General features: G+C 42.9%; 5 long non-coding RNA genes and 1 pseudogene across 6 annotated transcripts in view; 1 reads left to right on the top strand and 5 right to left on the bottom strand.

Moving 5' to 3' along the window:
• LOC306974468 overlaps positions 1-8,976 on the bottom strand; it is a 21,938-nt gene extending 12,962 nt beyond the window's left edge. Inside the window, exon 1 of the long non-coding RNA XR_013793633.1 lies at positions 8,939-8,976. This is a non-coding gene — a long non-coding RNA (uncharacterized lncRNA). The remainder of the gene's footprint in view (positions 1-8,938) is intronic.
• LOC306974473 lies at positions 3,094-4,920 on the bottom strand. The gene is made up of 3 exons (XR_013793638.1): positions 4,827-4,920; positions 4,732-4,763; positions 3,094-3,237 (listed from the first exon to the last, which is right to left on the bottom strand). It is a non-coding gene; the product is annotated as an uncharacterized lncRNA (long non-coding RNA).
• Positions 8,977-29,553: 20,577 nt separating the features above from the next.
• On the bottom strand, positions 29,554-32,502 carry LOC306974472. The gene is made up of 3 exons (XR_013793637.1): positions 32,444-32,502; positions 30,839-31,168; positions 29,554-29,819 (listed from the first exon to the last, which is right to left on the bottom strand). It is a non-coding gene; the product is annotated as an uncharacterized lncRNA (long non-coding RNA).
• Positions 32,503-35,432: 2,930 nt separating this feature from the next.
• LOC306974925 lies at positions 35,433-36,729 on the bottom strand. The gene is made up of 3 exons (XR_013793678.1): positions 36,636-36,729; positions 36,498-36,529; positions 35,433-35,576 (listed from the first exon to the last, which is right to left on the bottom strand). It is a non-coding gene; the product is annotated as an uncharacterized lncRNA (long non-coding RNA).
• Positions 36,730-47,287: 10,558 nt separating this feature from the next.
• Positions 47,288-48,569, bottom strand: LOC306974923. Its single transcript, XR_013793677.1, has 3 exons — positions 48,159-48,569; positions 48,012-48,076; positions 47,288-47,720 (listed from the first exon to the last, which is right to left on the bottom strand). It is a non-coding gene; the product is annotated as an uncharacterized lncRNA (long non-coding RNA).
• Positions 48,570-55,668: 7,099 nt separating this feature from the next.
• LOC306975095 (peroxiredoxin-like 2A) lies at positions 55,669-56,241 on the top strand (annotated as a pseudogene). Its single transcript has one exon. The product of its transcript is annotated as a peroxiredoxin-like 2A (transcript).
• The last annotated feature ends 4,707 nt before the right edge of the window (positions 56,242-60,948 follow it).

The raw sequence follows: 60,948 nt of genomic DNA on the forward strand, positions 1-60,948 counted from the left end.
CAAAAGCAGCTCCAGAACCAGGACGTGAACCGGACGAGCCATGGCCTCCTCGGTCTGTGTCTGCTCTGACAGAAGAACTTCCTTTAGAGACTCGGTTCATTTCCTCTTTGACTCTGGGTGAAGGCGCTGTTCCTGTTACATCATCCAGTACAGTAAGTTCAGAAACACGCCCACATGGGGAAAAATAACATATATATATATATACAAACATGTTTATTACAAGACAAGTGTAAGGCCATTTTTGTTAACGGCTGCATATTAATGGTCCACAGTGACTTCAAACCAAAAAGTCACTTTTCTGCCATTTTTTCTTTCATATTTTTGTCATTTTAAAAAAAAAATGTCATAATTTTTCACAATTCTTTTAATACATTTTTATCACTTTTTAAAAACATATATTTTTCATAATTTTTCATCACTTTATTATCTTTTTTTTTTCCCTTTTCTGACACATTTTTTGTCATTTTTCATTAATTTTTGTCATATTTTACATATTTTTGGCTATATTATTCAATACTTGTCACTTTTTTTCCCCATCATTTTTCATCACTTTATTTTCATATTTTTCATAATTTTTTCACTTTTTTGTCACATTTTTGTCATTTGATCAACACATTTTTGTTGCCTTTTTGTTGGGTTTTTGCAACGTTTTCATCCTCGTTTTCATCTTCCTTTTGGTTGATTTGGTTGAACTGTAGAAAATGTGCGTGGTTAGGGCGGGGTTAAGGCGTGATTAAGGCGGGGCTAAGAGGTTAAGGAACGGGTGTTGAACAGGTTTTGAGTAATGGTGCGATGGTCAAGGCTCAGTCCCCTAAGGCCGGGTGATTAGTGCGGGTGATGGCAGTGAGCTGATTGGTCGGCAGTGCGGAGGAGGCGGGGCCAGGTTATAGAGGGACTTGTAAGTGAGGAGGACGAGCTTGTAGGTGTCGTCAGTGTAGCAGTGGAAGTGGAGTCCCTGGTGGAGGATGATCTGACCGAGGGGAAACATTTAGATGTTAAAGAGGAGGGGGCCAAGCACCGACCCTTGGGGGACACCGTGTGGGATTTGCAGTTGTTGACAGAGATGAAGCGGTGATGAGAGGTATAGGAAGCAGATCGGAGACGCAATCGATTGTAGACGGAGAAGGAGGGCAGCATCGATCTAATAAATCATAATAATGACTTGACGAGTGGTTATGGTGTGTCGCGTGTGAGGGTGACCTATGCCCTATCGCCATGGTTACCGCATACCAGAGATGAGCAAAAACCCCACTCCAAAACCCCCAGACCATTTTATGGCATTGGAATTTCTTGACTTCCTGTCTTGTGAATGGCTGATCAGATCAAACACAGTTCAGGACAAATGAAGACTGTGACGATCTTATCTTTCGACCTCACAACCAGAGATGAGAACTTTTTAATGACCTTCGAATTGGACTAAAGACTGAATCTCAAACATCCGATTTGAGTAATAAGCCAATTCTTTAATTCATGGACAGTGAGAATGAACTCAACCAATCTGTTCTAATGATGGATTTTCCCAAGGTCAACAAAAATGCAATGTACAAACATACTGTCGAAATGTCGGTAATGCATCTGGAAAGTTTGTGAAGTTGTTAATGTGTTTTTACAATAGAAATGTATTTCCTGAATTCTTCCTCCCATCCCACCGTGACTTAGGCGCCAATCATATCAAGTTACGGACTGAATCGATTGGTCGAGTCCCGCGGAGACAAAGGGGCCGCCCCCGGTATAAAGGAAGGGTAAGGAAGTAGTTCCCTTAGCCTGTGTAAGACTTATGTGAGAGTTGGAGTTGGACAGTTGAAGTTTCTCTTGTTCAGACAGAAGAAGGAGAGACGGCAGGATAAGCACATGGCGACATCCCCCGCTGAACTCTGACCTCTCTTTGTCTCAGATGGACCACAAGAATCTTTAAGTTTGAGCCCGTCATTTGACGTGATTTGTAACTATCAGTTACTTCTTTTAAGAACATTGTGATCGCTGAGCTTTCAGCGCAACCATTTAGAGTCTAGCTTGTCAAGCTAACCCCCCCCCCCCCGCCTGCATGAGCTTGAGATCGCCACCCGAGAGACCACGACCAAAGGCCGTCGGACACCAGGACTTTGAAACGCCGGACCACAGTTGGCGTGGAAACCTTTCTCTCACGGTCGTAAGCGCATCTCACAGACCTGGCTCAAAAAGACTCACATAACTTCTACGCAAACCACCTTACTGACTTTCAGATACAATTTTAGAACATTTTATCTGATTATTCATCCTGTTAGCCTTCTAGGTTTTCCTGTTTGCACTTTAATATTTAAGGCCGTCTGTTAATTGATTATGATTATTAAACCTCCATAAACCACAGTTTGCTTTGGTAATGTCTGTGTTTATTATTTCAGACTAAGGGTCAATGTATACGTTCAAGATCTTACTTCCTTCAGATAAATCTGTAGTTTAGCCTCCATTTCTTACTTTTATTTTGTTTGCTTTTCCGAACTGGTGCCCCGTTAAATTTTTAAGGCTAATCTACAACCTATTAATGAATTAATAAACAAATTAATTGATTAATAAACCCTCATACCCTACATGTGTGTAAAATCAAAACATAATAAACCTAAAATTCAACAGCTTGAATGAACATGCACTAAACTAAAGGACACACAGATGACCACAATGACTTCATACCAAAAAGGGGAACTATATTGTGGAAAAAGTTGCAGCAACAAGTGCGGTCAAACTCTATTTTTAAGACATGTTCATCACTCGTTCGTGGAACAGAGACTGTGAAGTGTTTTTGTCCTTCTTTGGTAGCGAGAGACGACGGCCCCAGTTCCCCTTAACACTAAGAAGTCAATAAATGAATATAGGCTACATAATACATACATAATACAAGTAAGAAATATATCCTCTTGCTTCGGTTACCATGGAGATCCGCCATGTTTGCAGCTGTTAGCATAGATTATCCATAGACTAACATTAGCTAAAAACACTAGTTCAAGCACATAAACTCTCAAAGTTCACAAGTTTTTCCAATGAAGCACAAAACATAATCTTCTACAAAAAGCAGATTCAAAAGAGACGTTTAATCAAAGTTTTTTCATCTCCACTTCCTGAATAATATTTGAGTCGCAATAATCAGGACGAGCGATTTTAAACATTTGGTATGTGTTAGTTTTCAGACGGCTGTGAGTGGAATCTGACGGAGACAGAAGGCTCTGCCACGTTCTCATAGACCACAGCGCCCCCTGTGTTCACCTGCGGAAACACACGGCCCTTTAGAAAGAATGGACTGATGTAATAATGAGCCAAAACAATATGACAGAGAAGCTTTTTACACAGACGACCATCAGATCAATGACAGGAGTAAACCAGGACTAAACTGGGACTAAACCAGGACTAAACTGGGACTAAACCAGGACTAAACTGGGACTAAACCAGGACTAAACTGGGACTAAACCAGGACTAAACTGGGACTAAACCAGGACTAAACTGGGGCTAAACCAGGACTAAACTGGGGCTAAACCAGGACTAAACTGGGACTAAACTGGGACTAAACCAGGACTAAACTGGGACTAAACCAGGACTAAACTGGGGCTAAACCAGGACTAAACTGGGGCTAAACCAGGACTAAACTGGGACTAAACCAGGACTAAACTGGGGCTAAACCAGGACTAAACTGGGACTAAACCAGGACTAAACTGGGGCTAAACCAGGACTAAACTGGGACTAAACCAGGACTAAACTGGGGCTAAACCAGGACTAAACTGGGACTAAACCAGGACTAAACTGGGGCTAAACCAAGACTAAACTGGGACTAAACCAGGACTAAACTGGGACTAAACCAGGCCTAAACTGGGGCTAAACCAAGACTAAACTGGGACTAAACCAGGACTAAACTGGGGCTAAACCAAGACTAAACTGGGGCTAAACCAGGACTAAACTGGGACTAAACCAGGCCTAAACTGGGACTAAACCAGGCCTAAACTGGGACTAAAGCAGGACTAAACTGGGGCTAAACCAAGACTAAACTGGGACTAAACCAGGACTAAACTGGGGCTAAACCAAGACTAAACTGGGGCTAAACCAGGACTAAACTGGGACTAAACCAGGCCTAAACTGGGACTAAACCAGGCCTAAACTGGGGCTAAACCAGGACTAAACTGGGACTAAACCAGGACTAAACCAGGACTAAACTGGGGCTAAACCAGGACTAAACTGGGGCTAAACCAGGACTAAACCAGGACTAAACCAGGACTAAACTGGGGCTAAACCAGGACTAAACTGGGGCTAAACCAGGACTAAACTGGGGCTAAACCAGGACTAAACAGGTTCTAAATCGGGCCTAAAGTGGGGCTTAACCAGGCCTAAACTATGGCTAAACCAGGACTAAACTGGGGCTAAACCAGGCCTAAACTGGGGCTAAACCAGGACTAAACCAGGCCTAAACTATGGCTAAACCAGGACTAAACTGGGACTAAACCAGGACTAAACAGGTTCTAAATCGGGCCTAAAGTGGGGCTTAACCAGGCCTAAACTATGGCTAAACCAGGACTAAACTGGGGCTAAACCAGGCCTAAACTGGGGCTAAACCAGGACTAAACCAGGCCTAAACTATGGCTAAACCAGGACTAAACTGGGGCTAAACCAGGCCTAAACTGGGGCTAAAACAGGCCTAAAGTGGGGCTTAACCAGGCCTAAACTGGGACTAAACTAGGACTAAACTGGGACTAACAGACGTGTCAGACTCACGTTGGTGCGGCTCCTCTCAGACGCTCCTCTCCCTGAAACAGACAAACGTTTAGCTCCGACAGAAATGGGCCGATGACGATGATGAGGGGACTGACCTTTGACCCTGGCGTAGAGGTGAAGAGCAGCCACAGAGAGGAGCAGCATCACCAGCCCCACGATCAGTAAAACGTCTCTGATCAGGTGACCTACAACACACCTTTGAGTTAATACAGTTTCTGTTTAGACCAACATTAAAGTGACTGAACCTGATGTCACTGCATTAAAGTGATAATAAAGTCTGATTTCTGTTCAGAAGCTGCTTTGATTCAGTTCAAATCTTAGCGTGTGCTCTGGCAGGTGCTCAAGCTTTCTTATATGTTCCAGCCAGAAACAAATAAATGTTCTAAATGTTTCCTGAACAAATCTGTATCCAGTACCTGAAAAAGCTCCTCCTCCTTTGTTGTTGTTGTTGTTGTTGTTGACGGACTCTGTGTCATTTGTCACGGGCTCCTCTGAAAGTGAACAAGAAATTAACATTGTAATCAAATTTCCATTGTCTTTTTGTCAAATTTTCATCACTTTTGTTGCATTTTCATCCTTGTTCTCGTCTCATTCTTGTCTATTTTTACGCTTTTTTAACCCCTTACCTCCCACCTGAACCGAGCACATTTTCTCCAGTTTGGATTTACCCCAGTGCAAAAGCTTCTGGAAAAAAGCTGTGAAAAAGCAACAAAACTGAGACAAAAAAAACTATGGAAATGTGACAAAAAAGTGAGAAAACATTGACAAAAAATGGACGAAAAATGTGACAAAAATGTAGCAAAAAAATGACAAAAATTGATTAAAAAAATTGACGAAAAAATGACAAAAATGTGACAAAAAATTGACGAAAAATGTGACAAAAATGTGACAAAGAAATAACAAAAATTTGATAAAATATTTACGAAAAAATGACAAAAATGTGACAAAAATGAGTTGAATACCCAACAACAAAATGATGGAAAAAGAATCTGATAACGTGAGGAAAAAGATCCTCTCGGTTCAGGTGGGAGTTAAGAGGTTAAAGAAGCTTTTAGATTTGGGTAAAGCCAAACTGGAGAGAGGTTAAAATACATTAGGGTTTTGCTGTTTCTCACCTGTTGGTTTCTCTCTGAGTCTGAATGAATATCTCCTGTTTCTGTGGCTGATCTCACAGGAGAACAGATCCCTCCTCCTGGTGCTGAAGAACTCGGGACGGAAAGAGACGGAGGTGTCGCACGGGTAGGATCTGACTGGTCCAGATGTTTGATCCGTTGTCACCTGAGTTCCTTTGTACAGTAGTTTCACTTGAACAGAGTTACAGGCGTGTGGGGAAGACACATAACAGTTCAGCCTCACTTCTTCACTGTCCACATGTTCAGTCACTGTAGAGAAACAACCACACAAGGAATAACACATCGATGAACTACTTAAAGAGGCGTCCAAAATGGTAAACCTACTTTTCCAAGTGAGACAATCGCTCCCATGAGAAGAGCTCTGGTCATTGTATCGATCTGTGTTTGAACTATTGTAACATTATTTGGAATAATACTCCCTACACTACTAAAATTCTGATACTACAAAATAAAGCTGTCAGAGCTACTTCATGGTCCATGATGAATTCTCCTACAAATGCTCTTCCATCATGGCCTCCTAAAGCTTCCTGAAGATAATCTTTATCATAATGCATGTTCTATGTTTAATGCTGTAAACTCATTCCGTTACACTCACCCTCTCACCAACATAACACGACTTTAACCCTCGTGTCGCCTTCTTCCGGGCATTTGGATGCAAGGTGACACAAGGGGGCGCCCTTCCAACCTTCTCAGTGTAAATGTGAGTTGACTTTCTTCAGAGTGAGACTTTAGGTCAAACACCATGAGTGACAGTGACATGAGGCTAAATACAGTGAGCTCTTTGTTTGCAGTAAAAAGGCTGAGGCCTCATTGCTCTTCAGTCACAGACTGAGAAGTGAAGAAGGAAGTCATGGAGCTTCTGCTTTAGACAGAACTTCAGACTTCTGATGCATGTAAGAGTCACATCATATTCTGAAACTCAAATATGTAGTAAAAACATAATATATGGAAAATTATTATTACAATTACAAAAAGAAACATATTTGAAAATCCTTTATCTAATCAAAAAAAACAAAACAAACCCTAACCAGTTGTATCTGCTGTAAAGTCATGTTTGTCCCGGTTCCTCTGAGTCGTGGTGGGTCATGGTGGACCATGTGGACAGGACTGTGGTAGATCTACTTTTACTTTGGAGAAAATAGTTACTATAGAAACTGTTGAAGAAATGAACCTCACGAGCTTCTTCTGTAACATCTGTCCACATCAGTCCTGCTGCACCACGACTCAGAGGAACTGGGACAAACATGACCTACAGCAGATACAAATGACCTGGGTTTGTTTTGGGTTTTTTTAGAATGAGAGTAAATAAAATAACATTTTTTTTTTATTAGATAAATGATTTTCAAATATTTTTCTTTTCGTAATAATAATTTTCCATACATTATGTTTCTACTACATATCTGAGTTTCAGAATATGATGTGACTCTTACCTGCAGCAGAAGTCTGAAGTTCTGTCTAAAGCAGAAGCTCCATGACTTCCTTCTTCACTTCTCAGTCTGTGCCTGAAGAGCAATGAGGCCTCAGCCTTTTTACTGCAAACAAAGAGCTCACTGTATTTAGCCACATGTTACTGTCACTCATGGTGTCTGACCTAAAGTCTCACTCTGAAGAAAGTCAACTCACTTTTACAATGAGAAGGTTGTCCATTTTTCACACTAGCGTAACATGATGGTTAATAAGTTGAATTTCCTGATTGTGTTGTGAAATAAACTAACTGACCAGGTTTACTGGGTCTATAATGTTCTGAGTAACTGCATATTCAGTCCATTCTGTTCCACCTGATGATGTCATAAAAAGTGCAGTAGAGACATACTCACATGAAACCACTGATAACATGATGGAGGCTTCAGACACCTCTGTTAGCAACTCGTCCACCTGTTTACACTTGTAACGCCCTTGTCGCTGAATCTGCACCTTTTTCAAAACCAAAGAGCAGCTTTCTGTCAGAGTGGCCTCGTGTTTGTGTCCGGGATGAGGGAGCAGGTCTCCCAGAGTGATGAACTCCTCCACCGGGTTTGAGTTCCTTGGGTCACTGTAGGTCCATGCCATCGTGTTGCAGCGATCCTGTCCCACGTGGACTTTATCACACGTCAAAACGGCCTCGTGTTCCTCTTCCACAAACATGTCTGGCTCCGTCAGCGCTGTCAAAGACAAAACTGCTGCTTCATCTTGAACAATGAACAATAACAATAGAGAAGACACCGTTTTCAACATCATCCAGAAGGTAACCTCTTAACTCCCGCCTGAACCGAGAGGATCTTTTTCCTCACGTCAGCACATTTTTTTTCCATCATTTTTTTGTTGGGTATTCAACTCATTTTTTTTTCTTTTTTGTCATTTTATTGTAATTTTTTGTCACATTTTTGTCATTTTTTGGTCATTTTTTTGGTCAAATCTTTGTTACTTTTTTGTCAATTTTTTGTAATTTTTTTGTCAAATTTTTCTCATTTTTTCGTCAAATTTTCTATCACATTTTTCTCATTTTTTCGTCAAATTTTTGTTACTTTTTTGTCAATTTTTTGTAATTTTTTTGTCAATTTTTTCTCATTTTTTCGTCATTTTTTGTCAATTTCTTATGACATTTTTGTGACATCTTTGCCACTTCTTCATTCATTTTTCATCACTTTTTTGTCAATGTTTTCTCACTTTTTTGTCACATTTCCATCATTGTTTTCGTCTCAGTTTTGTTGCCTTTTCACAGCTTTTTTCCAGAAGCTTTTGGATTGGGGTAAAGCCAAATTGGAGAAAATGTGCTCGGTTCAGGCGGGAGTTAAGGGGTTAATATGTTCAGTCAATCAATCAATGGTTTTGTGAATATCATTATCACAACAGGAGCCTCACTGGACACAAAGTCGTGACCTGGGGCTTCGGCACTAACATGACAAAACACCTTCATTGTTTCTTTTTCTTAATAGAAGTGTAGAAAAACTTTAACTTTTTTAAATTATTGAGATTAAATGAAGACTAAACCAAAAAACTGGAGTCTTGTTATCCTCAAAGTAGTTCCCAGTGGCTGTAGTCTCGTAGTTTTAGTAATATCTCAATAAAATAAAGTTATACAGTGAATAAATTACCTGTTAAAGCCAAAAGCAGCTCCAGAACCAGGACGTGAGCCGGACGAGCCATGGCCGCCTCGGTCTGTGTCTGCTCTGACACATTTGACTAAAAACTCGGCTTATTTCCTCATCGAGACGCAGTTCCTTTTATTCATAATCCACAAGTTTACAGTAAACTCAAATATGGCAACAAGGATGTTCCGTGGGGGCGGGTCTTAATGTGCAAATGACATGAATGGGACATGAATGTTGAGGATTTAGGACACATTTAGATAGAAAAGCCTTTTCTCTGAGAGCGTTTGCTCAGGTTACCAGATGGACATTATATAATCTCCCTCAGAACAGAATTATTAACCTCCAGTTTAGGTCTGTGGGTGAGATACGTCCGACTGACTCAAACAAGGCACTTTAGGTCTGAGCCTGTATCCTGCATGCCCTATTGTGTATGTTTTAGTTTGATATGGGAAACCAGAGCAACAAAACAAACACAAGGTAGAGGAGCAGTGGCTGAGCTCCCTCCGAGTAACTGAGCTCCTCACCCTCAGACACCCTGTGGAGGAAACTCATTTCGGCCGCCTGTGTCCACCATCTCCTTTTTCCGCTGGAGAACCATGGCCTCGGATTTGGAGGTGCTGATCCTCATCCCGGCCGCTTCACACTCGGCTGCAAACCTCCCCCAGAGCAGCTGGAGGTCAGACAGAACAACATCTTCAAACAGCAGAGATGAAGGACGCCCTCCAGCCCCGAGAGGTTCTGTCCATGAAGGTAATGAACAGAACCGGTGACAAAGTGCAGCCCTGGGGGACACCAACACGCACTGGGAACAGGTCTGACTTACTGCCAGCTCGTACAGGGAACGCAGAGGGCCCCGGACCGCACACTCCCAGAGCGCCCCCCACAGGGCACCACGGGGGACACGGGCCTTGTCCACACGTAGCAGGACATTTATAAATCTGCCCTCTGTCTAGACAAAGATGACAAGATGGTAAAAACCAATCTTTGTGATATTCTTAATGTGTGGGAAAATATCTTCGTTCTGTGAGATTTCCTGCTACGCTTTCTCCAGATCCACAAAACACACGTGGACTGAACCCTCGAGCACCTGATGGAGTGAATAGAAGTCGGCTCCTGATAAAGAGCCGTGAATCCCATCACTCTGAGCTGGATCACGGAGAATCTCCAACCATTAAACCATTGAAACTCAAGGGTTTTGATTGATGACGAGAGTATTTAATGCCGGGTCTGAGGTGTTAAACTGCCTTTGCTCAGTGTGACGTTTCTCGGACACTCGCTCACTGTCAACACCAAAAAAGGAAAAAACCTCGAGCGGCTGTGAATGATCTGTAGAAAGAGAAACTCTTATAAATAGACTCACAGTTTCCTCTTTTTCTACAAACTTTTCAAACCATGAGCATCGTTCAAAATAAATAAAAAGCTACATCTGTTTTTCATTAAGCCGAATGTTAAGTGAGGCGTGGGTGAAACTCTGAGGTTTGAAGTGAATCCTCTTTGTGATATTTGAAAGTGTTTTTATTGGACGTTGTGATTTTGAGGAGGTGAAGTGAAGGAAGGAGTGAAAAATACAAACGTGTTAGTGACATTTGAGTTCCAGCTGAGTGTGGGGCGATGCTGCGCTCCGCGGTTCCACTGGCTTTGCTCCTGGTTCTGCAGCTGTCAGGTGAGTCTCAGTCGTCCAGGTCACTGTGGGGACAGAGGGTTAACGCTGAGGTCATGGGTCATTGGTTTTACTTCACCGGCTCTGACCGGTTAGGTTATAGGGTAATATTATTGTAGTACATAATGGCCAAGCCAGTATGTTATAAAGTGAGCTGTGCATATTTTAAGCAGCTAAATATGTTATCGAAATATGTTATGGGGAAAAGTTTATGAAATAATGCGTCGTTTTGGACTTAACGACTTAAAGGTCTTATTTGAATGCATTTAACCAGGTCTTGGTGTGTTGGACAATGTGGAAAATTTGGCTCATCAGTTCAAGAGTTCAACTCCCTGCTTTAACAATGTTCCATTCAATATTTGGCCGTGGGCCATGTATGTAATATGTATGAAACACATTGTACACATACATAGTGAGCATGGGGTCAGGTAGAAATGGACCATGACCAATAATTGAATGGAAGAGGGCAAGCAATAAGACGGGGGGCCTCCTCTCACAGGACTTGAACGGTATAGACAACAATTGAACTTGTGTTTTATTCCAAACTCATGACTGTGACTCAGAACAAGGAGGAGGGGATAATGTAAACGTATATAAGGGGATGTTTTTCGTTGATCCAGAGGGCTTTTGTGCACCCTCGAGAGAAGGTTGTACTTGCTGCGTGTTCTACTGCATTTTAATTTCTTTATTAAAAATCCGCAAAACGCAGTACCTGTCCTCGAGTTTCAATTGTTAGTTCATGTCCACTTCTGGCTTAGTATCTTAGGAATATTGACCTTGTATGCCATTCTCCCACACGAGGACGCATAGTTAAGACCAATATTCAGTAATAAGTTCTGTTTTCTTCAAACCTGAGAGGGCCACGCTGGGAACAGAGTGAGTATTTTTGCTGCATGGTATATCCCGTGGCTGTAGGGAATAACCTTAACTTGTACTGCGGAGAAACTGTGTTTTTATCTGTGTCGTAAGTTCAAATTTCACATTTATAGAGGCGGAACGCAACTACAGTTAAAAACATGCTAGATGAACGAGAATAGCAAAGTCTGTATAAGTTATACGGAGGCCCGTGTTTGGGTAGATTGTTGATTGATGAAAGCTTGAAGGAACTCAAGGTGACTGTAGTATAAAATAAAGAAGACTTTGAACTCTCTCAATAGATACGGGAAGTATAAGCAGAGGGTGCGTGTCGGGCTTCTGTCGTCAGCGGGAGGAGAGACGCCCCTCCCTGACGTCAGGCCGCCTTTAAGAGCCTGAGGTTGTGATTTACTTAATGCAATAGTACTTGTGTTAGTGTGGGTAATCTCAATTGCAGAATATTATCTATAATCAGTATCAGAAAGACTTGTCGGGCTCAACTGTTGATGATGTTTAGTTCATTTTCTTTAAGTGAAGAACTTTGAGATGGTGTGAACAAAGCTCGTATAGTCGTCCACACTCAGGCAAAAAGAAAAGATGTCATTAAGGCTAAAGAAACAGTCGCTCTATTATTTTATGTGCACGACGTTACAAACTGCAGATCTGATAAACCAGTGTTAACTTGATTTTATTTGGGGGAGTTTGTCATTTCAATAAAAACCCTTTAAATGCACTTGTAACTCGAGTTACTGAAACTGTGATGACGAATATATTACTGTGTTTTGTTTAAGTCATATGTTAAATTCCTCAGTTACTTTTGTGATACGTCACCTCAACACTATTGACTTCTCCTTATCAAATGTCTAATTATACATATAAGTCTCTCTGATGTTGAAGTGTCTTTTTTCTGAGAAATTACAAAATATCTCGACATTTTGAATTGTTTGTTTTGTAATTGCTGCACTTCTTGTTTTGTATTTCAGGCTCAAACGGAGGGTTTTTCTATCAGACTGTGAGAGAAGGAGATGACGTCACTTTGTCCTGTGAAAATGTTCTTCCAGATCAAAACCAGTGTGAGCTCACAGACTGGTTCATTTATAAAGACTCAGATTATACAGTCTTGTTTAATAATGGAAAGAAAGATGATGCAGTGAGTTCATCCGTGAGTCTCCTCCAGACCTGCTCCCTGGTTTTACACAGAGTCACAAAGAAACAGGCTGGAATATACACGTGTCAACAAAGTAAAAGAGAGGATGAAGAGACTCGAATTTATCTGTATGTAGCCTCATGTGAGTGATTTGTAGATTGATGCCTGATCCTTCTTTTTATTTTTAAAAGTCACATTTAAAACAAAAATAACTGGTTCTCTGTTATTGTGCATAATTCTCACCAGTGTCTCAGGAAAAGAAAGACGACAGAGTGAATCTCACCTGCTCCGTGTCGCCTTGGTTCTGCGCCCATGAAGTGAAATGGTTGAACAACAATGAAGAAGTGACCGGAGATAATGAAGAGCTGCAGATGTCTCACTCTCACTCTTTCTTTGGCTGTTGGGCCTCGGTCTCCTTTAAGGATCCGTCTCCTCCGTCTCTGTTTTTCAAGACTCTGAAGTGTGAAATTAAACAGATATTGACAAATCAGACCTTCACTCTGTTCCCTCGAGCTCCAGGTGAGAAATATTCAACTTTTTCTGTTTCCTGAGAAAACAAGTAACTATTTGTTGGTTTATAGACGATAAAACGACGACGGCAGCGACTGTAGGTTCTTCTGTGGCGACTGTAGGTTCTTCTGTGGCGACTGTAGGTTCTTCTGTGGCGACTGTAGGTTCTTCTGTGGCGACTGTAGGTTCTTCTGTGGCGACTGTAGGTTCTTCTGTGGTGACTGTAGGTTCTTCTGTGGCGACTGTAGGTTCTTCTGTGGTGACTGTAGGTTCTTCTGTGGCGACTGTAGGTTCTTCTGTGGTGACTGTAGGTTCTTCTGTGGCGACGCCCCCCACAGACACAGGTGAGGAGAGCAGCCAAAATATACAGTTCATACAGTTTATATCTCACCTCACAGTAACATATACGACTACATGTAAGAGAGGGGGGGGGCTATGGAGGTGTGTGCAGTGGAATGAACTTAAACCAGAAAAATAACTACTGTAATGAACGGGGGTGAAATGACCGGGTGAGAGCACACTGTCTACCAAGGAGGACAGAAGAGTGGCCAGGTGCACTAAAATTTATTACAGAATGATTAAAAAACAGTAAAAATGCCCACAGGTAAAAACGTTATGCTAAAAGTCCATTAAAAAGAAGGTGGGCTAAAAAAAGATAAAACTGCGCTAAAAGGGGCACCGTCCCCAGTAAAGTGCTTCTGCTCCTCCTGCTCCGCTTAGCCCAGGGAGTGGATCCTCTGGTCACACGCACCGGGTCACCTGTAATTGCAAAGCATACGCCAGCACGGGGGTCCGAGACAATAAGGCCTTAGGCTACGCGGATGGAGTGTCGCTACAATACTGTAACCCTTATATTTTGTAGAGCGGATAATCAATAGGCTGTGGGTCAGGCGGGTTACAGGTAGCGATCTTTATGTTCTTTATATTTCGTAATCTTCCGTGCTCACCAAAGACCAGACGGCAGGACAGTTTCAGCTCACTTTTATTTCAACAGAGAATTCTCCAACCGGCGCGCATGCGCGCTCTCTCTAAAACACTCTCTCTCTGCTGGATCAGACACAGCAGGGTCAGATGAACACAACACAAATCTTATATTACAGTCTTCCTCTGCCACAGATGAAATGACCACATTTTAACAAAATACCCCAATGGTATAAAATAATAACCGTAACTTGCAGGTTCCTTTGTTTGTTTGTTTGTTTGTTTTTTGGGTTTTTTTTTTTTTTCAACACTCATAAATCACAGAATGCAAAAGAAATGCAGTATCAAATCTGTGCCATATAAAAAAAAACAACAAGCACAAGGTACCACACGTATGAAACTCATCAAGTGACAAAGTCTCGGTACTTATGTGGAGGGCAAATCCTGCGTCCAGAACGAGACACAACAGGATGATCAACTGGGGAAACCGGTGGGGACCCACCGGGAGATGGGGGTAACTAGCTTAGCCAGGGCAGTCAACTAGCTACGTCGGTGGACAACTTGCCGGGCAATACAAGATCGTAGCCTACGAATTTTTGTGCAGACCCAGAGTTGCCACTTGATTGTTTTAGTTGGACAGTTTTATCAGCATGTCGCGGGAACGGCGGGCGCCAGAAGTAGGAGTGGAGGGAAACAACCCCCGTGCTAATGGCGATGCTCCGGCGGGCGCGGCAGAAGCCCCGCGGGATGCGTCAAGGACTGTAGTTCACTATCGAATGGATTTGCCGCCATGTTTCCACGGCGATGGTAAGGACAAAGAAAGTTTTGCCCTATGGAAAAAACGATTGGAGCTCGCAGTTAAAGCTTGCTCAGATGGACAACAGCTGGACCTTGCTACAATACTCCCCACTCGCCTTAGTGGTGATGCGCTCGCATACTGGCTGTCATTTTCACCACATGTACAACAGGACTATGACCAATGTGTGGCTAAACTCAATGAAGTTTTTGGCAGGAAGGAATTTTTGTTGCATTTCCAAACTTTTGTTAATTCAAGGCAACGCCTGCCCAAAGAACCATTAGAAGTTTTTGCTGCGGAAATAACAAGGCTGGTATTGGAAGCTTTTCCCAACTATGGGGAGGCAGCCATTACCATGGAACGCTTCAGAAGATTTATTGCCGGACTTGACCCCACTCTTCAGTCAAAATGTCATGAGCATGGTGCATCTACTCTGGAAGAGGCTTTGGCCATCGCCTGCAAATGTGAACGTGCACAAGAGGCTCTGAGCCTCCTTCCGCCTCCTTCCCCAGGGAGCACCACACCATGTGCATCATCTTCTATGCCCAGAGAAGAGCCGCTGTCTGCCATGGTGTCCACCAACAAAGAGAAGAGGCAGGTGGACCGCTCTGATGAACTTTTTGATGCGATTAAGTTGCTCACCAAAGATGTTCAGGCTCTGAAGCTGCATGTTGCGGGACGAGGTCATGAGGTGAGTCGCTCTAGACGTGATGACCACTCTGACCACTCCCGAGGTGACCGCGGCAGAGAGAGGGGTGCGTTGCCGCAATACTTACACACTGCCCCTGCGTGTGTCCAACGTCACAACACTCCTTCACTAGTCTCGATCCCTCCCGGCTGGCTTCCGTCCTCCGCACGCTGAGACACCTACGCGGAAACAACTAGCGGCAGTCAAAAGTTCTAACCAATCATATTCTCCCGCTAGCTTTATCCGACAAGTGCTACTACGTTCCCAAAGGGTACTAACTGGAGGCAGAGTTCTCCTCTGCCCCTGCGTGTACGTCGCTTCGTAACACTTGCGGTCCCAGCGTGCTCGTAGTCCCCGATGCGTGTGCCGTCCTGCTCTCCAACTGGTGGTGGTGCGCCGCAGCCTTTCTGCTCCTGCTCCTTCCGTCTCTCTTTCTCCAGGTCTTCCCACGCCGTGATTGCGGAGGCGGCCGCAGCGGCCCATGCGGCCGCGTCGCTCTTTCGTTTCCCTGTCTGTGTGTCTGTCTGTCCGTTTCTCTTCTCGTTCCACCGTGCGCCTTTTGTTTGTTCCGTTCCCGCCAGACACAGGTGCCGTGATTGTTGCCTCTCGGGGATTGGGGTAAAACCATGTGATAAAAACCAGGTGGTAAAAGCATGTGACGAGGGCGGGTCCTTAAAACTATAAATAAAGTTAAAATGCACTGCAAAGATAAAACCAATATAAAAACACTAAAAACACAGCACACGATAAAACAAAATAAAATCCCAAGTCACTTGCTGGATCACATACATATAATATTTGTGTGTCGTATCAGGTCACCTGATCAGAAACGTGCTGCTGATCGTGGGGCTGGTGATGCTGCTCCTCTCTGTGGCTGCTCTTCACCTCTACGCCAGGGTCACAGGTCAGTCCCCTCATCATCATCATCATCATCATCATCATCGGCCCATTTCTGTCGGAGCTAAACGTTTGTCTGTTTCAGGGAGAGGAGCGTCTGAGAGGAGCCGCACCAACGTGAGTCTGACACGTCTGTTAGTCCCAGGTTAGTCCTGGTTTAGCCCCAGTTTAGTCCTGGTTTAGTCCTGGTTTAGCCCCAGTTTAGTCCTGGTTTAGCCCCAGTTTAGTCCTGGTTTAGCCCCAGATTAGTCCTGGTTTAGGCCCAGTTTAGTCCTGGTTTAGGCCCAGTTTAGTCCTGGTTTATCCCCAGTTTAGTCCTAGTTTAGTCCTGGTTTAGCCCCAGTTTAGTCCTGGTTTAGCCCCAGATTAGTCCTGGTTTAGGCCCAGTTTAGTCCTGGTTTAGGCCCAGTTTAGTCCTGGTTTATCCCCAGTTTAGTCCTGGTTTAGTCCTGGTTTAGTCCCAGTTTAGTCCCAGTTTAGTCCCAGTTTAGTCCTGGTTTAGTCCCAGTTTAGTCCTGGTTTAGGCCCAGTTTAGTCCTGGTTTATCCCCAGTTTAGTCCTGGTTTAGTCCTGGTTTAGCCCCAGTTTAGTCCCAGTTTAGTCCTGGTTTAGCCCCAGTTTAGTCCCAGTTTAGTCCCAGTTTAGTCCCAGTTTAGGCCCAGTTTAGTCCTGGTTTAGTCCTGGTTTAGTCCTGGTTTAGTCCTGGTTTAGTCCTGGTTTAGCCCCAGTTTAGTCCCAGTTTAGTCCCAGTTTAGTCCCAGTTTAGTCCCAGTTTAGGCCCAGTTTAGTCCTGGTTTAGTCCTGGTTTAGTCCTGGTTTAGTCCTGGTTTAGTCCCAGTTTAGGCCCAGTTTAGTCCTGGTTTAGTCCTGGTTTAGTCCTGGTTTAGTCCTGGTTTAGTCCTGGTTTAGCCCCAGTTTAGTCCCAGTTTAGTCCTGGTTTAGTCCTGGTTTAGTCCCAGTTTAGTCCTGGTTTAGTCCCAGTTTAGTCCTGGTTTAGCCCCAGTTTAGTCCCAGTTTAGTCCTGGTTTAGTCCTGGTTTAGTCCCAGTTTAGTCCTGGTTTAGTCCTGGTTTAGTCCTGGTTTAGTCCTGGTTTAGTCCTGGTTTAGCCCCAGTTTAGTCCCAGTTTAGTCCTGGTTTAGTCCCAGTTTAGTCCCAGTTTAGTCCTGGTTTAGTCCCAGTTTAGTCCTGGTTTAGTCCTGTCATTGATCTGATGGTCGTCTGTGTAAAAAGCTTCTCTGTCATATTGTTTTGGCTCATTATTACATCAGTCCATTCTTTCTAAAGGGCCGTGTGTTTCCGCAGGTGAACACAGGGGGCGCTGTGGTCTATGAGAACGTGGCAGAGCCTTCTGTCTCCGGCAGATTCCACTCACAGCCGTCTGAAAACTGAGTCTGTTTGTGGAACTGATTATCGTGTGTGTTTATTCGATCACGTTTGTTTTGCTCATTTTCAGTCGTGTCCGAGTCACGTCCTGTTGTTTTACTTTTATTTTATTTTGGGATTTGAGATCAGTCACGGTTCACTTCCTGTTTAAGACACAGGGATTTATTTTGAAGGAGTCACTTCCGGTGTTAAGCTTAAAGCGCATATGACACATTAGACACAATTTTTGCTAAAACATACAACACAATTATATTTAATATTTTACTCAGATTTCTTTATTTTGACATTTTTTTGTGATGCCGACCATGTTATGTCGATGAGAAATGAGTCAAACTACTAAGAAAATAACTTTTATGCCCAACATTCATTAAAATTACTGCTTCACTCAAATAAAATGGAAATTATTTTCCAAAGTATTTTAAGGTAACTGTAACTGTACTGTTATCGCTGCGTGTTGATACAGTGTGTATGTGAACGCAGGTCTAAGCCAAACTGGTTTTTCCAGGAGCCAGGAGGAACTGAGCGTCCTGCTCCTTTAACCCCTTAACTCCCACCTGAACCGAGCACACTAGGTGTGTTTAAGATGAAGTGGCCTCGCCTCAATTCCAGACGAGACCTGGCGGTGGCGTCCTCAGATCACGCAGCGCCTCGCCTTTGTTAGAAAGAGTTTGGGAATAAAACTATTTTAAAAGTTTGTGAACACAGCTGCTTCTCCCACACACCAGACAGACGCCCCATCATTACAGCCAAAATAACAGACTCTCCTCTCACAGTTTAGGATTAGAATAATACACTTGTGCTCATGGTGCTCCGACTGGGGACTCCATTGTTCTGCTGGGGGACTTCAACGCCCACGTGGGTAACGACAGTGAGACCTGGGAGGGAGTGATTGGGAAGAACGGCCTCCCCGATCTGAACCCGAGTGGTGTTCTGTTATTGGACTTCTGTGCTAGTCGCAGTTTGTCCATAACGAACACCATGTTCGAGCACAAGGGTGTCCACAAGTGCACGTGGCGCCAGGACACCCTAGGCAGGAGGTCGATGATCGACTTTGTAGTTGTGTCGTCTGATCTCCGGCCGCGTGTCTCGGACACTCGGGTGAAGAGAGGGGCTGAGCTGTCAACTGATCACCACCTGGTGGTGAGCTGGATCCGCTGGCAGGGGAGGAAGCCGGTCAGACCTGGCAGGCCCAAGCGTGTTGTGAGGGTCTGCTGGGAATGTCTGGTGGATCCCTCTGTCAGTGGGGTCTTCAACTCCCACCTCCGGAAGAGCTTCACCCAGATTCCAGGGGAGGCTGGGGACACGGAGTCCGAGTGGACCATGTTCTCCTCCTCCATTGTCGATGCGGCTGCTCGTAGTTGTGGCCGTAAGGTCTCTGGTGCCTGTCGCGGCGGCAATCCCCGAACTCGGTGGTGGCGCCCGGAAGTAAGGGATGCCGTCAAGCTGAAGAAGGAGTCCTACCTGGCCTTGTTGGCTTGTGGGACTCCTGAGGCAGCTGAGAGGTACCGGCAGGCTAAGCGTGCTGCGGCTCGGGCGGTCGCGGAGGCTAAAACTCTGGTCTGGGGGGAGTTCGGGGAGGCCATGGAGGAAGACTATCGGTCGGCCTCGAAGAGATTCTGGCAACCCATCCGGCGCCTCAGGAGGGGGAAGCAGTGCTTCACCAACACTGTTTACAGTGCGGGTGGGGAGCTGCTGACCTCGACTGGGGATGTCGTCGGACGGTGGAAGGAGTACTTCGAGGACCTCCTCAATCCCGTCGTCACGTCTTCCGATGAGGAAGCAGAGGCTGGGGACTCGGGGGTGGGCTCGCCCATCACCGGGGCTGAAGTCACCGAGGTGGTGAGAAAGCTCCTCGGTGGCTCCGGGGGTGGATGAGATTCGTCCTGAGTACCTTAAGTCTCTGGATGTTGTAGGACTGTCTTGGCTGACACGTCTCTGCAACATCGTGTGGCGGTCGGGGACAGTGCCCCTGGGTTGGCAGACCGGGGTGGTGGTCCCTCTCTTTAAGAAGGGGGATCGGAGGGTGTGTTCCAATTACAGAGGGATCACCCTCCTTAGCCTCCCCGGTAAGGTCTACTCCGGGGTGCTGGAGAGGAGGATCCGGCCGATAGTTGAACCTTGGATCCAGGAGGAACAATGCGGTTTTCATCCTGGTTGTGGCACACTGGACCAGCTCAATTAGTCTCGCCAACCAGACTCCGCTTCTTTACAGAAGAGGGTCTGGCAAAACTCCATTGCGCACTTTCAAAGGAAGTGACGCAGCGATATGGAGCCGACCGACCAATCAGAGCAGCTCCCTGAACGGGCGTCACGTTGTTGCGCCTTTGTTTTGTAGTTTTTCAACACAAGCAACCACTTCACGTAATGCTCCGGTTTGCTTGTGTTCTTAAGTTTTTCTGACATAAACAACAGAAGTCATTCACTGAACTCCGTGTGGCAGGAGCGCCATTGTTAATGTCCCAATGACTAAAACTTTCTTGTCGCTGTTTCTGTCGTTTCATCCGCTATGTTCTCATTGGCTGCTATGCGCTCCGGTTGTCCCACATTAGTCCCGCCTCAAACAGTAGCTTTTCTACGACAGGGTCGCCAGACTAGTCTTCTGTTTATTAATTAATAAACATCGGAGATTAGTCTGGATGCCAGGCTACAACTCTATACCCTCCGTCGGGTGCTTGAGGGTTCGTGGGAGTTCGCCCAACCAGTCCACATGTGTTTTGTGGACCTGGAGAAAGCGTTCGACCGTGTCCCTCGTGGTGCCCTGTGGGGGGTGCTCCGGGAGTATGGGATCCGGGGCCCTCTGTTAAGGGCTGTCCGTTCCCTGTATGAGCAGCAGGAGCTTGGTTCTCATTGCCGGCAGTAAGTCAGACCTGTTCCCGGTGCGTGTTGGTCTCCGCCAGGGCTGCCCTTTGTCACCGGTTCTGTTCATTACCTTTATGGACAGAATGTAGGCGCAGCCAGGGGCTGGAGGGCGTCCGGTTTGGGAGCCTCAGGATCTCATCTTTGCTGTTTGCGGATGATGTTGTTCTGATGGCTTCAACAAACCAGGACCTTCAGCTGCTCTGGGGCGGTTTGCAGCCGAGTGTGTAGCGGCCGGGATGAGGATCAGCACCTCCAAATCTGAGGCCATGGTTCTCCTTCCCCTCTACAGGTCGGTGGGGAGTCCTTATCTCAAGTGGAGGAGTTCAAGTATCTCGGGGTCTTGTTCACGAGTGAGGGACGGATGGAGCGTGAGATGGACAGACGGATCGGTGCGGCGTCAGCAGTGATGCGGTCGCTGTATCGGTCTGTCGTGGTGAAGAGGGAGCTGAGTCGGGGCAAAGCTCTCGATTTACCGATCGATCTACGTTCCCGCCCTCACCTATGGTCATGAGATTTGGGTCATGACCGAAAGGACAAGATCGCGAATACAAGCGGCCGAAATGAGTTTCCTTCGCAGGGTGGCTGGGCGCACCCTTCGAGATCGGGTGAGGAGCTCAGTTACCCGGGAGGAGCTCAGAGTAGAGTCGCTGCTCCTTCACGTCGAAAGGAGCAGCTGAGGTGGCTCGGGCATCTGTTCCGGATGCCTCCTGGTCGCCTCCCGCGGGAGGTGTTCCAGGCATGTCCTAGTGGGACAAGGCCTCGTGGAAGACCCAGGACACGCTGGTGGGACTATGTCTCCGAGCTGGCCTGGTGTGGCCTCGGGGTCAGAACATCTGGAGGAGGTGTGCGTGGATCGGGAAGTCTGGGCATCTCTGCTGAGACTGCTGCCCCCGCGACCCGGCCCCGGATAAAGCGGAAGAAAATGGATGGATGGAACTTGTGCTTAGGTCATATGTTGAACACACCGGCACTTTCTGTCAAATATGAACCCTGTGAAAAACTTCTACAGATCAAAGTAGATCTTTGTGATATAAAAATAAAAGGATGCAGGAGCTGCGGAGCGTCAGGGCAACACGTTTCCGATCTAAACACAACTCATATCCAATCATCTGTCAGTCCTCTGTCAGCGTACGTGTTTACAGCACTTTTCTTTTCCCACAATCCCGTTGGCTTTTGTAGTTCAGGCAACCGAGCGAGGCGGAGAAAAGCAACTTCGCTCGCCTCCCCAAGGCGCTCCAGCCGCCTCGGTCTCACGAGAACACGGGCACCGTCGCACAGGTGGCGTCAGAGCGAGGCGGGGCCATCTTGGACACGAATCTGACCGGCCTGCACCGCTCGCCTGCAGCCGCCTGCAGCGCCTCGCTCATCTTAAACACACCTATTTTCTCCAGCTTGGCTTTACCCCAATCCAAAAGCTTCTGGAAAAAAGGTGTGAAAATAGCCACAGAACTGAGACGAAAACAATGATGAAGATGTGACAAAAAAGTGAGAAAGGTTTGACAAAAAAAGACAGAAAATTGACAAAAAATTGATTTAAAAAAAGACAAAAAAGTTGAATACCCCCCCCAAAAAAGATGGAAAAATATCTGATGACGTGAGGAAAAAGATCCATTTAGATGAGTTTTGTAGATCTTAGCTTTCAAATGAGGCGTTACACTGGCCTACAGGATTTGGGTAAAGCTGAACTGGAGAAAATGCTCTCGGTTCAGGCGGGAGTTAAGAGGTTAATACAGCTTTACAAGTGTTAGTTGAACTCGTTGAAAACTCAAGTGAAACTGAAATAAACAGAAATAAAATAAGCATTAACTTCAATGCAAAACCACAACAAAATAAAGACACCACAAAATGGCTAATGCCAGAAACTAGCAAACTAGAAAGTTAGCATAGCTGATGCTAATTAGCATTTTTCTCGATCTTTTCATATGCTAATTAGATCGTTAGCACAGTCCTCTCAGCTCAGACATTAATTCTAAAGTTCACTAAACACATCAAACTTACAGACGTTGCTTTGGAAGGTGTGAATAAAGATGTAGAACACAGGATCAAGTTTGGGCCGGACAGACAGGTTTTGCTTCTGCTACCCATAATGCATTGCAACTTCAAAATACAGTTCAGCGAAACCAATGCTGACTGTGTGTGTAGAAATTATCTTTGAACTAAATTACTATTTTTAACATGAATTACAAAAGATGAATTAAAACATATTTATTCCTAAATTATTAAGAAGCATTTTTAAACCATTTTTAAAGAGGGGGTATTATGCTTTTTTCAGCCACATAGCACCAGTCTATATCACACTACAATGATGACCAAACCTTCTGTTGGTCTGTAAATGCAGTAAATTAGAATAACTGCCTTGTATAAAATTGCTCTTTCAAAATGGCTGTAGCAAATGACTTGAAATAGGCCTCTGTCTCTTTAAGACGCTCCCTGACCCTTTCCGACACGCCCCCTCCACACGCTGTCTGTGGCATCACAACAACACTCCGCTTGTCTCAACAGTATTGAAACTACGATCGGTGCATTTTAATTTTTATTGTTGGAAAGGAGCTACTGTTTATCACTTTGTGAACAATGGCCACACAGGATATTATTTGGAGACGAACCTTCCACACCGGACGCTTGGAAGGGGCTCTTGCCTGAAAAATAACTGCTGTTTGGAGGTTTCTCTTTGCATCTGCCATGCCCTATGGATCTCTAACTATACCCCCATGGACGACACCAGGATCTGCAGGAGCCCATACGATTCAAAGACGGACATTATCTGTGCAAGTGGACAATGGTTTTTCGAGGTTACCCGTTAGCTTGTTATAATCGACTACAGCTCATTGTTGATGAAAAGTCTGTAATAAACCACACATGTGTAAAGCCAGGCTCATTGTGTGATCATCGTAAAGGCTGCTTCGAGTAGTTGCTGCTTTATTGACGTTATTTGTGCATAATATGCTGCCTGTTTTCAATGAATGTTGTGAAGGTGAAGGTTGTTAGCTTGTCGTGGCTAATAGTGCCTTAGCTCCGGGAGAAAACCACTCGGCTACGACTCACTGTAGATGAAATGTGAGCAATAAACTACACAATCAACAAGCCAGGCTCCGTGTGTGATCATCATAAAGGCTGCTTCAAGCAGCCTGTTTTAGTGACGTTTTCAATGCATAATATGCTGCTTGTATTCAGTGAATTTTCCCGTTAGCTTGTCGCGGCTAGCTTGTTAGCTCCGGGAGAAAGCCACTCGGCTACGACTCACTGTAGATGAAATGTGAGCAATAAACTTCCAAATCAACAAGCCTGGCTCCGTGTGTGATCATTGTTAAACGGTTCTTTATGTGTGTGGTGGTTTTATTGACTTTATTTGTGCATATCTCTCGTTTTCACGTGATGACTCGAGGTTTAGCTTAGCATTAGCTTTCTCCGGAGGCTCTGTGCATCATCAAGGCCCAGCGCAGAACCAGACACTGAAATAAGTGTTCTTGTCACCGGTTTTAATCCTGGGTGTTTCGGTAACAGAAACACTGATGTGTGTCTTTGTAAAAGTCTGCTGTGGCTCCGGTTCACAACACATGAAGCTAATCCTCCATGATGACTCTGTTTACATCTTAGGGCTAGACACTGCGGGGAGGGGGTTCTGCTGAGGAGCAGTGGTTGGTTACTCGGCTGGTGACGAAAGGTCAGAGGCGTTTCCTGAAGGAATCAGGCGTTTTATCCCTAAAATGGCCGCCATCAGAGTTTTTACAGATTACTCGAAAATACGTGAATGTGCCAAGGCAACACTTCAGGCATGGTTTTAATGAGGGAATGACTTAATAACATGATGTAAAGCTTGAAAAAGTCAATTTTGCATAATACCCCCCCTTTAAAGAAACACTTTTACAAAGGGCAGAACCGTAACGGTGTAAGAGTCTGATTTTGTGGATTTATTGCCATTAAAGTTTCCTTAACCTCTTAACTCCCGCCTGAACCGAGAGGATCTTTTTCCATCATTTTTTTTGTTGGGTTTTCAACTCATTGTTACTTTTTGTCATTTTTTCTCACATTTTTTTTGTATTAAATTTTTTTGTCACATTTTGTCCAAATTTTGTCACATTTTTGTCATTTTTTGTCACATTTTTGTCATTTTTTTTATTTTATGTTGTTACATTTTTTTGTCAAGTTTTTGTCAATTTCTTGTGACATTTTTGCCACTTTTTCATCCATTTTTCGTCACTTTTCTGTCACATTTCCATCATTGTTTTCGTCTCAGTTTTGTTGCTTTTTCACAGCTTTTTTCCAGAAGCTTTTGGATTGGGGTAAAGCCAAACTGGAGAACATGTGCTCGGTTCAGGTGGGAGTTAAGGGGTTAATGCGGGGTTTGCTTCACCCCTTGTTCCCGTCAGACTTTCCTTTTCCGGTCAAATAAACAAACCACAAAACACTGAAAATGCATTTATTTCAGAACAAGATGGCCGCTATAAAAAACAATAAATAAAAATCAGCAAAATGAATGTTTAACAGAACATGAACAAGTGGCCAAACAACATGTGGACTCTTCATACTAATGAAATAAGCAGAATTCAAAGCATGGTGTGATGATACCAAGACACTTTGTAGACTGGATTCCAATGGAGACTTTGCACATCCCTGACCAGAGGTGGAGTCGCCTGAGCAATTACTCGAGTAAGAGTATCGTTACTTTGGTTTGTGGACAGAGGAGTCGAGCCTGGAGTCCGGTACGTTCACGGAGCTGTAGGTCACGTCCTCGTCCTCAGCTCTGCTCCCGCTCTGAAAAACAAACACCACGTTCCTCACGGGCCTTTGTTTCAGCGGCAGACGGGCTCTCTCACCTCATCGCTCTTTTTCTTCTTCTTTGTGTTGTTGAAATGAACCGCGGCGTAGGTGACGTCTCCGGGATCTCCCTGTGAGGAACAAAACACACTTATTTAACCCCTTAGCTCCCACCGGAACATTCTCCTGTTCTTCAACTTCTCCAAATCTAAAAGCTTCTTCAAAACAGCGATAAAAAAACAGAAGAAAATGAGGACAAAAACAAAAAAGCACCAAAAGTGAACAAAAAAAGCGACAAAATGACAAAATCTCAATAAAAAAAGTGACAAAAGAGCAGCAAAAAATTAACAAAAATCCAGCAAAAAAGTGACAAAAATCCAGCGAAAAAGTGACAAAAATCCAGCGAAAAAGTGACAAAAATTCAGCAAAAAAGTGACAAAAATCCAGCAAAAAAGTGACAAAAATCCAGCAAAAAAGTGACAAAAATCCAGCAAAAAAGCGACAAAAATCCATCAAAAAAGTGACAAAAATCCAGCGAAAAAGTGACAAAAATCCAGCGAAAAAGTGACAAAAATCCAGCAAAAAAGTGACAAAAATCCAGCGAAAAAGTGACAAAAATCCAGCAAAAAAGTGACAAAAATCCAGCAAAAAAGTGACAAAAATCCAGCAAAAAAGTGACAAAAATCCAGCAAAAAGTGACAAAAATCCAGCAAAAAAGTGACAAAAATCCAGCAAAAAAGTGACAAAAATCCAGCAAAAAAGTGACAAAAATCCAGCAAAAAAGTGACAAAAATCCAGCAAAAAAGTGACAAAAATCCAGCAAAAAAGTGACAAAAATCCAGCAAAAAAGTGACAAAAATCCAGCAAAAAAGCGACAAAAATCCAGCAAAAAGCGACAAAAATCCAGCAAAAAAGCGACAAAAATCCAGCAAAAAAGTGACAAAAATCCAGCGAAAAAGTGACAAAAATCCAGCAAAAAAGTGACAAAAATCCAGCGACAAAGTGACAAAAATCCAGCAAAAAAGTGACAAAACTCCAGCGAAAAAGTGACAAAAATCCAGCAAAAAAAGTGACAAAAATCCAGCGAAAAAGTGACAAAAATCCAGCAAAAAAGTGACAAAAATCCAGCGACAAAGTGACAAAAATCCAGCAAAAAAGCGACAAAAATCCAGCGAAAAAGTGACAAAAATCCAGCAAAAAAGTGACAAAAATCCAGCGACAAAGTGACAAAAATCCAGCAAAAAAGTGACAAAAATCCAGCGACAAAGTGACAAAAATCCAGCAAAAAAGTGACAAAAATCCAGCAAAAAAGTGACAAAAATCCAGCAAAAAAGTGACAAAAATCCAGCAAAAAAGTGACAAAAATCCAGCAAAAAAGTGACAAAAATCCAGCAAAAAGTTAAAAAAATCCAGAAAAAAAGTGACAAAAATCCAGCGAAAAAGTGACAAAAATCCAGCAAAAAAGTGACAAAAATCCAGCAAAAAAGTGACAAAAATCCAGCAAAAAAGTGACAAAAATCCAGCAAAAAGTGACAAAAATCCAGCAAAAAAGTGACAAAAATCCAGCAAAAAAGTGACAAAAATCCAGCAAAAAAGTGACAAAAATCCAGCAAAAAAGTGACAAAAATCCAGCAAAAAAGTGACAAAAATCCAGCAAAAAAGTGACAAAAATCCAGCAAAAAAGTGACAAAAATCCAGCAAAAAAGCGACAAAAATCCAGCAAAAAGCGACAAAAATCCAGCAAAAAAGCGACAAAAATCCAGCAAAAAAGTGACAAAAATCCAGCGAAAAAGTGACAAAAATCCAGCAAAAAAGTGACAAAAATCCAGCGACAAAGTGACAAAAATCCAGCAAAAAAGTGACAAAAATCCAGCAAAAAGCGACAAAAATCCAGCAAAAAAGCGACAAAAATCCAGCAAAAAAGTGACAAAAATCCAGCGAAAAAGTGACAAAAATCCAGCAAAAAAGTGACAAAAATCCAGCGACAAAGTGACAAAAATCCAGCAAAAAAGTGACAAAAATCCAGCGAAAAAGTGACAAAAATCCAGCGAAAAAGTGACAAAAATCCAGCAAAAAAGCGACAAAAATCCAGCGAAAAAGTGACAAAAATCCAGCAAAAAAGTGACAAAAATCCAGCGACAAAGTGACAAAAATCCAGCAAAAAAGTGACAAAAATCCAGCGACAAAGTGACAAAAATCCAGCAAAAAAGTGACAAAAATCCAGCAAAAAAGTGACAAAAATCCAGCAAAAAAGTGACAAAAATCCAGCAAAAAAGTGACAAAAATCCAGCAAAAAAGTGACAAAAATCCAGCAAAAAGTTAAAAAAATCCAGAAAAAAAGTGACAAAAATCCAGCGAAAAAGTGACAAAAATCCAGCGAAAAAGTGACAAAAATCCAGCAAAAAAAGTGACAAAAATCCAGCGACAAAGTGACAAAAATCCAGCAAAAAAGTGACAAAAATCCAGCGACAAAGTGACAAAAATCCAGCGACAAAGTGACAAAAATCCAGCAAAAAAGTGACAAAAATCCAGCGAAAATGTGAAAAAAAAATCCAGCAAAAAAAGTGACAAAAATCCAGCGAAAAAGTGACAAAAATCCAGCAAAAAAGTGACAAAAATCCAGCGACAAAGTGACAAAAATCCAGCAAAAAAGTGACAAAAATCCAGCAAAAAAGTGACAAAAATCCAGCAAAAAAGTGACAAAAATCCAGCGACAAAGTGACAAAAATCCAGCGAAAAAGTGACTAAAATCCAGCAAAAAAGTGATGAAAAAGTGATGAAAACGCAACAAAAAAGTGACAAATGTGTGACAAAAAAAGTGATGAAAATGTGGCAAAAAAAACCCCAAAAACGCAAGGACAAAGATCCATGAAGACGAGCGTTGTAGGTCTTAGCTGGTGGCGTTGCACTGGCCTGGAGGCTGTGACCTTATGGATTTGGGTAGAGCTGAACTGGAGAAAATGCACTCGGTTAAGGCGGGGCTTAAGAGGTTCATATCTGAGCTCAAAGTGGAGAAATGTTGTTGCACTGAACTGTTTTCCTCTGCTCAGGCGAGGGCAGCTGACCGGGGGCCTTCACACAGCTGTAGGTCACGTCCTCCTCCCCGGCTCTGCTCTTCTGGAAAACATTTATTCACATGATCATCAGAAGTCTCCATCCTCCAGACTGTCAGGGAGAATAACGCTCCTCATTCCTCTGCTGCCCCCTAGTGTTACAGCACGTCAGTAACACAACATCTGTACTGGCTTTACATGAGCTGAACTGATAATAAAGTGAATGTAAATATAGTAAATATAAGTGCTGTCGGCTTGGACTCACTCGGTTCTTGGTTTTCTTCTGGTTGATCTGAACGGAGGCGTAGGTGACTCCATCCTCAGGGTTCACCTGAAGGACAAGACCATATCTCAGTCCTTCACACGCCATTTAAAACATTTGATTCAACCTGTTCATGGAACAACTTGTTATGTATAGTTTAGAACCTGCCTCTGTAAATATGACTTACCTGAGCCTTTAGGTTTACAGCTCAGGTTTAAACTGCTTTATATCAAACCCTTTTTCACCACCGCTCACGTTTTGGCGTCGCCACAACTTGGTTTTATTCGGTCACAGCTTACACTCCCAAGTATGAATGACATGTATGTAAACTTTTGGTTTTGTAAACGTCATATAAAACCGTGTGGAAACTTCTGTCTCTCATACATTTTCCTGGTATTAATGGAAGCCTGTTTCCGCCATGTTAAAACATACAAGCCCAACAGGAAGTCGAAATGATGAGATTTAACCCCTTAACTCCCACCTGAACCGAGCACTTTTTCTCCAGTTTGGCTTTACCCCAATCCAAAAGCTTCTGGAAAAAAGCTGTGAAAAAGCAACAAAACTGAGACGAAAACAATGACAAAAATGTGGCAAAAATGTGACAAAAAATGACCAAAATTTGATTTTAAAAATGACGAAAAAATTACAAAAAAGTTACAAAAATGAGTTGAAAACCCAACAAAAAATGATGGAAAAAGAATCTGATGACGTGAGGAAAAAGATCCTCTCGGTTCAGGTGGAAGTTAAGAGGTTAAAGAAGCTTTTAGATTGGGGTAAAGCCAAACTGGAGAGAGGTTAAAATACATTCGGGTTTTGCTGTTTCTCACCTGTTGGTTTCTCTCTGAGTTTGAATGAATATCTCCTGTTTCTGTGGCTGATCTCACAGGAGAACAGATCCCTCCTCCTGGTGCTGAAGAACTCGGGATGGAAAGAGACGGAGGTGTCGCACGGGTAGGATCTGACTGGTCCAGATGTTTGATCCGTTGTCACCTGAGTTCCTTTGTACAGTAGTTTCACTTGAACAGAGTTACAGGCGTGTGGGGAAAACACATAACAGTTCAGCCTCACTTCTTCACTTTCCACAAGTTCAGTCACTGTAGAGAAACAACCACACAAGGAATAACACATCGATGAACTACTTAAAGTTGTAGACTGGCAATCGCTCCCATTAGAAGATCTGTACAATACAATGTCATTGTATCGATCTCTGTTTGAGCCTGAACTATTGTTTCATCATTATTGTAACTAAACTTTACAAAATAAAGCTGTCAGAGCTACTTCATGGTCCGTGATGAATTCTCCTACAAATGCTCTTCCATCATGGCCTCCTAAAGCTTCCTGAAGATAATCTTTATCATAATGCATGTTCTATGTTTAATGCTGTAAACTCATTCCGTTACACTCACCCTCTCACCAACATAACACGACTTTAAAAGGTGCTCGTTTAGTATATGCCACAGTCGTCCAAATCTATGGAATTAATTACGACTTAAAACAATAAATGATGTGCTTTATCTTGATTCAAAAGGAAACTATAGAGTCGACTTCTGGAGAACTGTTACTTCCAGCCCAGTTCAAACCGGTTTCTCTTTGCGCATGAATCATTTCGAGACACGAGGTTTTACACTGACACAAGGAAATGTGATTGTTTGTATTGTATCTAGGAGCACACTAGTTAGTAAATGCAAGTAATTTTTAAAAAGAGTACATTTCCCCTCCTATACAGCCCCACTAATACTTTGGTAAGAGGAGACATTAGTTGGTAAAGTGGTGGCAAAGTGAGTCTATAAATGACGTCAATCTACGCGAGCTGTTCTTTGTTTATGTGTGAAGTATCTTTGCTCAGGGCGGTGGTTGATGGACCCCCTTGTAGCTTTCTGGGTGTCCAGTTTTCACATTAGCATAACATGATGGTCAATAAGTTGAATTTCCTGATTGTGTTGTGAAATAAACTAACTGACCAGGTTTACTGGGTCTATAATGTTTTGAGTAACTGCATATTCAGTCCATTCTGTTCCACCTGATGATGTCATAGGGTGTGGTTTTAAAGTCCATGTAGTGATTTTTATCATTTTGGAGTAAAAGATAAAAAGTGCAGTAGAGACATACTCACATGAAACCACTGATAACATGATCGCGGCGTCAGACACTTCTCTCTGCGCCTCGTCGTACTGTTTACACGTATAACGGCCTTCTTGCTCAATCTGTGCGTTGTTAATAACCAAAGAGCAGCTTTCTGTCAGAGCGACCTTGTATTTGTATTTGGGAGCAGGACGCAGTTCTCCCAGAGTGATTAACTCCACCCCCGGGTTGGAGGTCTTTGGGTTATTGTACAGCCACGTCGTCTTGTTGCAGCGTTCCTGTTTGTCTTGAACTTTGCCACACGTCAGAACGGCCCCTTGTTCCTCTTCTATAAACACATCAGGCACTGGGTCTGTGAGCGCTGTGAAAGACAAAACTACTGCTTTATCTTTGACAGGAACAGGTCGATAACAGCGACACAGAGAGTAAACAGTTTTCAACATCCGTCCGAAATGAATAAACCCTATAATGAAACTCTACAGCAGGGGTAGGCAAGTTTGGGACAATTTTCATCATCGCCAAAACACCAAGGGCCGAACCTCAACATTTTAGCTTAACCTCTTAACTCCCGCCTGAACCGAGAGGATCTTTTTCCTCACGTCATTTTTTTCCCCATCATTTCTTTGTTGGGTATTCAACTCATTTTTCGAACTCATTTTTTTTGTCATTTTTTGGTCATATTTTTGTCACATTTTTGTCCTTTTTTTGTCCTTTTTTTCATCTATTTTTTTGTATTTTTTTGGTCAATTTTTTGTAATATTTTTGTCACATTTTTGTCATTTTTTTGTGTCTTTTTTGTCATTTTTGTGGACATTTTTTTGTTATTTTTGTGACATTTTTGCCACTTTTTCATACATTTTTCATCACTTTTTTGTCAATGTTTTCTCACTTTTTTGTCACATTTCCATCATTGTTTTCGTCTCAGTTTTGTTGCTATTTTCACAGCTTTTTTCCAGAAGCTTTTAGATTGGGGTAAAGCCAAACTGGACAAAATGTGCTCGGTCCACGTGGGAGATAAGGGGTTAAGGAAAACAACACGCCCGCTTTTTTGGTTTAGTCTTGATTTATGAAAAAAATATTTAGTTTGGTTAAATTAATTTCAAAAGCCTAATAATACACACTCCAGAACAGTAGGTGGTGCTGTGCAGATGTAACTGTCAATTGACGCCGACCCACAACAACTGTCCCCAGTTTGGCTTTACCCCAGTCCAAAAGGTTCTGGAAAAAAGCTGTGAAAATAGCAACAAAACTGAGACGAAAACAATGATGGAAATGTGACAAAAATGTGAGAAAACATTGACAAAAAAGTGACGGAAAATTGACGAAAAAATGACAAAAATGTGACAAAATGTGAGAAAAAAATTACAAAAAAATTACAAAAAAATGACAAAAATGTGACAAAAATGTGATAAAAATGGACGAAAAAATGACAAAAATGTGACAAAAAAGGACAAAAAAGTTAGAAAAATGAGTTGAATATCCAACAAAAAAATAATGGAAAAATATCTGATGACGTGAGGAAAAAGATCCTCTCGGTTCAGGCGGGAGTTAAGAGGTTAAATTAGATGCTCGTGTTTGTAGCCTCGTAGTTTTCGTAATACCTCAATAAAATAAAGTTTTAAAGTGAATAAATTACCCGTTAAAGCCAAAAGCAGCTCCAGAACCAGGACGTGAACCGGACGAGCCATGGCCTCCTCGGTCTGTGTCTGTTACGACAGAAGAACTTCCTTTAGAGACTCGGTTCATTTCCTCTTTGACTCTGGGCTGAAGGCGCTGTTCCTGTTACATCATCCACATGTTACAGTAAGTTCAGAAACACGCCCACATGGGGAAAAACAACATATATATATACTCATAATATATCAAACATGTTTATTACAAGACAAGTGTAAGGCCATTATTGTTAACGGCTGAATATTAATGGTCCACAAAGACTTCAAACCAAAAAGAGGAACTTTACTGTGACAAAAGTTGCAGAAACTGTCTGTTTTCATGACGTATTTCTCAGTCTGTGGAGCTTAAAGCGACACAACCTCGTTTTTGTCCTTTTATGGAAGCAGACCAGAGCGAATGCCGCCAGTTCTCCTCAAAACAAATAAGTAAATGCATCGTAACGCCTGTTCTGCTTTACCGTTATGAACAGCATCTAACTTCGTTTATACTTATACTTTACCCAAATCTAAAAGGTTCTCACCTGGAGTTTTCGGCCTATAGGCCAGTGTAACGCCTCATTTGAAAGCTAAGACCTTCCAAACGGATCTTTTCGTTGCGCTGTTGTAATTTTTCATCACTTTTCTGCCCTTTTTGGTCACATTTTTGTCATTTTTCAACACTTCTTCATCAAGTTTTTTCATAATTTTTCATAAATTTTCATCACTTTTTAAAAACATATTTTTCATAATATTTTGTCACTTTATTATCCTACTTTTTTTTCACTTTTCTGACACATTTTTTGTCATTTTTCATTACTTTTTGTCATATTTTACATAATTTTTGGTTATATTATTCATTACTTTTTTGTCACATTTTTGTCATTTTATCATCACATTTTTGTTGCCTTTTTGTTGGGTTTTTGCAACATTTTCATCCTCGTTTTCATCTTCCTTTTGGTTGATTTGGTTGAACTGTAGAAAATGTGCGTGGTTAGGGCGGGGCTAAGGCGGGGCTAAGGCATGATTAAGGCGGGGTTAAGGTGTGGTTAAGGCGGGGCTAAGGCGGGGTTAAGGCGGGGCTAAGAGGTTAAGAGGTTAAGGAACGGGTGTTGAACAGGTTTTAAGTGCGATGGTCAAGGCGCAGTCCCCTAAGGCCGGGTGATTAGTGCGGGTGATGGCAGTGAGCTGATTGGTCGGCAGTGCGGAGGAGGCGGGGCCAGGTTATAGAGGGACTTGTAAGTGAAAAGGACGAGCTTGTAGGTGTCGTCAGTGTAGCAGTGGAAGTTGAGTCCCTGGTGGAGGATGGTCTGACCGAGGGGAAACATTTAGATGTTAAAGAGGAGGGGGCCAAGCACCGACCCTTGGGGGACCCCGTGTGGGAATTGCAGTTGTTGACAGAGATGAAGCGGTGACGAGAGGTATAGGAAGCAGATCAGAGACGCAATCGATTGTAGACGGAGAAGGAGGGCAGCATTGATCTAATAAATCACAACAATAACTTGACGAGTGGTTATGGTGTGTAGCGTGTGAGGGTGACCTATGCCCTATCGCCATGGTTACCGCATACCAGAGATGAGCAAAAAACCCCACTCCAAAACCCCCAGACCATTTTATGGCATTGGAATTTCTTCACTTCCTGTTTTGTGAATGGCTGATCAGATCAAACACAGTTCAGGACAAATGAAGACTGTGACGATCTTATCTTTCGACTTCACAACCAGAGACGAGAACTTTTTATTGACCTTCGAATTGGACTAAAGACTGAATCTCAAACATCCGATTTGAGTAATAAGCCAATTCTTTAATTCATGGACAGTGAGAATGAACTCAACCAATCTGTTCTAATGATGGATTTTCCCAAGGTCAACAAAAATGCAATGTACATATACTGTCGAAATGTCGGTAATGCATCTGGAAAGTTTGTGAAGTTGTTAATGTGTTTATTACAATAGAAATGTATTTCCTGAATTCTCTCCCAAGAGAAGCCTTCCTCCCATCCCACCGTGACTAAGGTGCCAATCATATCAAGTTACGGACTGAATCGATTGGTCGAGTCCCGCGGAGACAAAGGGGCCGCCCCCGGTATAAAGGAAGGGTAAGGAAGAAGTTCCCTTAGCCTGTGTAAGACTTATGTGAGAGTTGGAGTTGGACAGTTGAAGTTTCTCTTGGAGTTCAGACAGAAGAAGGAGAGACGGCAGGATAAGCACATGGCGACATCCCCCGCTGAACTCTGACCTCTCTTTGTCTCAGATGGACCACAAGAATCTTTAAGTTTGAGCCCGTCATTTGACGTGATTTGTAACTACCAGTTACTTCTTTTAATAACATTGTGATCGCTGAGCTTTCAGTGCAACCATTTAGAGTCTAGCTTGTCAAGCTAACCCCCCCCCCCCCCCTAATCTACAACCTATTAATGAATTAATAAACAAATTAATTGATTAATAAACCCTCATACCCTACATGTGTGTAAAATCAAAACATAATAAACAGCTTGAATGAACATGCACTAAACTAAAGGACACACAGATGACCACAATGACTTCATACCAAAATGGGGAACTATATTGTGGAAAAAGTTGCAGCAACAAGTGCGGTCCAACTCTATTTTTAAGACATGTTCATCACTCGTTCGTGGAACAGAGACTGTGAAGTGTTTTTGTCCTTCTTTGGTAGCGAGAGACGACGGCCCCAGTTCCCCTTAACACTAAGAAGTCAATAAATGAATTTAGGCTACATGATACATACATAATACAAGTAAGAAATATATCCTCTTGCTTCGGTTACCATGGAGATCCGCCATGTTTGCAGCTGTTAGCATACATTATCCATAGACTAACATTAGCTAAAAACACTAGTTCAAGCACATAAACTCTCAAAGTTCACAAGTTTTTCCAATGAAGCACAAAACATAATCTTCAACAAAAAGCAGATTCACAAGAGACGTTTAATCAAAGTTTTTTCTTCTCCACTTCCTGAATAATATTTGAGTCGCAATAATCAGGACGAGCGATTTTAAACATTTGGTATGTGTTAGTTTTCAGACGGCTGTGAGTGGAATCTGACGGAGACAGAAGGCTCTGCCACGTTCTCATAGACCACAGCGCCCCCTGTGTTCACCTGCGGAAACACACGGCCCTTTAGAAAGAATGGACTGATGTAATAATGAGCCAAAACAATATGACAGAGAAGCTTTTTACACAGACGACCATCAGATCAATGACAGGACTAAACCAGGACTAAACCAGGACTAAACCAGGACTAAACTGGGGCTAAACCAGGACTAAACTGGGCCTAAACCAGGACTAAACTGGGGCTAAACCAGGACTAAACCAGGACTAAACCAGGACTAAACTGGGGCTAAACCAGGACTAAACCAGGACTAAACTGGGGCTAAACCAGGACTAAACTGGGGCTAAACCAGGACTAAACTGGGGCTAAACCAGGACTAAACCAGGACTAAACTGGGGCTAAACCAGGACTAAACCAGGACTAAACCAGGACTAAACTGGGGCTAAACCAGGACTAAACCAGGACTAAACTGGGACTAAACTGGGACTAAACCAGGACTAAACTGGGGCTAAACCAGGACTAAACTGGGGCTTAACCAGGACTAAACTGGGACTAAACTGGGACTAAACCAGGACTAAACTGGGGCTAAACCAGGACTAAACTGGGGCTAAACCAGGACTAAACTGGGGCTAAACCAGGCCTAAACTGGGACTAAACGAGGACTAAACAGGTTCTAAATCGGGCCTAAAGTGGGACTAAACCAGGACTAAACTGGGACTAAACCAGGACTAAACTGGGACTAAACGAGGACTAAACAGGTTCTAAATCGGGCCTAAAGTGGGGCTTAACCAGGCCTAAACTAGGGCTAAACCAGGACTAAACTGGGGCTAAACCAGGCCTAAAGTGGAGCTAAACCAGGACTAATCTGGGGCTAAACCAGGCCTAAACTGGGACTAAACTGGGACTAAACTGGGGCTAAACTGGGACTAAACTGGGGCTAAACTGGGCTAACAGACGTGTCAGACTCACGTTGGTGCGGCTCCTCTCAGACGCTCCTCTCCCTGAAACAGACAAACGTTTAGCTCCGACAGAAATCTGATGATGATGATGATGATGACGATGACGATGACGATGACGATTGATGATGACGATGATGAGGGGACTGACCTTTGACCCTGGCGTAGAGGTGAAGAGCAGCCACAGAGAGGAGCAGCATCACCAGCCCCACGATCAGTAAAACGTCTCTGATCAGGTGACCTACGACACACCTCTGAGTTAATACAGTTTCTGTTTAGACCAACATTAAAGTGACTGAACCTGATGTCACTGCATTAAAGTGATAATAAAGTCTGATTTCTGTTCAGAAGCTGCTTTGATTCAGTTCAAATCTTAGCGTGTGCTCTGGCAGGTGCTCAAGCTTTCTTATATGTTCCAGCCAGAAACAAATAAATGTTCAAAATGTTTCCTGAACAAATCTGTATCCAGTACCTGAAAAAGCTCCTCCTCCTTTGTTGTTGTTGTTGTTGTTGTTGACGGACTCTGTGTCATTTGTCACGGGCTCCTCTGAAAGTGAACAAGAAATTAACATTGTAATCAAATTTCCATTGTCTTTTTGTCAAATTTTCATCACTTTTGTTGCATTTTCATCCTTGTTCTCGTCTCATTCTTGTCTATTTTTACGCTTTTTTAACCCCTTACCTCCCACCTGAACCGAGCACATTTTCTCCAGTTTGGATTTACCCCAGTGCAAAAGCTTCTGGAAAAAAGCTGTGAAAAAGTAGCAAAACTGAGACAAAAAAAACTATGGAAATGTGACAAAAAAGTGAGAAAACATTGACAAAAAATGGACGAAAAATGTGACAAAAATGTAGCAAAAAAATGACAAAAATTGATAAAAAATTTACGAAAAAATGACAAAAATGTGACAAAAATTAGTTGAATACCCAACAAAAAAATGATGGAAAAAGAATCTGATGATGTGAGGAAAAAGATCCTCTCGGTTCAGGTGGGAGTTAAGAGGTTAAAGAAGCTTTTAGATTTGGGTAAAGCCAAACTGGAGAGAGGTTAAAATACATTCGGGTTTTGCTGTTTCTCACCTGTTGGTTTCTCTCTGAGTCTGAATGAATATCTCCTGTTTCTGTGGCTGATCTCACAGGAGAACAGATCCCTCCTCCTGGTGCTGAAGAACTCGGGACGGAAAGACGGAGGTGTCGCACGGGTAGGATCTGACTGGTCCAGATGTTTGATCCGTTGTCACCTGAGTTCCTTTGTACAGTAGTTTCACTTGAACAGAGTTACAGGCGTGTGGGGAAGACACATAACAGTTCAGCCTCACTTCTTCACTGTCCACATGTTCAGTCACTGTAGAGAAACAACCACACAAGGAATAACACATCGATGAACTACTTAACCCTCGTGTCGCCTTCGCGGGTCTTTTTGACCCGCTGTCATGTTCCGGGCTTTTGGATGCAAGGTGACACAAGGGGGCGCCCTTCCAACCTTCTCAGTGTAAATGTGAGTTGACTTTCTTCAGAGTGAGACTTTAGGTCAGACACCATGAGTGACAGTAACATGAGGCTAAATACAGTGATTATTATTACAATTACAAAAAGAAAAATATTTGAAAATCATGTATCTAATCAAAAAAACAAAAACAAACCCTAACCAGTTGTATCTGCTGTAAAGTCATGTTTGTCCCGGTTCCTCTGAGTCGTGGTGGGTCCTGGTGGACCATGACAGATGTGGACAGGACTGTGGTGGATCTACTTTTACTTTGGAGAAAATAGTTACTATAGAAACTGTTGAAGAAATGAACCTCATGAGCTTCTTCTGTAACATCTGTCCACATCAGTCCTGCTGCCCCACGACTCAGAGGAACTGGGACAGACATGACCTACAGCAGATACAAATGACCTGGGTTTGTTTTGGGTTTTTTTTAGAATGAGAGTAAATAAAATAACTTTTTTTTTTTATTAGATAAATGATATTCAAATATTTTTCTTTTTGTAATTGTAATTTTCCATATATTATGTTTTTACTACATATTTGAGTTTCAGAATATGATGTGACTCTTACCTGCAGCAGAAGTCTGAAGTTCTGTCTAAAGCAGAAGCTCCATGACTTCCTTCTTCACTTCTCAGTCTGTGACTGAAGAGCAATGAGGCCTCAGCCTTTTTACTGGAAACAAAGAGCTCACTGTATTTAGCCTCATGTTACTGTCACTCATGGTGTCTGACCTAAAGTCTCACTCTGAAGAAAGTCAACTCACATTTACACTGAGAAGGTCGTCCATTTTTCACACTAGCAGAACATGATGGTTAATAAGTTGAATTTCCTGATTGTGTTGTGAAATAAACTAACTGACCAGGTTTACTGGGTCTATAATGTTCTGAGTAACTGCATATTCAGTCCATTCTGTTCCACCTGATGATGTCATAAAAAGTGCAGTAGAGACATACTCACATGAAACCACTGATAACATGATGGAGGCTTCAGACACCTCTGTTAGCAACTCGTCCACCTGTTTACACGTGTAACGCCCTTGTCGCTGAATCTGCACCTTTTTCAAAACCAAAGAGCAGCTTTCTGTCAGAGTGGCCTCGTGTTTGTGTCCGGGATGAGGGAGCAGGTCTCCCAGAGTGATGAACTCCTCCACCGGGTTTGAGTTCCTTGGGTCACTGTAGGTCCATGCCATCGTGTTGCAGCGATCCTGTCCCACGTGGACTTTATCACACGTCAAACGGCCTCGTGTTCCTCTTCCACAAACATGTCTGGCTCCGTCAGCGCTGTCAAAGACAAAACTGCTGCTTCATCTTGAACAATGAACAATAACAATAGAGAAGACACCGTTTACAACATCATCCAGAAGTTAACCTCTGAACTCCCGCCTGAACCGAGAGGATCTTTTCCATCATTTTTTGTTGGGTATTCAACTCATTTTAAAAAAAAAAACTTTTATGTCATTTTATTGTCATTTTTTGTCACATTTTTGTCATTTTTTTTGTCACATTTTGTCACATTTCCTTTTTTTTTTTGTAAATTTTTTATCATATTTTTGTTATTTTTTTGTCACATTTTTGAAAAAATTTTCGTCAATTTTTTTTTATCAATTTTTTTTTAATCAATTTTTTGTCCTTTTTTGTCACATTTTTGTAATTTTTTGTCAAATTTTTGCCATTTTTTGTCACATTTCCATCATTGTTTTCGTCTCAGTTTTTTTGCTTTTTCACAGCTTTTTTCCAGAAGCTTTTGGATTGGGGTAAAGCCAAACTTGAGAAAATGTGCTCGGTTCAGGTGGGAGTTAAGGGGTTAATATGTTCAGTCAATCATTCAATGGTTTTGTGAATATCATTACCACAACAGGAGCCTCACTGGACACAAACTCGTGACCTGGGGCTTCGGCACTAACATGACAAAACACCTTCATTGTTTGTTTTTCTTAATAGAAGTGCAGAAAGACTTTAACTTTTTTAAATTATTGAGATTAAATGAAGACTAAACCAAAAAACTGGAGTCTTATTATCCTCAAAGTAGTTCCCAGTGGCTGTAGTCTCGTAGTTTTAGTAATATCTCAATAAAATAAAGTTATACAGTGAATAAATTACCTGTTAAAGCCAAAAGCAGCTCCAGAACCAGGACTTGAGCCGGACGAGCCATGGCCGCCTCGGTCTGTGTCGGCTCTGACACATTTGACTAAAAACTCGGCTTATTTCCTCATCGAGACGCAGTTCCTTTTATTCATAATCCACAAGTTTACAGTAAACTCAAATATGGCAACAAGGATGTTCCGTGGGGGGCGGGTCTTAATGTGCAAATGACATGAATGGGACATGAATGTTGAGGATTTAGGACACATTTAGATAGAAAAGCCTTTTCTCCGAGAGCGTTTGCTCAGGTTACCAGATGGACATTATATAATCTCCCTCAGAACAGAATTATTAACCTCCAGTTTAGGTCTGTGGGTGAGATACGTCCGATTGACTCAAACAAGGCACTTTAGGTCTGAGCCTGTATCCTGCATGTCCTATTGTGTATGTTTTAGTTTGATATGGGAAACCAGAGCAACAAAACAAACACAAGGTAGAGGAGCAGTGGCTGAGCTCCCTCCGAGTAACTGAGCTCCTCCCCCTCAGACACCCTGTGGAGGAAACTCATTTCGGCCGCCTGTGTCCACCATCTCCTCTTTCCGCTGGAGAACCATGGCCTCGGATTTGGAGGTGCTGATCCTCATCCCGGCCGCTTCACACTCGGCTGCAAACCTCCCCCAGAGCAGCTGGAGGTCAGACAGAACAACATCTTCAAACAGCAGAGATGAAGGACGCCCTCCAGCCCCGAGAGGTTCTGTCCATGAAGGTAATGAACAGAACCGGTGACAAAGTGCAGCCCTGGGGGACACCAACACGCACTGGGAACAGGTCTGACTTACTGCCAGCTCGTACAGGGAACGCAGAGGGCCCCGGACCGCACACTCCCAGAGCGCCCCCCACAGGGCACCACGGGGGACACGGGCCTAGTCCACACGTAGCAGGACATTTATAAATCTGCCCTCTGTCTAGACAAAGATGACAAGATGGTAAAAAACGATCTTTGTGATATTCTTAATGTGTGGAACAAACGCCAGCTCAGAGTCAAAGATGTGTGATCTTTGACTTTTGACAGGTTCTTCACCTGTGAGGAAGGATTCATAGACACTGACTGTAGTTTGGGTTAAAGTCTCTCTCTCTGGGCCTCGGGGCCGATGAGCAAACTTGATCAAAAAGCCTGAACGATCGTTAAAACAAACACAGTGACGTTCGGCCTAAAGCTCTGGTTCTTTATGTCACTCTCAAACACATAACCAGAGTATTCTTAGATCTTCACTTTGGTCAGAGGTTTCAGAAACCCTCGTTTTTGGGTTAATTCATCTGCGGTTTGGTGGATGATCGGCCGAATCGTAGGAAAATATCTTTGTTCGGTGAGATATCCTGCTACGCTTTCTACAGATCCACAAAACACACGTGGACTGAACCCTCGAGCACCTGATGGAGGGAATAGAAGACTTGTGTGAAGTTCGCCCCCCCATAGTGTCCGATTTGCTTCAAAATGGTGTCATTCGTTCGTGCTTCATTTGTGCACGTTTGTGCGCACTTCGTTTTTGAGGTATTGATCATTGATTGGTAATTGGCTCGGGTCTTGGTCCTGGTCTGATCTTTGTTCAGGTCTTGGTCTGGTCTTGGTTTGGTTCTTAGTCTTGATCTTTGTTCGGGTCTTGGTTCGGGTCTTGGTCTAGTCTTGGTCTGGTCTGGCACAAACAAATGACACCATTTTGAAGCAAATCGGACACTATGGGGGGGCGAACTTCACACAAGTCAGATACTTGTATAGTTTAGCTAAAAACAATTGCTTGATTAAAAAAAAAGTATTCATAATAAGTGTCTTTTACCCATAAATCTTACATAAACGCTGGGACTAAAGTGACATGACTATCAGTGTTCTGAGTGGGATGTTCTTTTGTAGCATAGACCAGTGGGATCATTAGACGTATTTTTATGTGCTCACTGTTCGGGTCTTGGTTTGGTTCTTAGTCTTGATCTTTGTTCGGGTCTTGGTCTAGTCTTTGTCTGGTCTTGGTTCGAGTTTTGGTCTATTCTCAGTTCGGCTCTTGGTCTGGTTCTTAGTTGTGGTCTTGGTCTTTGCCTTTGCTTTGCTTTAGTCTGGGTTGTGGTTTTAGTCTGGGTTGTGGTTCGGGTCTTGGTTCGGGTCTTGGAAAAGTTGAAAACTGCTGAAAATAAGGAAAAAGACGGACGTTTAATAAAAGATAAAGAACATGAAAATCAATTATTGACTGCGGAAGGATCCACAGTAACTACCTCAAAAACAAACGAAGCACAAACGAAGCACAAACAAATGACACCATTTTGAAGCAAATCGGACACTATGGGGGGGCGAACTTCACACAAGTGAATAGAAGTCGGCTCCTGATAAAGAGCCGTGAATCCCATCACTCTGAGCTGGATCACGGAGAAACTCCAACCATTAAACCATTGAAACTCAAGGGTTTTGACTGATGACGAGAGTAATTAATGCCGGGTCTGAGGTGTTGAACTGCCTTTGCTCAGTGTGACGTTTCTCGGACACTCTGTCAACACCAAAAAAGGACAAAACCTCGAGCGGCTGTGAATGATCTGTAGAAAGAGAAACTCTTATAAATAGACTCACAGTTTCCTCTTTTTTTACAAACTTTTCAAACCATGAGCATCGTTCAAAATAAATAAAAAGCTACATCTGTTTTTCATTACTCCGAATGTAAAGTGAGGTGTGGGTGAAACCCTGAGGTTGGAAGTGAATCCCCTTTGTGATATTTGAAAGTGTTTTCATTGGACGTTGTGATTTTGAGGAGGTGAAGTGAAGGAAGGAGTGAAAAAGACAAACGTGTCACGGGACATTTGAGTTCCAGCTGAGTGTGGGGCGATGCTGCGCTCCGCGGTTCCACTGGCTTTGCTCCTGGTTCTGCAGCTGTCAGGTGAGTCTCAGTCGTCCAGGTCACTGTGGGGACAGAGGGTTAACGCTGAGGTCATGGGTCATTGGTTTTACTTCACCGGCTCTGACCGGTTAGGTTATAGGGTAATATTATCTATAATCAGTATTTGAAAGACTTGTCGGGCTCAACTGTTGATGATGTTTCTGCAAAGTCTTGCTTTAGTTCATTTTCTTTAAGTGAAGAACTTTGAGATGGTGTGAACAAAGCTCGTATAGTCGTCCACACTCAGGCAAAAAGAAAAGATGTCATTAAGGCTAAAGAAACAGTCGCTCTATTATTTTATGTGCACGACGTTACAAACTGCAGATCTGATAAACCAGTGTTAACTTGATTTTATTTGGGGGAGTTTGTCATTTCAATAAAAACCCTTTAAATGCACTTGTAACTCGAGTTACTGAAACTGTGATGACGAATATATTACTGTGTTTTGTTTAAGTCATATGTTAAATTCCTCAGTTACTTTTGTGATACGTCACCTCAACACTATTGACTTCTCCTTATCAAATGTCTAATTATACATATAAGTCTCTCTGATGTTGAAGTGTCTTTTTTCTGAGAAATTACAAAATATCTCGACATTTTGAATTGTTTGTTTTGTAATTGCTGCACTTCTTGTTTTGTATTTCAGGCTCAGACGGAGTGTTTTTCCATCAGACTGTGAGAGAAGGAGATGACGTCACTTTGTGGTGTAGAAATGTTCTTCCAGATCAAAACCAGTGTGAGCTCACAGACTGGTTCATTGGCAATAACCCAGATGATACAGTCTTGTTTAATAATGGAAAGAAAGATGATGCAGTGAGTTCATCCGTGAGTCTCCTCCAGAACTGCTCCCTGGTTTTACACAGAGTCACAAACAAACAGGCTGGAGAATACATTTGTCAACAAAGTAAAAGAGAGGATGAAGAGACTCTATTTTATCTGTTTGTAGCCTCATGTGAGTGATTTGTAGATTGATGCCTGATCCTTCTTTTTATTTTTAAAAGTCACATTTAAAATTAAAATAACTGGTTCTCTGTTATTGTACATAATTCTCACCAGTGTCTCAGGAAAAGGAAGACGACAGAGTGAATCTCACCTGCTCCGTGACCATGCCTGGGTTCTGCGCCCATGAAGTGAAATGGTTGCACGACAATGAAGAAGTGACCGGAGATAATGAAGAGCTGCAGATGTCTCGCTCTTACTTCGACTGTTGGGCCTCGGTCTCCTTTAAGGATCCGTCTCCTCCGTCTCCGTTTTACAAGACTCTGAAGTGTGAAATTGCAGATATGTTTACAGATCAGAACGTCACTCTGTTCCCTCGAGCTCCAGGTGAGAAATATTCAACTTTTTCTGTTTCCTGAGAAAACGAGTAATTATTTGTTGGTTTATAGACGATAAGACGACGGCAGCGACTGTAGGTTCTTCTGTGGCGACTGTAGGTTCTTCTGTGGCGACTGTAGGTTCTTCTGTGGCGACTGTAGGTTCTTCTGTGGCGACTGTAGGTTCTTCTGTGGCGACTGTAGGTTCTTCTGTGACGACTGTAGGTTCTTCTGTGGCGACTGTAGGTTCTTCTGTGGCGACGCCCCCCACAGACACAGGTGAGGAGAGCAGCCAAAATATACAGTTCATACAGTTTATATCTCACATCACAGTAACATATACGACTACATATAATATTTGTGTGTCGTATCAGGTCACCTGATCAGAAACGTGCTGCTGATCGTGGGGCTGGTGATGCTGCTCCTCTCTGTGGCTGCTCTTCACCTCTACGCCAGGGTCAAAGGTCAGTCCCCTCATCATCATCATCATCATCATCATCATCATCATCATCATTATCATCATCATCGGCCCATTTCTGTCGGAGCTAAACGTTTGTCTGTTTCAGGGAGAGGAGCGTCTGAGAGGAGCCGCACCAACGTGAGTCTGACACGTCTGTTAGCCCCAGTTTAGACCTGGTTTAGTCCTGGTTTAGTCCCAGTTTAGTCCTGGTTTAGTCCCAGTTTAGTCCTGGTTTAGTCCCAGTTTAGTCCTGGTTTAGTCCTGGGTTAGTCCCAGTTTAGTCCCAGTTTAGTCCTGGTTTAGTCCCAGTTTAGTCCTGGTTTACTCCTGTCATTGATCTGATGGTCGTCTGTGTAAAAAGCTTCTCTGTCATATTGTTTTGGCTCATTATTACATCAGTCCATTATTTCTAAAGGGCCGTGTGTTTCCGCAGGTGAACACAGGGGGCGCTGTGGTCTATGAGAACGTGGCAGAGCCTTCTGTCTCCGGCAGATTCCACTCACAGCCGTCTGAAAACTGAGTCTGTTTGTGTAACTGATAATCGTGTGTGTTTATTCGACCATGTTTGTTTTGCTCATTTTCAGTCGTGTCCGAGTCACGTCCTGTTGTTTTACTTTTATTTTATTTTGGGATTTGAGATCAGTCACGGTTCACTTCCTGTTTAAGATTCAGGGATTTATTTTGAAGGAGCCACTTCCGGTCTTGTATATTTGTCTATTCTATGGCCAAAGCTCAGGATCACCTCTTTTTTGATGTTTTTTCGACACTTTTTTTTCCCCAAGAAGCTTTTAGATTTGGGTAAAGTCAAACTGGGGAAGATGTGCTCAGTTCAGAGGTTTGTTCAAGGTCACGGTTGTAAAAGTCTGGATCTGAACTCACAGCTGTTTTCTTTGTGTGTCTCCAGCTCTTACTGTGAATTTGTGGATTTACTGCCATTAAAGCTTAAATCTCATCAGTCAAGTCTCTTCCTTCCTGTTACAGCCACAGATCTGTTAGAAACGCTACAGGACATGACCATATAAGGAAACGACCTCAAATAAATGAGACAAATCCAAAAGAAATGTTCTTTTATGGATCGATGAACGTATGTTTGGGTCAATATGACAAATGTAAAGTGAGACGTGGGTTTGAAGTGAATCCTCTTTGTGATGTTTGAAAGTGTTTTTATTGGACGTTGTGATTTTGAGGAGGTGAAGTGAAGGAAGGAGTGAAAAAGACAAATGTGTTGGTGACGTTTGAGTTCCAGCTGAGTGTAATTTTTTGTAATTTTTTTGTCAATTTTTTGTATTTTTTTGTCCATTTTTTGTCAATTTCTTGTGACATTTTTGCCACTTTTTCATCCATTTTTCGTCACTTTTTTGTCAATGTTTTCTCTTTTTTTTGGGTCACATTTCCATCATTGTTTTCGTCTCAGTTTTGTTGCTTTTTTCCAGAAGCTTTTGGATTGGGGTAAAGCCAAACTGGAGAGAATGTGCTCGGTTCAGGTGGGAGTTAAGGGGTTGATCAAATGCCTGACTGCAGTTCAGAGGTGGATCAAGTTACAAATGTCTCGACTCATGTGTAAAAAGACATTGTGTGAATGAATGGATGTGATGACCTGGTGTCGTGTCTGAGTGTGAGCCATCGGGAAAGTTTTATCAGGATTTTGATCTTTGTTCTTTGTAGTGAACGTAGTGAACCACCAGGGGCAGGAGTCGAAATGAGCTGGTGTTCTGTCGAAACGTCAGCCTGGCTAGAAAATGACCTGCTTGATCCAAAGATGGAGTCGCTGCTGTCATGTTGGATCCGTAAAGAAACTTTTTCTTCATTGTTTTATCCGTAAACAAACTACAAGCTTCCGTGTGTGGAATAGCGTCTTCGTCGCTCCTCGTCCTGTGATCGGCCAGCGCGGGTTTTCCCAGGCTGTCGAAACGTGCTCCTGTGTCGAGATTTGCTTCCTCTTAAAACGACAGCTTTGAGACAGAGCGAAGTGCTTATTTCAACAGCCTTTAGTCGTTCAAATGTAAATGGACTCAACTTATGTAGCACTTTTCTACCTTTATCAGGCCCAAAGCCAGTGGCGGCTGGTGATGTGAAAACCAGGGGGGGCTGTGGCCTCGACCTACCTTCAATTATATTGTAGAAGATACTTCTGTAGCACCTACGAGGTTAGTACAGGAAAAGGGCTGTATAGTATGTACTAGCATACAACACAGTAGTAGGGTTATCTTCTATAGACCAGATCAGAAGCCTAGACTCGGCTAAAGGAGGAGTGAAATAAACCTTAAATAAAGAGAAGACCACAGACCAGGATGTAAAGTTAACTGCCGGCTTCTTATTTAACAAATGGACAAAGGACATACATACATTTAACATCGAGTGTGGAAAAATCCCTTTTTTGTCTAAACCGGTTAGTTTTAAAAGATTTAATTTCCTTTAGGTTCTATTAATATAGGTTGCAACCTTTAATTCTCAAGTTTCAGTTCAAGTTATTTCTTTACTTAACCCTTGTTTTGAAGTTTAGTTCTATTCTGTTTCAAGTTCTTTTATAGGTACCCTTTAAGTTTAACCATACCTAATTGTTTTGTTTACAACCAAACAATTACAACAATACTGTAATAACAGTATATTCGTGTATGGTCAAATAAATAAAAATGTTCAAAACTTTACAAAACTCAAAATATTCAGCAAAAGACTGAACAATCTGTATACCACAGAAAAGTCTTTTGATTTCAAGTTTACTAATCCTTTGTTCTTCTGAATTAACAGTCCAATGTTTTTATCTTGAATCCACTAGTTTTGGTGGAAGGTGGATAGATCGATAGATCCTACCAGTTCAGATGTAAACCATGCAACGTCCAGTAGATGCAAATCCTGGCTCATGCACAGTTCACACAAGGTCCAATGGGCGGCTCGCCATCATGGATCCAGCACGAGTCAAATCTTCAAATCCAGCTATGTCTAATCGACAATTCTTCATCCCAACCTAAGTTGGCCTAACGTAAACAACATAAAATAAGTAAAAATACTTAAAATAAAACGCTAGGTAAGACTAAAACTAAGAAAATATACATTTCCGGTCCTAAGCCGCGCTTGTTAAAACGGCAAGAAAAACAAGACGGAGCATTGACCTACAAAGACAATGCTTGGGTTGGCTTAAAATGTACCAACATTTACTCTTTCTCGTATAAACCAACTTAAATTCACTACCTTAGCTTTTCGTTTACATAAAATAACAATTTCTTTGAACAATTATAGTTTACAGCAAATACATGTTTTCCACTCACCAAGTCCCGTTAATCCAAGTACACAAACCTCCGAGACCATGACTTGGTTGGAAAACCCTCAATACCTTTGTAAAAGTGTGAAAATAACTCTTAGACAACTTTACACTTGTTGCTTTACAAAAAATAAATACTTTTTCTTAAACTCACCGAGTCCTGTTGCTTTGCAATACACCAGGACAGATTGGAAACAAAAATACCTTCTTCAAAGTACAAATATGACTTGGTTTAGACTCGTTTTCTGCGTTCGTTTCTCTGCTATTTTCACTGCAGTACTTTGCGTGTTTTTGCTGCAGCTCCTCGTTTAGCATTGGGAAAGTTTTGCAACAATCCGATTGGCTGTTGTTTGGTGCAGGGGCGTCACAACAACGTGCACTTCAAAATAAAAGTCTACATGGGTTTTAACCATTTTAAAATGTAAATAATAATGATTTTGCATGTTTCACATGTTTTAACTCAAATAATATACAGAAGAATGAAATATAACTTTTTAGATGTTTTTAGATATATTTCACCATATGAACTTATTTATTGGCTTTTAGCACTCAAAGTATTTGTTGCTGTTTTATTAACATGCTTTTACTCTGGTGGCTCTGTTAACCTCTGGGCTACACTTACAAACATTGTTTTTAACTTAAAAAAGAAAGTTATCTTTGAGGCATTTAATATTATTATAATATGTAGAATATATTCACAACTTATTGTTTTATTCAACAAAAAAATAAATAATTTCAGACTAAAGTGTAACGATAGTCACTATACATATTTGTGTTTTGCAGTTTTAGTCCCAGATCTGCTGTGGTTTCATTATGAGCCTCAGAGCCACAGGTTTAAACCCGTATAAACCGTCAGACAATGATCCATCAGAAATAATGTGCAGCTCACGTATAGACGAGAGTCCTCCTCCTGTAGCACCTGGAGCTCCTCCTGTAGCACCTGGAGCTCCTCCTCCTGTAGCACCTGGAGCTCCTCCTGTAGCACCTGGAGCTCCTCCTGTAGCACCTGGAGCTCCTCCTCCTGTAGCACCTGGAGCTCCTCCTCCTGTAGCACCTGGAGCTCCTCCTCCTGTAGCACCTGGAGCTCCTCCTCCTGTAGCACCTGGAGCTCCTCCTGTAGCACCTGGAGCTCCTCCTGTAGCACCTGGAGCTCCTCCTCCTGTAGCACCTGGAGCTCCTCCTGTAGCACCTGGAGCTCCTCCTGTAGCACCTGGAGCTCCTCCTGTAGCACCTGGAGCTCCTCCTCCTGTAGCCCCTGGAGCTCCTCCTGTAGCACCTGGAGCTCCTCCTGTAGCACCTGGAGCTCCTCCTCCTGTAGCACCTGGAGCTCCTCCTGTAGCACCTGGAGCTCCTCCTCCTGTAGCACCTGGAGCTCCTCCTGTAGCACCTGGAGCTCCTCCTCCTGTAGCACCTGGAGCTCCTCCTGTAGCACCTGGAGCTCCTCCTGTAGCACCAGCACCTGGAGCTCCTCCTCCTGTAGCACCTGGAGCTCCTCCTCCTGTAGCACCTGGAGCTCCTCCTGTAGCACCTGTAGCTCCTCCTCCTGTAGCACCTGGAGCTCCTCCTGTAGCACCTGGAGCTCCTCCTGTAGCACCTGTAGCTCCTCCTCCTGTAGCACCTGGAGCTCCTCCTCCTGTAGCACCTGGAGCTCCTCCTGTAGCACCTGGAGCTCCTCCTGTAGCACCTGGAGCTCCTCCTCCTGTAGCACCTGGAGCTCCTCCTCCTGTAGCACCTGAAGCTCCTCCTGTAGCACCTGGAGCTCCTCCTCCTGTAGCACCTGGAGCTCCTCCTCCTGTAGCACCTGGAGCTCCTCCTGTAGCACCTGGAGCTCCTCCTGTAGCACCTGGAGCTCCTCCTCCTGTAGCACCTGGAGCTCCTCCTCCTGTAGCACCTGGAGCTCCTCCTCCTGTAGCACCTGGAGCTCCTCCTCCTGTAGCACCAGGAGCTCCTCCTCCTGTAGCACCTGGAGCTCCTCCTCCTGTAGCCCCTGGAGCTCCTCCTCTGTTTCCCTCAGTGAATGAATGACGTTCTCCTCTCCTGTCGTAGCTCCTCCTCACGGTCCTGAATCTTCTCTCCATCAAATGTCCACGTCCTGGGACAGAACTGTCCAAGTCAGCGAGTGTTGTCCCAAAGTGTGAGATAAACAAGCAGCAGCTAAAGCAGACGAGCTAGTTAGCATCGTCATGCTACCTCCAGGAAAGTCCGTTCAGACGTGACTTCTGACTGAAGAAAGTCCCAAGTCCATGAGTTTGACTAAATCCTTTCACCTCCTCTCAGGAAACAACAGAAGCTTCTCCGTCTCTCAAATGAGAAGTTTTTCCTCCGATCGTCCGTGAGCTCAGAGCTGCTCCTCGTGTTTGTTTACAGGAGACGCTTCCTCGTCTTTCACCTGTTAATTCCCCGATGGCGCTGAGGCCACGCCCATCGGGGAATTATTATTGCGCGTCTCTGATTGGTTGAGTTAATGATATACAGTGACGTTTTTATACCATAGTAGAGCGCCATTGGTTAGATCGCGTGGGCGCTGTTCCTGCCGCCCCGAGCACAAAACTACACATTTATGATGCTGTTGCAGCACAAGATGAACCAGGCAGACTAAAGGACACCTCCTTCACCTCCGCCCCCCTCACTCCAGTGTAAAAAACACCTGTACATAAGAAAGTTAGGATTTTGCTAAACCTAAAACTTTTCATGTTATTTGCAAAATTGATGAGGGGCTGCGCCCACCGCCCATAATGGACCAGCCGCCACTGCCCAAAGCTTCACAGTAAGAACCAGTCACTCATTCACTCACCAATGTCCGCAGTGGGTCATCTGATGTTTCTGACCATGTAAACGCAGCCGCTGACGACGAGGCTGCTGAGATAAGAAACAGTTTAGGGCAGGGGTCTCAAACTCATTTGGACTGGGGGCCAAAAATGCGAACCCAGTGTTGGTCGGGGGCCGCAACTGACGAAGCCTTTTATATTAAGTCAATTATGATTTAGCAACTTTTTATTGTTTGCTATAATATAACTTAAAATAGACTATACATGACCTATCTGCACATTTTTAAGCTTCCAGATGTTTCCAATCAGCCAAACATTTGCTGAGCTTCTAAATTTGAAATTACAGACTTAGACAATTAGTTTTGTGTAATTAATCCCATTTTGGTTCTGGGCATCAGTGATGTTTCAGGAGTCAGGTCCAGTTTCTCTGTGAGCCTTTTAAAGAAATGCAAAATGTACAAATGTCATTTTAATTTAATGTAGAAAAGCCCGACCAGGGACTGGAGCTGATCATGAGCACCAGCAAAAAGCATCAGCTTCAAACTTGTTTTGCTCTGTGTTAATTTTCACCCTGTCAGATAATAAATACATCGATGAATGTGTGGACTTGGACACTTTTCCAGACTCTGGTGTGTCTGAGATCAACTCAGTGAGATTCACCTCATGTAAATAATGTGGAGTCACTGACCTCTGACCTCAGGCCTTTTTCTGACCCACAGTTAGAGAACTGATAGGGCTTATATTTTTTACTGTCAATGTTGCTGTCATTATTAGCAGTATTTTAATACATTTCCATATTCTCTATTTGTAATGTAACTATGGATCATGTGTTCCCACATGTGTCCTTAATAAAGATTAAATTCATTGACCTGATAATGTAGCTCTGAGAGAGAGATGGAGAGAAAAGGCTCCTCACTTTACTGTTGTGACGCTTTTAAACACTATGCAATGCAATGTGTTCGCTTTGCAATGTCCTAGGCTGGGTTTACACATGGGCACGATGCGTTACGAATGCCACGAATCCACATTCGTGGCCGAGGATCACGAATGTGAGTGGAATTGGTAGAGGTTTCACGCGCCACGAACTGTTGCTGCGTGTTACGATTAATGGCACGAATAATTACGCACGGTCACGAATATGCATCCCGCACTGCTGCGTGCGGTGGCGCACTGCTGCGTGCTGTTGCGGGTTATTGGGAATTGTCGCGTTCTGTCAAAAAATCTGCCAAGAATTGGGCGAATGTGGACAAGATCGCCTGCCGCCCACACAGGGTTGGAGGCGGAGCAGAGAGATCTCGCTCCACCGTGCGCCCCTGACTCGTTGGGCTCTTGCCAAATCGGGATAAACAAAAAGTGAATTGACCATCAGCGTTGGGCTTGTCCATAAACTGAAGAATAGCAATAGTTTTTTCAGTCTATGGGACAGTCACACCAGTTCAACCCCGCTCCTGTCAACGTGTAACACGGGCAAACGCATCAACAAACGCACGCGCTTCATGTCAGATAAGTCCGTGCAACAGCCGCACATTAAGGGCTGACTTTACTCCACAGAATAAACATAAAAACACTGCACTCACTGTGCTCTCGATCTTCTGAGAACCCGTCGTAGAACTTGCTGCTCTTAAACCTCTTTAACCATGATTCTCACTCGTCTGGTCAGGCCTCAGCTCCAGTTGGAAAAACTTTATAATCCACAAACACAGGCCTGTCTTCACCTGCCCCGCGCCCACCGCCGCTTGTTTTACGTGTCTAAGGTTGTAAATAAGCCTTAACTTATCCATGATGTAGCGGCTGGAACCACGCGCTGTTGTTTTGGTGCGAGGCAGCGTGGGAGATGCATTCAGGGACAGCGGCGCATCTCCCTTCCCCTGTCTGATGTTTACATTCTCGCGTCCGCAGCAGCGTTGGCGCTACCGCGCGGTGCCTCATGGGAAATGTAGTTCTAATGTGTTTAATGTGATTTACCGGCGGGCCGCATATAATATAAATAAGTAATTATCTCGCCGGCCGCAAAAAATTACCTCGCGGGCCGCATTTGGCCCGCGGGCCGCATGTCTGAGACGCCTGGTTTAGGGGTTTGTGACAGAAAAGGGAGCTTGTGTTTATGCAACAAACTGTAACTGTGTTGAATTTGCAGGTGTTTCAGGTCAGATCCACCATCAGATTGTGATCGAAGGAGACGACGCCACTTTGTCGTGTGAAAATGTTCTTCCTGATCAACACCAGTGTGAGTTCACAGACTGGTCCATCCTGAGGTTTCCACGATTCACAGCCTTGTTCATTCAGGGGAAGAGAGACGAGGCAGTGAGTTCTTCAGTGAGTCTCCTCCAGAGCTGCTCCCTGGTTTTACACAGAGTCACAAAGGAACAGGCTGAAATCTACACCTGTCAGCAAAGTCAAAATGGCACAAAGAAACCAGAGACCAAAATCCAGCTGTTCGTCGCCTCCTGTGAGTATGTCGGATCATAGACTCCTCACATTCAAAAGGAAAATGACTGTTTTTTGTCTCCAGTGTCTCAGGAAAAGAAAGGCGACCGAGCGACTCTCTCCTGCTCCGTGACGCCTCATCCGTGTCAGCATGAGGTGAAGTGGCAGAACTACAGTAATGAAGTGACTGGAGGGAATAAAGAGCAGAGGATCTCTCGCTCTCCCTCTGCCTTTGGCTGTGAGGTCTCCGTCTCCTTTAAGGATCCGTTTCCTCCGTCTCAGTTTTATCAGACTCTGAGGTGCAAAGTGAAACAGAGATTCCCTGATCGGCTCTTCACTCTGTTGCCTCGAGCTCCTCCAGGTCATGAAGGTCAGTTTGTCTTAAAAGAACAAGCATAAAGCTGGGTCAGGTTATAAAACTCACCCACAAAAAATAGGACTCATGGATGTGTCTGCTCTGTTGTGGTGTGTCCACTTAGATCCACTTTGTCACTTTATATCACTTTATTCACCTACACATCTGTAACAATCCTCTTCATTTCCTCATTTCCTTCTTGCAGATCTGCTGTTAAACTTGGCCGTCCCCGTGGTTGTAGCAGCGATGCTCATCCTGGCGTTTGTGGCGCTGATGCTCTGGGGGAAATGCAGAGGTTTGGAAATTAACATAAAAGCATTTCATTATAAAGACTGGAATGAGAGAGAGTCAACTTTTCATCACTTTTTGGTCACATTTTTTACCACTTTTTTTTTGTTTTTTTTACAATTTTTGTCACTTTTTAATCACCCTTTTGAAAAAATGTTGTCACTTTTTTTGGTCACGTTTTTATATATTTTTTTTTACTTTTTTTAAATAATTTTTTGTCCCTTTTTGGTACTTTTTTTAATCACATTTTTGACATTTTTAATCGTTTTTCTTTTTTCTTTTTTTTACATTTTTTGTCATTTTTTAATCACCTTGTTGAAATTTTTTGTCACTTTATAATTTTTCTGTTTATTTTTGGTCACTTTTTTGTCACGTTTTTATGATTTTTTTTAACTTTTTAATCACTTTTTGTTATTATTTTGTCACTTTTTATATCATTTTTTGTCACTTTTTTTTTACATTTTTTTTTATCACTTTTTAGAATTTTTTAACTTTTTTTAAAAATCATTCTTTTGTCCCTTTTCATTTTTTGATCACATTTGTTTTTATCAGTTTTTTTACTTTTTTATCACTTTTTTGTTATTATTTTGTCACTTTTTCTCACTTTTTGGTCACTTTGATATCTATTTGTCACTTTATTGATATCTTTTTGTTCCTTTTTTAATCACCAGTTTATCACATTTTTGTCACTTTTTAAGATTCAGGGATTTTACTTTGAAGGAACTATTTCCGGCCTAAGTGTCGGCGCGAGACAAACAAAATGAGAAACGTTCAATAAAAATGCTTTTACTTCTCGGCTGCCCCTTTGTGGAGGAACAAGGTCCGTTCATGGTGAAAAACAAGCACATACTTGTAATATTTGTGACTAAATGTAAATATTTGTGGATTCTATGGCCAAAGCTGAGACTTCCGGTTGTTGGACGAGTTTCAGACAAAATTGCCCAGACCTGTGGAGTCCCCCAGGGGTCAGTCTTGGGACCCCTCTTATTCTACTTGTACTCGTTTCCATTGGGTCGCCTGATGAGCGGCTATAATGTGTGTTACCAGAACTATGCAGATGACACTCAGATCTGCGAGTCACTGAGGCCGGTGAACATGTGTGTGAATCGTGCTCTACAAATAAACTTACCTTAGAGTGTGGATATTAACCCCTTAACTCCCACCTGAACTGAGCACATTTTCTCCAGTTTGGCTTTACCCCAATCCAAAAGCTTCTGGAAAAAAGCTGTGAAAATAGCAACAAAACTGAGACGAAAACAATGATGGAAATGTGACAAAAAAGTGAGAAAACATTGATGAAAAAGTGGCAAAAATGTCACAAGAAATTGACAAAAAATGACAAAAAAATACAAAAAAAATGACAAAAATGTGACAAAAAATTGACCAAAAATGACAAAAAAATGACAAAAATTTGATAAAAATTTGACAAACAAATTATGGAAAAAAATGTGATGACGTGAGGAAAAAGATCCTCTCAGTTCAGGTGGGAGTTAAGAGGTTAACTTCCGGATGATGTTGTAAACGGTGTCTTCTCTATTGTTATTGTTCATTGTTCAAGATGAAGCAGCAGTTTTGTCATTGACAGCGCTGACGGAGCCAGACATGTTTGTGGAAGAGGAACACGAGGCCGTTTTGACGTGTGATAAAGTCCACGTGGGACAGGATCGCTGCAACACGATGGCATGGACCTACAGTGACCCAAGGATTGGATTACAGAGATTTTACTGGGACGCGGTCAGTGGTGGGCGAGAGGGAAATGTGGGAGATGTGTGGTTGAGTTTCAGAGTAGAGCGCGCTAAAACCAGCCACAATGGGGCTCATAGCCAGCGCCATGGCGGCAGCGGCTGGCTTTCTAACTAGTGTCATTCATTTGTTGACCGATCCTTTCCTGACACAACCGCTGAGAGCTACCCTGACGCATTTAGAGGAGACTGAACTCAAAGTGCTGCAAGGAGGGAAAAGATCTTTCAAAGCCAAATCCCTGTGGGAAAGCACTCGTGCTGTGGTCATGGCTGTTCGAAGGCCTGGATGATTTTTGTGCAGAGAGGAGGCTGCAGAGCTGTCCTCTCTTAAACCTGAGCTGGATACGCTTGGGGTCCCTTTGTATGCAGTGGTGAAGGAGGATGTCAGCACTGAGCTCCAAAACTTCAAATCATTCTTGGATGAAAAGAGGGGTTTTTTCTTGGGTTTCTCAGAATCGGAGTTTCCAAAAAGGCTTCTTGCGAAATGTTTTTGGAGAAGGTTTTGTCCTGGGTGGTGTCTTTGTTATTGGAAGAGGGAAACAGGGGATTCTGCTGGAACATAGAGAAATTGAGTTTGGAGATAAAGTCAACATTAAGGAGGTTATTGATGCTGTAAGAAGTTTGCCAATTGAACTTCAGCCAATTGCGAATAAATAGACCTCTTCATGTCTCAGCAATTTTTCTAAGGAGACTGGGTGAGTACAGAAGAGTAGAAAGTCTTGGGTGTCTTTATGATGAAAACAGGCTTGATCTCGTGACATGCAGTTCACTCTACAATTGTGTAAGCTCCAAGAAGCTTTGAGACTGTGATCTTTCGAAAATAAAATGTGTGTCTGACTAAAAAAAAAAAGAAAAAAACCCGGTGGAGGAGTTCATCACTGTGGGAGACCTGCTCCCTCATCCCGGACACAAACACGAGGCCACTCTGACAGAAAGCTGCTCTTTGGTTTTGAAAAAGGTGCAGATTCAGCGACAAGGGCGTTACACGTGTAAACAGGTGGACGAGTTGCTAACAGAGGTGTCTGAAGCCTCCATCATGTTATCAGTGGTTTCATGTGAGTATGTCTCTACTGCACTTTTTATGACATCATCAGGTGGAACAGAATGGACTGAATATGCAGTTACTCAAAACATTATAGACCCAGTAAACCCGGTCAGTTAGTTTATTTCACAACTAGTGGTGGGCCGTTATCTACGGAAACTCATTGCTGCCAGTGTGAGTGAAACTTTTTTGACTGCGCTTTGTCGTTCTAAAGTAATACCATCTCGTTCTAACGTAATACCATCTCGTTCTAACGTGTTGCCAATGTCGTTCTAACGTGTTGCCAATGTCGTTCTAACGAGTTGCCAATGTCGTTCTAACGAGTTGCCAATGTCGTTCTAACGAGTTGCCAATGTCGTTCTAACAAGTTGCCAATGTCGTTCTAACGTGTTGCCAATGTCGTTGTAACGTGTTGCCAATGTCGTTCTAACAAGTTGCCAATGTCGTTCTAACAAGTTGCCAAAAGCCCAGCGCACACCAGAGCGCAGCGGCACATCATCTGACGCGCGTCCATTTCGGCACAGGCAGGTGTAAATTGAAACTCTTCTGGGCAGCGACTGGAATAAGAATAGGAGACGTGGGAGTAAATTCATCCTTACGGTCTCATCTCTACCAAACAGAGACAAAGGAAGAACCTCCCAGCGAGCTAGGTCGCTCCTTATTTGTTTAATTAGCTTATTATCGTTTGCATCAAAAAGTCTTGAAGTTTCAGGTGTGATAATAATTCCCAAGTACCTAAATCCTTGTTTAGACCAGTGATATGACACACTCTCGTTTAGTTGTTTAGGCCCGATATCATCATTGCCTCTGGTTTATTTTGATTAATGTTATATCCAGAAATGTCTCCATAATCTTTTAAGCATTGCATTACTCTAGGTATTGAAGTAAGGGGATGTTTTATAAAGAGCAGGAGATCGTCCGTGAAAAGGGACCATCCTCACCATCCTCAACCCCCTCAATCTGAACGTCCTACCGTATTTCCTCCGCCAGAGGCTCGATACTGAGAGCAAAGAGAATGGGTGAGAGAGAATCACCTTGTCTTACTCCTCTCTCTATATCAAAAAAATCAGTGCAATGTCCATTAACTCAAATTTTTGATTTGGGGCTCTTGTACACTGTAAACCCAAAAGTTAATTGCATTCAAATGGTTTAGCTATAATCACTTATGGCAATTTATTTTCTTTGTAAAACTAAAATCATATAACTGTGGCAGACAGAACTCATTGGTATAAGCTTAATGCACTTAATCTATATTGTTTTGCATGTGATGCAATTAAATAAATACATTTTGTGTTGCCTTCGCGGGTAATTTTGACCCGCTGTCATGTTCCGGGCATTTGGATTCAAGGTGACACAAGGGGGCGCCTTCCAACCTTCTCAGTGTAAATGTGAGTTGACTTTCTTCAGAGTGAGACTTTAGGTCAGACATGAGTGACAGTAACATGAGGCTAAATACAGTGAGCTCTTTGTTTCCAGTAAAAAGGCTGAGGCCTCATTGCTCTTCAGGCACAGACTGAGAAGTGAAGAAGGAAGTCATGGAGCTTCTGCTTTAGACTGAACTTCAGACTTCTGCTGCAGGTAAGAGTCACATCATTTTCTGAAACTCAAATATGTAGTAAAAACATAATATATGGAAAATTATTATTACAAATACAAAAAGAAACATATTTGAAAATCCTGTATCTAATAAAAAAAATAGTTTTTTTTAATTTACTCTCATTCTAAAAAAACAAAAACAAACCCAGGTCATTTGTATCTGCTGTAGGTCATGTTTGTCCCAGTTCCTCTGAGTCGTGGGGCAGCAGGACTGATGTGGACAGATGTTACAGAAGAAGCTCATGAGGTTCATATCTTCAACAGTTACTATAGTAACTATTTTCTCCAAAGTAAAAGTAGATCTACCACAGTCCTGTCCACATCTGTCATGGTCCACCAGGACCCACCACGACTCAGAGGAACTGGGACAAACATGACTTTACAGCAGATACAACTGGTTAGGGTTTGTTTTTTGTTTTTTGATTAGATACAGGATTTTCAAATATGTTTCTTTTTGTAGTTGTAATAATAATTTTCCATCTATTATGTTTTTACTACATATTTGAGTTTCAGAATATGATGTGACTCTTACATGCAGCAGAAGTCTGAAGTTCTGTCTAAAGCAGAAGCTCCATGACTTCCTTCTTCACTTCTCAGTCTGTGACTGAAGAGCAATGAGGCCTCAGCCTTTTTACTGGAAACAAAGAGCTCACTGTGTTTAGCCTCATGTTACTGTCACTCATGGTGTCTGACCTAAAGTCTCACTCTGAAGAAAGTCAACTCACATTTACACTGAGAAGGTTGGAAGGGCGCCCCCTTGTGTCACCTTGCACCCAAATGCCCGGAAGAAGGCGACACGAGGGTTAAAGTCGTGTTATGTTGGTGAGAGGGTGAGTGTAACGGAATGAGTTTACAGCTTTAAACATAGAACATGCATTATGATAAAGATTATCTTCAGGAAGCTTTAGGAGGCCATGATGGAAGAGCATTTGTAGGAGAATTCATCACGGACCATGAAGTAGCTCTGACAGCTTTATTTTGTTATATCAGAAGTTTAGTAGTGTAGGGAGTATTATTCCAAATAATGTTTCAATAGTTCAAACAGAGATCGATACAATGACCAGAGCTCTTCTCATGGGAGCGATTGTCTCACTTTGAAAAGTAGGTTTACAATTTTGGACGCCTCTTTAAGTAGTTCATCGATGTGTTATTCCTTGTGTGGTTGTTTCTCTACAGTGACTGAACATGTGGACAGTGAAGAAGTGAGGCTGAACTGCTCTGTGTCTTCCCCACACGCCTGTAACTCTGTTCAAGTGAAACTACTGTACAAAGGAACTCAGGTGACAACGGATCAAACATCTGGACCAGTCAGATCCTACCCGTGCGACACCTCCGTCTCTTTCCATCCCGAGTTCTTCAGCACCAGGAGGAGGGATCTGTTCTCCTGTGAGATCAGCCACAGAAACAGGAGATATTCATTCAGACTCAGAGAGAAACCAACAGGTGAGAAACAGCAAAACCCTAATGTATTTTAACCTCTCTCCAGTTTGGCTTTACCCAAATCTAAAAGCTTCTTTAACCTCTTAACTCCCACCTGAACCGAGAGGATCCTTTTCCTCACGTCATCAGATTTTTTTTCCATCATTTTTTTGTTGGGTTTTCAACTCATTTTTGTAACTTTTTCGTCATTTTTTTGTCACATTTTCATTGTTGTTTTCGTCTCAGTTTTGTTGCTTTTTCACAGCTTTTTTCCAGAAGCTTTTGGATTGGGGTAAAGCCAAACTGGAGAAACTGTGCTCGGTTCAGGTGGGAGTTAAGGGGTTAAATCTCGTCATTTCCACTTCCTGTTGGGCTTGTATGTTTTAACATGGCGGAAACAGGCTTCCATTAATACCAGGAGAATGTATGAGAGACAGAAGTTTCCACACGGTTTTATATGACGTTTACAAAACCAAAAGTTTACATACATGTCATTCATACTTGGGAGTGTAAGTTGTGACCGAATAAAACCAAGTTGGGACGACGCCAAAACGTGAGCGGTGGTGAAAAAGGGTTTGATATAAAGCAGTTTAAACCTGAGCTGTAAACCTAAAGGCTCAGGTAAGTCATATTTACAGAGGCAGGTTCTAAACTATACATAACAAGTTGTTCCATTAACAGGTTGAATCAAATGTTTTAAATGGCGTGTGAAGGACTGAGATATGGTCTTGTCCTTCAGGTGAACCCTGAGGATGGAGTCACCTACGCCTCCGTTCAGATCAACCAGAAGAAAACCAAGAACCGAGTGAGTCCAAGCCGACAGCACTTATATTTACTATATTTACATTCACTTTATTATCAGTTCAGCTCATGTAAAGCCAGTACAGATGTTGTGTTACTGACGTGCTGTAACACTAGGGGGCAGCAGAGGAATGAGGAGCGTTATTCTCCCTGACAGTCTGGAGGATGGAGACTTCTGATGATCATGTGAATAAATGTTTTCCAGAAGAGCAGAGCCGGGGAGGAGGACGTGACCTACAGCTGTGTGAAGGCCCCCGGTCAGCTGCCCTCGCCTGAGCAGAGGAAAACAGTTCAGTGCAACAACATTTCTCCACTTTGAGCTCAGATATGAACCTCTTAAGCCCCGCCTTAAGCGAGTGCATTTTCTCCAGTTCAGCTCTACCCAAATCCATAAGGTCACAGCCTCCAGGCCAGTGCAACGCCACCAGCTAAGACCTACAACGCTCGTCTTCATGGATCTTTGTCCTTGCGTTGTTGGGTTTTTTTGCCACATTTTCATCACTTTT

The sequence above is a fragment of the Gobius niger genome (assembly GCF_951799975.1).
Source record: "Gobius niger genome assembly, chromosome: 15".
Classification (NCBI taxonomy): domain Eukaryota; kingdom Metazoa; phylum Chordata; class Actinopteri; order Gobiiformes; family Gobiidae; genus Gobius; species Gobius niger.